At 39.9% G+C, this 72089-nt stretch overlaps 2 protein-coding genes and 1 long non-coding RNA gene across 4 annotated transcripts; 1 reads left to right on the plus strand and 2 right to left on the minus strand.

Annotated features, from left to right (window-relative positions):
• Nucleotides 1-4734: 4734 nt before the first annotated feature.
• Nucleotides 4735-25661, minus strand: TYW5 (tRNA-yW synthesizing protein 5). Its single transcript, XM_021702718.1, has 8 exons — nucleotides 25280-25661; nucleotides 19086-19240; nucleotides 14593-14662; nucleotides 11698-11742; nucleotides 10520-10657; nucleotides 8696-8783; nucleotides 8188-8304; nucleotides 4735-5115 (listed from the first exon to the last, which is right to left on the minus strand). Exons 1-8 carry the CDS (start codon nucleotides 25355-25357, stop codon nucleotides 4859-4861), a joined length of 948 nt encoding a protein of 315 aa, XP_021558393.1. The 5' UTR covers nucleotides 25358-25661; the 3' UTR covers nucleotides 4735-4858.
• MAIP1 (matrix AAA peptidase interacting protein 1) lies at nucleotides 25653-34912 on the plus strand. 2 transcript variants are annotated; one of them, XM_021702716.1, is made up of 5 exons: nucleotides 25653-26131; nucleotides 30884-30955; nucleotides 31353-31479; nucleotides 32572-32719; nucleotides 34523-34912. In XM_021702716.1, the coding sequence occupies exons 1-5, from the start codon at nucleotides 25691-25693 to the stop codon at nucleotides 34599-34601; spliced, it is 867 nt and encodes a 288-aa protein (XP_021558391.1). In that variant the 5' UTR covers nucleotides 25653-25690; the 3' UTR covers nucleotides 34602-34912. The 2 variants fall into 2 exon arrangements, with proteins under 2 accessions (XP_021558391.1, XP_021558392.1); XM_021702717.1 differs by lacking the exon at nucleotides 34523-34912 and having other exon boundaries at nucleotides 32231-32626.
• Nucleotides 34257-51756, minus strand: LOC110592173. Its single transcript, XR_002481084.1, has 3 exons — nucleotides 51652-51756; nucleotides 40698-40818; nucleotides 34257-34293 (listed from the first exon to the last, which is right to left on the minus strand). It is a non-coding gene; the product is annotated as an uncharacterized LOC110592173 (long non-coding RNA).
• Nucleotides 51757-72089: the final 20333 nt, after the last annotated feature.

Consider the following 72089-nt stretch of genomic DNA (forward strand, 5'->3'; position numbering starts at 1 on the left):
AAGACTATTGTAAATGTTAGTATATCCTTTTGGACTGTGCCTTTGTGTTTGTCATGAGAGTCAACTGAGAAGTCATACAGATAATGTGAAAGTTGTTAGCACCACAGCATGAATGTACAATTGTATTAAATTTAATCCAGAGAAGTCTGTTTGGATGTGCTTTATGTTACCAGATTTGTTAAAACTTCAGATTGTTACTTGGGAGGAAGCTATTTCTTTTCACTTTGCTAGTTTAGGTTTCTATATGTTTTCATTAACTCTCCATGTTTCTTCATATGAGCAACTTTCCTTGTAAAAATACATTTCTTTTTCATTTACATTTCACCTTTAAATTGCCCCACAAAAATTTGCTTTATTTCCATTTCTTCTGTTAAATTTCTTGGAGAAAAAAATCACTCAAAAATAAGTTTTTCCTTTTATGTGCTAATCATTTCAGGTATCTGTATTCCTTTTGCTGTCATTAAGAGACTTAGAATATGGTGTGATCTGTTTTTCATTTTATTCATATAATATCTAAGCACCCATCAAGGGCAGGAAAGATCTAGGCAGAGACAAAACAGTCCCAAGCATTTGAGTATAGAAATGTATAACAGACCAAGGCTTAAAAGTGAAAATATGAAACAAAAGGTAGTATTCTTAAAAGAACTATTCTGTTAGACTTCATTAAGGGCCTTTAAGAGAAACATGTTTTAGAGGATAAGATATATATGTAGATAGACCCCATCTGTAAATCAGGTTGGTCTTTACAAAGGCAGAGAGGCTGAGCAGCTCTTAGTGGTAGAGACAGGCACTCACTCAGGATGGTCATTTTAGTATCCCATTTAATGGAACTTAAAAAAAAATAGAATACAACTTAGGTGTATTTAAAACACCGCAATAGTCGTGGTCTATATGCTTGAAACAAGACTTGAAGGTAATAGCAGGGATATGTGGGAGACTGCCAATCTACATTAGCTCCTCCTCACTATATGTGTTTCTTAGCACTGGAGGAAGGCGTTACAGCAGAACAGCTCCAACTCCATCCAGACCTGCACTCCAGCTTCCTGCGGGGGGGGGGGGGGGGGTTGTTTTGTTTCTTGTCAACTTCTTAGATGTCTGTTGGCAACTTTAGATAGGTGAGAGAAAAGCCTCCCTACTAAGGTTCTTCCAAATGTTCACATTGCTGCTGTTCAAAATAATAAGTCTTGCTGACTTTATTTCCCTTTTAAAAAATATTTTATGATTATATAAATATAATAATATATGTATTTTATGAGTGACAAGTTTTAATTACTGAATAAATAGAATTCCAATGTAATTATGTGCCAAGACAAACACTGTTAATGTTCACGAAAAACTAGTATTTGTAGTCTCCACATGTATTTTAAAAAGTTATTTTGAAAGAGTGATACATAGAGGGGCAAAAAAAAAAGGTCAAATAATACACAACTGCAGATTCCAGTATGCCCACCTAACGTTAGTCTAGCTTCTCAGAGGCAATCACTATCACTGGTTTCTTGTGTATCCCAGCAGAGATAATTCTATGCATATACAAATGTTTACTTACAGAATACCTTTGTTTTACACAAATGGCAGCATACTATACCCATAGTTTCCAACCCTTTGCTCATTTAATTACCTTGGAAAAATTTCTTGCCAGTACTACAATACCTCTGTCTCATTCTTGTGCTGCATAGTATTCCATTTTTATATTACCCTCTGCTGTCTACTTGTTCATTAATCTTATTTTGTATCCCTTTGTCTTACTCTGTATCTTTTGTCCGTGTGGTACAGTGAGTTGTTTTGCTGACAAAGGAAAAAAATTCCTGTCAATCAGGTCAAGCCCCCAAACTGTAGCCAAAGAACAACAAAGAGATGAGCTGCACCTAAGGGAGAAAGCATGGAGAATGACTGATCTGGTCACAACTGTTAATTCCAGTTCTATCACCCAGCTATGTAAGCCTTAGGACAATCACTTAAGCAATCTGGATTGATAAAATGATTTCTAAGATCCCTTTCGGCAATAAAGTTCGAAGATTTGCAACTTCCTGAGAAGTTGCAGCTAACACATACTGTTTAATATTTTATACATTCAGAACATCTCATTTGGTCTCAGTTAGGTCAGCAAAAAAGATAAAAATATTTTGCATTTAAGATTTTATTTATTTATTTGAGAGAGAATGAGAGAGAGCACATGAGAGGGGGGAGGGTCAGAGGGAGAAGCAGACTCCCCGCCGAGCAGGGAGCCCGATGTGGGACTCGATCCCGGGACTCCAGGATCATGACCTGAGCTGAAGGCAGTCGCTTAACCAACTGAGCCACCCAGGCGCCCAAAAATATTTTGCATTTAAAGTAAACACTCTAAAGATCATGACCAAGGAAATAATTTGAAAACTTCCCAAAGGGTTCACTTCTAGTTTTCTAGATACTATAATACTGCAACAAGAGCCATCTCAAATCTGAAAGCTAGCATCAGCCATCAACTGTCCTTGCCCTGAATTATCTCTTTGTATTTTTGCAGCAACCCTAAAAAAATACAAGCTTAAAGATGAGGAAAATAAGCTTCATAAAGATTAACTCACCTAAGATCATCCAGTTTGCTTCCCAAATAAACTGAATTAAAATGAATATTCATGGGAAGATTATAATCTCAGTTTTACTTCCAAGTTTTCTACATGACTCTGGATATATACTTTGCACTGATTCTCTCACTGGGTTTTAAAAAAAGAAACAAAACCAAGGAAGGTTTATTTAAAAGCTGACTATAAGTACTGTTGAAACTAACAGTTTTTGTCTTATTTTTCTTCCCAAAGGAAAAGGAATCATTGAAGAATTTCTTTGCTTAATCTAAGAAGTAACCAAAGATGAAAAAACAAATCTAATAATTAAATCTGGCTAATGTAACAATTCCTTTTCTAACAGACCATCTTTTCACTTTTGTTGACCTGAGTAACCAATATCTCTTCCTAAAGACACTTAGGAAGTTCAGAATAATTTTTTATATATTTTCCTTTCTTATTTATTATAATCTGCTTTTTATACCTGAAACTAATCCAACTCCAAACACAGGATATGAATGGATAAATTATTTTAACAGAGAAAATTATTTTCTCCATAATTAAAATGCACCAACTTGATGCACTCACATTACTTTAGATGAGCACATTTGTGTTCAGCAAATATATCTGGTCTTTCTTCAGTGACATTGCAATAGAATTACTAGGTGCAAAACAAAGAATGGCACAGATCCACACACAATGGCTCATTGTCTTCAATGATGACAACATTATTGGGATCTCTCCTGTATTTGTTCTTAAAAAAATAATTTTTCTCTCTAAAAAAGGGACAGGTGGAAAAGCATTTAGTGGGGAAAACTAATTGGGTTGAAGTTTAGTTGTAGGTGTAAATTAAAGCTAAAACAGATTTGAATATTTTCTGACATTGAAAAACTGAAAAAAGAGGCAGGCCTGACTTATATTGCGTGCCAAGAAAAACCAGGATCAGATTAAACATGTTTTGGATGAATCACAAAACTAATAATCCAAATTACTATCATCTGGTCCAACTGTTCTCAATCCTGATTATACATCAGAACAACCTATGAGGTTTACCAAATATATTGTACCAAACCCCAAACATACTAAATCAAAATCTACAAAGTTGGGGCCTAGACATGTTTTAAAAAGCTCAAAACGGGGGGGCGGGGGGCGCCTGGGTGGCGCAGTTGGTTAAGTGACTGCCTTCGGCTCAGGTTATGATCCTGGAGTCCCTGGATCGAGCCTGCTTCTCCCTCTGACCCTCCCCACTCTCATGTGCTCTCTCTCTCTCTCTCTCCCATTCTCTCTGTCTCAAATAAATAGATAAAATCTTAAAAAAAAAAAAAGCTCAAAAGGGGGTGCCTGGGTGGCTCAGTCGGTTAGGTGTCTGACTTCGGCTCAGGTCATGATCCCAGGGTCCTGGGATGGAGCCCCATGTCAGGCTCTCTGCTCAGCGGGGAGCCTGCTTCTCCCTCTGCCTGCCGCTCCCCCTGCTTGTGCTCGCTCTCTCTCCATCAAATAAATGAATAAAATCTTTAAAAATAAAAAGCTCAAAAGATAAATGTAGTAGATATTGTTGGTTGCTCACCATTTTTCCTAATCTGAATCCTGATTTTAAAAAATTATCCATGCTGTCCCCATATATACCCCATGTACCTCAGAGGAAGAGGATTCTAAACTCCAGGAGACCCAACTGGCCTAAGGGTTATTCCATACCCTCTCCCAGTGACTGCCTCAGGGATGGACAGGTCTAAACTACTTTAAATCAATGAGACCGAAGGATTTGGTGGCAAATCCTGGGAAAGCTTTTGCATATTAAGAGAAGGCCCTTGGAATCCAGCCTGACTCCTCCACTGCATGTAAATGAAGATGCACATGGCTCAAACTGCTATTGGCAATCATCCCATGACCACGAGGGTAGCCAGCCTTAGGATGATGCCAATGCAGCAGTTGAAAATGGGAGGAAAAAAACCCTAGAGGCTCTTGGTGACACCTACTGAATCACTGGATCAGAAATACTAAAGCCCGTTCTATCAGCAGACTTCATGATAATGATTCAATACATTTTATTAAGTCCTTTTAAGTTGGATTTTTAGTTATTTGCATCTGAAAGCTAGAGTGGTCCCACCCAGTACAGCAGTCTTTCAACCATAACAATCTGTATTAAATAGAAACCATATAAACACCAATTCATATTTATTTAATCTATAAATCTGAGGTTTTCTTTCCTATTTTAACAAAGAATGAATCTTTTAAAAAATAATTTATATGTGGTTATATTTTTCCAGTATTTGAGCTGAATTGTATTTAAAAGTTTATATTCATTGCATTCACTTCATTATTTACTCAAAGTTTTTGCTATAGGCTTTATCTTGAATGTGTAAGACCATTCGCCGTGCATAGAAGTCCCTGTATTCCTCTGGTAATTCAGCCAGTGTTTTTAAAGCTCTGTCCAAAATTTGTGCAGCTCTTGATGCTGCTGTAGGATCTTTGTTTCCATAGGTATCTGTTTTATCATAGCATTCAGATGGAAGGTGCTTCCAAAAGATATTCACTCCCACTCCAAACTCTTCAGAAATTACGTTATGGAACCATAAAGCTGGAGAAAGTTTAAGGAAAAAAAAAAGTTAAAAATAAAACCTAGAGTAAAAAAAAAAAAAAACCAAAATGTCAGTGAAATATCACAAATTGCATATAGCCAGTGTAAGAAATTCTTGTAACTAGATCCCTTCGTTAGCACACTCCCAGCTTTTAACAGAATCATTTTAACTTTTATGAATTGCCAACCAATTTAAAGTGTCAGTAACACAACCCTACTTTTAAAACCTTTGGAAATAGCAATTTTCCCTTTTAACTTGAAAGACATAATAAAGTTATATTTGTTTTGTAGTTCTGTAATTTGGGGCTATGTTTTCTGTTACTTGTTTACACTTCCTGAGTCATACAACCACATTAAAAGTGTTTATTTTTTATACACAGAACATTTCAATCATTTGAGGAGTATCTCTGACCTTTTCTGCCTCAGCACAGTACTTTTGTTCTCAAAGACTTCCTATTCAAGCTGCATTTGGTTTTCTAACTTGCTTAAATTTGCATTCATTGTAGCCTGCTTAGTTTTATACTTCTTTTTGTAATGCATTTATAAATGTCTTATATTTCTTTCAGCTCCTGTACAATAAGTATATAAAACTAAAGCAAATATTTTGGTGGTAGAGAAGATGAATAAACTTTATCATATGATATAGCTAATTAATTTTTCACTTCCTCTAGAACGTTTCTTTGTTTTCAGTTGAGTCTGAATGTTTTCAAACTATAGGTGCTATAGGAATATGAAAGCAACATCACAATATAACCAAGATGAAATAGTCATGTAAATGGTGCACCTGGGTCGTTCAGTCAGTTAAGCGTCTGGTCTGCCTTCAGCTCAAGTCATGATCTCAGGGTCCTGGGATGGAGCCCTGAGTGGGACTCCCTGCTCAGTGGGGAGTCTGCTTCTCCCTCCCCCTCTGCTCCTCCCCCACCCCTGCCACTACTCTCTCTCAAATAAATAAAATCTTAAAAAAAAAATACTAGTCACGTCAAAAAATGTTTAATCTTGTGAATGGGAGAAAGTAAGATTTACAAGATGCTAAATTTTAGAAACAAACTCATTCTAAGAGTGCTCTAGGAAAAACAAAAGCTTAAAATACTTTGATTTGCAAAACTAGTTTCAAACATGGATTTAATCTTAACTACTCTTTCTTTCAGAATCTTTTTCCTTATTCAATATAACAGGAAAAAAGCTAACCATTCTGTTAAATTTAAATGCAAAGATGGGGGTTTTGCTTTTATTTCAAAATATATGCAAATGTTAAGTATTTCTGGCTCGCTTTTTTTTCCCTTAAGTTGTATACAGAATAAGAGAAAACTGCATAGCTCTTAACCAGTCTCTAAAGATACAAAACCAAAAAATTTAAATAATAGCAATGGATTTAAACACTAGTGTGCTGGTTGTTTACAAAGAACATAAGAAGTTAATGTATCAAATTTTTATAGATAATCAATTATGTTAAGGACGTTGTATCAGGCCCCTTGGGGAATACAAAGATTGCCAAAACATGGTTCCTTATCCTCAAGCAATTTATAATGTAGCCCCAAATAAGATCATCATATTTTTATTAATACTTTTTTACTTAATTCTGTCACTGAAAAAGAGGTATTTTTTTTAAAGATTTTATTTATTCATTCGAGAGAGCACAAGCAGGGGGGAGAGGCCGAGGGAGAGGAAGAAGCAGACTCCCCACTGAGCTGGGAGCCCGACAGATCCCAGGACTCTGAGATCATGACCTAAGCTGGAGGCAGATGCTTAACCATCTGAGCCACCCAGGTGCCCCCAAAAAGAGGTATTAATGATTAAAAATATATTAACTTAAATATGAAAAATACAACTATACAAACAGAATTTGTTAATGCACTCCTTTAATCTTAATTATGATTTTTTTTTTTTTAAGATTTTATTTATTTATTTATTTGAGAGAGGGAGCGAGAAACAGCATGAGAGGGGATAGGGTCAGAGGGAGAAGCAGGCTCCCTGCTGAGCAGGGAGCCCGATGCGGGACTCGATCCAGGGACTCCAGGATCATGACCTGAGCCGAAGGCAGTCGCTTAACCAACTGAGCCACCCAGGCGCCCCTTAATTATGACTTTTATAATCTTAAGGTATTCACTTCTGAATAATTACAGATGTTAATTATATCACTAATTACTAACAACTAATGCCCTTTTTATTGTACAAAGAAATTAAGTGACACTAATTCAGACCATAGAAAATAATGCACACAGGGGCGCCTGGGTGGCTCAGTCGTTAAGCGTCTGCCTTCGGCTCAGGTCATGATCTCAGGATCCTGGGATCGAGCCCCGCATCGGGCTCCCTGCTCAGTGGGAGCCTGCTTCTCCCTCTCCTACTCCCCCTGCTTGTGTTCCCTCTATCGCTGTGTCTCTCTCTGTCAAATAAATAAAAATCTTAAAAAAAAAAAAAAAATGCACACAAAAGACATCACAGGTGTTGAGATTATAACAATTTGATATTTAATAAAATCTCTGATCTGTTTTGGCTTTGAAATATATTTACCATTTCTTGGTAAATACTTAAGTGACATAGTTCTAAAATATGCAGTTTTTTTTGTTTTTTTTTTTAAAGATTTACTTATTTTAGAGAGACGGGGGTGGCGGAGGGACAGAGAGAGGGAGAGAGTCTTAAGCAGACTCTGCGCTGAGTGCAGAGCCTGACATGGGGCGCCATCTTACAACCCTGAGATCAGGACCTGAGCCACACAGAGTCGGATGCTTAGCCCACGGTGCCACCCAGGTGTCCCAATATGCAAATATTTTAGAAAGGACTAAAAAGAACCAGGTATAATCTTTTCCCAGATACAAAGTATCTTGTTTGATGTCATTTAATAAAATAAGAGTGTAATGTTATATAGATTGCCTCTGAAAAGCAAGATCGTTAATTTTATAAGAATTTGCTTAAGCATACTTTAAACACACATACACAGTTGTATAAAAATCAACTTGTATAGGACAGAATACATATAACAAACATACATTTGTACTAAAAAAATCATATAATGGATGAGTGACAGAGTACAGATTTTATAAACAGGAAATGAATGAGGTCTAGAAATCTTACCAGGAATGAATAATACATCTCCAGCTTTAAGGGAACATTCATACCTTCTAGCCTTGGAAAACAGTGGATATTTAGCTAAGTCTGGGTTATCTATATCCAGTACTTCTGATTTAGTACCTGAAAAGTTCCAAAAAAGGATAATATAGATTAAGCAAAGTTAGCATTTCTTAAAAGGTAATCACAAATATAAACTTGAAAATTTTTCTTTTCTGTACAATTATTTATTATATCCACACTGTAAGAACAATTACTATTCTCCTGAAACCTAAGACAATTTTCAATGATCCACCCTTTATGACTATTGACATCCATGTAATATAATTAAGAAAATCTGAAAATTTCATTGTTCATATAGCCTATCATTACATATATACATGTGGAGAACACAAATACATCATAATTAGAAAGAGGCCCTAAGATGTTTTTCTATGAAAATAAAGAGGTTTCCTAAGAAGAGTAACTGAATAGACTAGACTTTTGAAATATAAACTTAAAAAAAAAAAAGTACCTGATAAATATAAATACTGGGCATCTCGAGGACTGAATAGTACAACACGCTTTTTTCCTGTCACTTGTATTAAGAAGTTATCCATTACCTGAAGGCCAATAAGAACTTATGGATAAGCAATATCTAAAATTTAAATAAACAGAACCAATGGTATATTCCAAACAGTTAAATGTAAATCCTACCTTTAGTAAGACTCGACTCACATTTCTAAAACATTTATAGTAATATGCTAACAATGCAAACATTTGTATTGTAAATGAAACTGTGCCTTTATTAAAGATATTCCTGCAGCACTGCCTTTATTAAAGATATTCCTGAAGGACTGGCAAGCCATTAGGAAATCTGAGAACTATTTGCCCTTGCCCCACCAGTATGACAGGGAGGGTAGTTATACTTATTTGAGGCTCTCCTTGGTTAGTACTTCCTTATCTGTCAAGGAATGCTATATGGCCAACATTAGGCAACAGATTGAAAGCACTTAGAAAAATTAAGTGCTGGGAAAATACAAGGTACTGCTGTAATCAACCATCACTAAACTCTTTTAATATATACGGCCAACCATAGTTTAGTTACAGGCATATTGATTTCCAAATTCTTTCTTTCCAAATTTTCTTAATGTACTTATTAATGGAGTAATCTTGACTACTTCTGCATACACAAGGGTACACTTTGTGGAAAATGTTAAAAGGCAGAGCTACGTAATTCTCAGCCAAGGAATTAAAATATATACTAAGCAAGGTATATTCATAATTATTTACATATCGCTTCTACCTAAGCATTTTTCCTTTCATTACTAACCCTTTTCTTATGTAAACCTTAACTATATATAACAGGCATTCCTTTGACTTATTTTTAATGTAAGAAAAGCTGTTTGGAATTCTCTTCTAAATCTAGATAGTGATACTAGTTAAAATTTAAAATAGTCACATAATACAATTAAAAATATATTTAAGTCACCACATCATTTTTTCACCATATCATTTATGCAAAACTTTTAAAAAATATACTAAGAATTTATGTCTATCTCATTTAATTAGAGTTATGATGTTAAAATCCTCCCAAGCGGCCCTCAGCTGAATTATAACACACTTATAAAACTTAATATAGCTTGATTTAGAGCTTTTTAAAAAATTACCTTTAGAAACCTATTAGGTATTGCTTTAGCGTCCTAAATTTCTCCACCCAACACCAAACCATATACAATACTCTTAATGTGTTTAAAAGATTTATATGCATATACTTAAGCAAGTAAAATTGTAATACCATAGAGTAAATGATCAGGGACAATATTCTATACATCTTGGTGCTCAAAGATACAGTGGACATTTCACATTCTCAAGGGATGTATAATCTAAGACCTTCAGAAATCCCCAAATTCTTCTAACTGGAAATGGCTCTCCACAAACTTCTGCCTTTCTCTTGAATAACAGTTCCATCTAGTCATGTGTATCATTTCCACATCCTCATTGTCACAACCTTAATTGCTTTTTCCACTTGTACAACTTTCCCCCTCATCTGGTGGCCGTTTTTCACATATTAAAAACCACTTCATAAAACTTAACACACACACACACAATATAACGAATCAAGAACACCACCACAGAGAAATGCAAATGTGAGAAACTAACTAGGCTATAGCATTAGTTAAATAATTTATTCCCGTATCACCAACTTGCAGAGCACTCTGTTTTCAAATCTCATGTTTCAGCAAATTATGTCTCCAAGATCTTTAGGGTAGTCTACAGAAAGTTGAAACTGTAAATGTTATGTCTATAAATGCTAAATATCTACTGTAGCTTCAGATTTCTCATTTATGTAGCATACATCATAGTGGGTCCAAAGTTGTAATCCTGGTGAGCTAATTCGAAAAACACTGGAAAAGAACTGCTCCTCTTTGAAAAATTTTGGAAACTTAATATCTCCTTCCAGTAAAGGAAACTGCTTTCTGATATCTGCAACATCCTGCATTGAGAGAAACATGGTAAGAATTTTAATAATGCAATATTTGTATAATGCTTGTTTTACCTCAGGCTGCCATCAGAGCCCATGATATTAAGGAGGAATGGGGTAAAACTGTTCATTGCTTTAAAATACTACTAAGAGATGACAGTCAACACATGAGCTTTCAAATGAAGGAATAACAGACTATGTAACAGACTGCAGATTCAACAATATCAGTACGGTTAAGCTTAATATGCTTCATTAATAGGTTCTTCCTATTTATACAATTGCCATCTACTCCAATAGTAAGTATTTAAAATTTAGGAGTCAACAATTTGAACATTATCAACTATGTAAAACCTATGGGTTTTACTGAGGGAAGAGACTAAAAGAAGTCAAAGAACTAAATGGGGACAGAAAAGGAAAAAACAGAATCTTTATCATTTTAGGGACCATTCCTTAACAATGCAGCCATACTAATTTGACTCTGAATACATGTCAAAGCTTGTATTACTGAATTATTCAGTATTTTAATAATTATTTTAGATTATATTTTATGAGCTGAATGGCCATCTGTAAAATATAGTAGAAAGGATTTTTTAATTGTGTAAAGATTAGAGTGACTTTAAACACTAAAATACTATGGTCCTACTTAAAAACTAATCAACTTTTAATAATTTTACTTCATTTTTTCTTTTAAAGATTCATTTATTTATTGGAGAGAGAGAGAGCATGTGCATGCAAGCAGGGGAGGGGCAGAGGGAGAGAGAGAAAATCCTCAAGCAGACTCCCTGCTTGAGTGCAGAGCCTGACTCGGGGCTTGATCCCAGGACCCTGAGATCATAACCTGAGCCGAAATCAAGAGTGGCCACTTAGCCGACTGAGCTACCCAGGCACCCCTAATAATTTTTCTTATTCAAGGGCAGAAATCATTGAGAAAAGAATGGGAAAAAGATGAAACAGGTCATATGTCAGGCAATAAGTATAAAAACTACAGTGCCAATTTAAAATATATACATCCATTAGGTTTTAAGCCTTTGTTTTACATTCAGAATTCTTACCTTTCTAGGGTCTTCCCCAAGTGACCGTAAGTAGTACTTCTCATCCTTAAACACCCCAAAGAAAAGTAACATAAATATTCATGTAAAAATAATAGAAAATAAAGATGGAAGGAAATGAGTTGTAAAATCTAACCCAGTTGTTTTTGAAACAGTTCCGTTTTCTTACCCTTTCTGCTAATGCTCTCTGGTGGCCATATGAAGAAATGTCTTTATTAGGCTGCTTGTAATAATGACTGGATCCATAAAATATTATATAAATATGAAAGGCAACACATACCTACTCTATCTAAAACACAATGCTTAATTCAGACTTTAAGTCATTTAGACTCTTAACAATAAGACTTAAAAGAATTCTCATTTGTATAATACACATGATCTCAAGGTATTGTTGAGGCCAATAACAAACTTAATATAATGCAAATGTAGAATAGGAGATAAATATGATAATTAAAATTTCAGTAATACATTTTAAAAAAATCTGGAACACTGCATTTTATCAAGTTAAGCCTACCACTGGTCATATAAATTTTCAAGCCAAATCCTTTAAAATCAGCTCATGTAGGAGTTAGAAATATGTCATTTCAAAAAAAAAAAAAATGTCATTTTAGAGTAGTAAATTCATGTTGATACTTAAAAAAACTGCCAATTATCCTTCACCGAGTAGCTATAAGAGAGAACTGTTTGAATTATAAAACACTACTGTTGCCTGCATTTCCTCTAAGAATTAGAGAACTGAGATAGTGGGTCAAGCACAAGGGCAAGCCAACTCAGGAATTCTGCCTCTTTTATACCTACACTGACCATTGTAACACAAAATTCAAAAATCCATGTTATTTACCTTAACAACGTATTATAAATCTATGACCAAAAATTTAACTCTACTCTCAGATCCAGTGTTTTTATATTTTTAAGTAATACCAGATAATTTCTATAAATTTATTATTGGCTAAATAGGTTTCAAAGTATGCTCTTCAAAATTCTAAGAGTTTTCTACCAGTTCTAATGTTTCAGGATTGGAAAAAAAATTCATGGGCAGACACAGAGGTGCACTGCTCAGAACCCCTTTAAGAAAGAATTCATTGCTAGTTGCATAGAGTGTGATTAACTTATGGCTGCCAGCCATTAATTCTTTCAGGTCTACCTCAGCCTTTCAAGGTCATGCTCTTCTTGGGGTAGCCCCAACCAATGACTGAGCAAGACAGTAAAAGGCTTAGGCATTGCCAACACACACAGCACTCCTCTAACAGGCAGTCTTTGCTCAGGAGTTCCACAGTGAGCTGGCAGAGAGTCCGTCAGATCTAGGTCACTGTCTGATGGCTTCCCCCTACCCAATCCTTCTCTTTCCTTTCAGGGGTATTACTCCCCAGTAAACCTATTTGCACTCCTAATTCCATCTTAACACCTGCTTCCTGAAAGACTGAAATACTTTCCATAATTTTAAGATGTAAATATACATGTATAGTCAGTTGCCCTTTGAAACTTTCCTGTCCAAGGGTAATGAGCAGCACAGATGTAAATAGCCATGAAATGTCAAGTGAAGTAAGAGAAACAGAGACAAGATAAAGGATTTACGTCTAAAGATTATGGAAAGTATATAAATAAGATGAATATACACTGTTAGTTCAGGTATAGTTAATGGAATCAGTTTTAGTAGACAATCTTATCATACCACAGAATCACAGACCTGCAGAGTTTGGAGGGATCCTGGTGGTAATCTGATGTGACCACTACCTGTTGAAACAACTGTGAGCAGGCAGCACTTGTCACTACCAAACTGGCCACCAGCCTGGCTGGCTCAAATGCAGACAACAGCTTTATTCAAAGCTTAAAAAGCAGTTTATTTTTAAAATGTGCTTTTGAGATAACCGTGAATTTTTAAAAAATGTATTTATATATAAGCCTCAATGCTTTATCTCAAGATATTTAAATTGAATTAAAACTGAATTATAAAAGGGCGCCTGGGTGGCTCAGTTGGTTAAGCGACTGCCTTCAGCTCAGGTCATGATCCTGGAGTCCCGGGATCAAGTCCCACATCGGGCTCCCTGCTCAGCAGGGGGTCTGCTTCTCCCTCTGACCCTCTTCCCTCTCTTGCTATCTGTCTCTCATTCTCTCTCTCTCTCAAATAAATAAATAAAATCTTAAAAAAAACAAAAAACAAAAACTGAATTATAATGTAAATAAGTAGAATTCTTCTGCATTTAATCCTGAACAAATGTTATAGCAAATACAACAGAAATCACATTAATAACAATAATAAAATATAGAAATAGTCTAACAGTCAATAAGATATGAAAATAAAGTTCTCCTTCAGCATTTGAACCGAATATCAGACCAAAGCATTTTCTTTTCTTTTCTTTTTTTTTTTTTTTTTTGAGAGAGAGCGAGCACAAGCAGGGGGAGCAGCAGAGGGAGAGGGAGAAGCAGGCTCCCCACCGAGCAGGGAGCCAGATGCTCAATCCCAGGACCCTGGGATCATGACCTGAGCTGAAGGCAGCCGTTTAACTGACTGAGCCACCCAGGTGCCCCAGACCAAAGCATTTTCAAAGAAAGTTATCATTTATCGCTAACATTTAGTAAGTAGTTTCCACATGTCAGGCATTGTGCTAAGTACTCTACAGATTTTATTTAGTTAACTGTCACAAAAACCTTATCAAACAGGTACTGTTATTGTTCCTATTTTATAGATGAGTAGACTGAGGTACAGAAAAATAATTTGGCCAAAGTTTGAGATCTAATAAATAGCAAAACTAGATCTACTGGCACACACAACCAAACCTTAAAAACAGCTATCAGAGAAGACTACAGCTCTTGTATATCTAATATTCTTGTATAAGAAAATCCACCTAGTATATACATATTAATGCTTTCTAAAGAAAATATGTTCAAAGCAGTTACCTCTGAAATAAAGAATTCTTCATGCTTTTCTTCAGCTGCCCTCTGAACCAACTTATCAAAAGGTAAAGTTCTGAAATAAAGACAAAGAAGCCTTGGACTCAATAAGTCAACTAGTAATACCCTTATCACTATATATAGGCTTTTTGGAGTTGTATATGCTCTTCTGTTTTACAATAGCCATAATTTTATTATAATCTATTATGTGGAATTTTAAATTTTCAAAATTCATTTAGCAGTATGCTTATTTGACCTAGATTGTCTAAAATTATAATTTCAAAAATTAAAGACTTCTAAATCTATGGGACAGATGAATCCTTATGTCAATACCCTCCTATTCCAAGTTACTGTTAGAAAAATGTTTCTATGGTATCTGGTTACCTCTGGATATACACAAACTTTCAAATGTGCTACTTCAAGTGTCATGGCAAAACAAGTCTTGTGACTGAGAAATGGGACAAACTACTAAGTGCTACTTTGGAAGAGATAGTAGGTAAATGATCCAGTAAGATCAACTCCTTCACTCTCTCACTGATCTTCCTGCCTTCTGGAACTACCACAGAAAACAGAAGCCCACAACACTGCTCTCAATCTCCTTCACCACTCTGTCATTTTAAGGCTTCTGAGGAATACCTCAAGGAGAATTCAGGGAAGTGACCAAGTTTTATTCTTCTTCAACATTTCTGTTCAAATGGCTATCTCCTTCCCTTGTGGTAAACGGGGCTGAACATCACAAAAGCAGTTCGTTTCCTTTTATCTCACTATTGAGCCTGGAGGGCTACCATTTCTCTGGGTCCCATCCTGTCCCTTCACCAGTCTAGAAGCAAAAGTACTGATCCCTACATGAAGATGATAACAGTAACATCAAGACAATGAAGTCCTCAAAAGCATCTGGGTCAAAAGCCTCTCCACCCAACCCCCATTGCACTCCAGCCTCCAAACCTCTGATTAAGAGTAGTAGTCTTTTCTCTCCTTTTTTTCTTTTAGTCTTTTCACTCTTACCACCAAATATCTTTCCACTTTAAATCTGTACTGAGGAAATGGGGAGAAAGGGTTAGCAAAAACCCTTTCTCCTTCTCTATAAGATGACCTTGGGCTTACCTTTTCCTAGCAGTGCTTTTGTAGAAACCTACTGGGTAAAGATAAATGTGGAAGGTCACCTGTGATATCAGTTAACATTGTTTATTGTAAAAAATGACCCCTAATTGATGAACTATGTCTGGACTGAGAGGCTGATGAGTGGATTATAAATATTTGTTAAGAAGCAAAAGATATGGCTTCCCTGTGTGTGGTGTAACTCTTGTAATTGAGTTTGTCCCTTGGAGGAACCTAGATGCTAAATTCATGGGCCATTTCATGTCACTGGTTTCTGTGGACTATGTGGTTTCATTTAGCTAAGGTGTTTCTATACCCATCTTTATAGTCTTTCTTGTTCCCTTGCAATTAAGCTGTCACTTGGTGAACCAAAAAATGGCTCCTGGATTGGTACAAGGACTCCCACTGATACTATACTGCTAGAATATAGTTTCCTGCCTTGTATCCTTTTGTAAAGCTAAGTGAATCTGATGCCAGATTATGGACTAATAGGTCCTGTGGGCGCGAATGTCAATCTGAACTTGAGGACATTGCTGATGATTATGTATAAGAGTGAGCACTGCAAGAGAGAAGAAAGGAGTCTGCCATCTGCTCAGACCAATTTGCTACTACAGTTTCTAGCTAATTATATCAACAAATTTACTTGGCATCCTCCTATGCAATGTTTTCCATCTCTGACCTCACCATAGACCCTTCATTCCTACCAAAGCAACTTTGAAGAGTTTGGGGAAAATATGGAAGCCTCTCAGGTACAGAGCTACCCCTGTAATTGGTGCAGTTGCCTAGGCTTATCTTTTTACTAGGGAAAACTCAGAAGTGTTTCAAGACCTTTATAAGAACAGGGCAAATAGAGTAACTCAATCCAGAGAAGCAGAACTTGGGTGCCCTCAGCAATCTTTTTCCTTAGGTAGTGGTGCCTGTCAGAGCTTCTGAGAGAGGGGGGAACAAGGTGTGAATTAGGAAGTTCCTTAGACTCAAGGTTTCCATCTATCCCATGCATGTTTCAAAAAGAAGGACATCTGCTATTTAAGTTCCATCAGTCTGGACTGGTAACAGACCAGTAAGGGAGGTAGTATCAAAGAAGGGTTAGGATCATGGGTTCTGTGGAGTCAGGCAAATTTGGATATAAATTTGGTTCCATTATTTCAAGCTATATGATCTTGGGTAAGTTACTTAATGTATTTAAGCCTCCATTTTCTCAATTGTATAATTATTGAAAACAAAACAAAAAAAACTACCTCACAGCCTTTCTAAATTAAATCTAGGATGCATGGCACAGTACTTGATATATAGTAAGTGCTCAGTAAAGGACAAATGGTGGGGTTAACAACAATGATAATGTACCCTTCAGCAGCATGAAAGTGGTTACCAACATTAAGAAAAAGAAAAAATAATCTTCAGTGTCCTGTTTCCCATTTGCAAAAGCTGCTTTGCAAAATCAAGATCAGGATTAATAAAAGTATAATAAATAGTAAGAGCAGGATGATGAAAGGAATTAGATGATGTGATAGACAGAAGCAGTTAAATAGAGCTATATTAAAAGTCAGACTGATTTACTTCTTTAAATCTATGACCAGAAGAATACCAACACTATTCTTCCACCACACAATACTCCTCTCACTCATAGTACCCTGAGTCTGGAAGAACACTGATAGCCACCAAGAAGAAAGAAGTAAAAGCTAAGACCTGGAAATGTATTGCTCTTCAAATATTTAATAAGCAGAAATGCAACCTTAAACTAAAGTGATGACAATGATATATGTGTGTAGGATTTATTCCTTTCTAGACTCTTTCTGACCTAGATGCCTCCCTTCTTTCCTACTCCCTGGTAACTGCCAAAAATGACTACATCTATTTTTTTCTTGCACTAAGAAAATAATCTTGCAACTCTTTAGTAGCTCTCGTGAAAGGCCTGGAGAAAGCTGGGATAGGAACTATTACATAATGTATGTGATTCAAAAACAAGTTTTGAGAAGTTTATGGAACACGACAAAACAGCAAAGCAATTCAAGATGAAGTTTCAATACCCATTTGTTATGGCTTTGGACTCTCTGGAAAATAAACATCATTAACTGCCGGCTTAAAAACGTTCATCATTCCAGCACTTTCATCCACCTTTTTGATTTAATAAAAAATGAAAAGTTCTTACACTTAGAAAAACTTGTGGCAATTAAACTCAATTCACGGCCTATTAAAAACCAAAACTATAATGGTGAATATTCAAAGGATCAAAAACTGAGAAATGCTTTGGCAAGCTGCTATATGAGCTTGGAAAACTCTAATGAGAAAGGAATGGCTCTGGACATTAGAAGCTCTGTTTAACTCATCTCTAAACTCTGGAAGGAACAGTGAGAACCATCTTTCTTTAAAAAGCAGTCTTTTGTGAACTACATGGTTTTTTAATAGACTGAGTTTACTGGAAACTGCACGTGCAGAATATAAATATTTGTTTTTTAACATTTTTTTTTTTAAGATTTTATTTATTTATTCATGAGAGACAGAGAGAAACAGAGGGAGAAGCAGGCTCCCAAGGAGCGGGAAGCCCGATGCAGGACTCTATCCCAGGATCCTGGGATCATGACCTGAGCCGAAGGCAGACGCTTAACCATCTGAGCCACCCAGGCGCCCTTGTTTTTTAACATTTTTAATGAAACATGGGAATAAATAACATATTACATCTATAAGATTACAACATTTAAAACTTTCAAGTTTGGACACTCAACAGCTTTTAACTATCTTACTTACTTTTAAGATATCCCAAAGCATAAAGTGACAACCACAAGGGAAATTAAAAGTATTTAAGGTTATTTTGTCAAAAGAGAAAATTTAGTATGATTTTTTTAAAACTATCCAAGTTGATGAAAAACTATACCAAACATAGCAACTACCTGTCCTTTATTTCTGGAGAGAGCAGAAAAAGAAAACATGGCCTTACACTTCTGTCACAATAATTACAAATTAGAAAATCTTCTAAAAATAAGAGCATTAAAAATCAAAATAGGTTATGAAGGAAAACTTCAGAATTCATTACTCTAGATAACAATTACTAATGAGGTAGGATCAATTAATTAATGAAGCACTGAATGAGTATAGCACACCCAACGTTAGAGGTACTCTAACTCCAGTTACAGAAATCCAGTTCCTTCCATAGCTCCAGAAGGTATCAGGCATATACCTTATTTGAAAAAAATGGTCTTTGCAAATGTTTTTATATAACTGTGTAAACTCAGAATTCTTGTCTTTTAAAAGCTATTCTTTAAAAATTAGCAAGCTATTCCATGACTGTATCAAAGTAGCCAAAAGATCAAATGCCATATGGTCTTTGTATAATAATACAAAAATATTTTCAAGGCTTAAAGTAAGTTATTTGTAGTCCCAGAGTAAACCTCAGAAGAAAATACCTATATACAAAGTTCTTACTAATGAAGTTCATCTGGGCAACTGCAGCAACATGAATCTTTACTTCTTTTCTCCCTCCAACTTGGCTCAGGTAATCCACTGTCCATTTGCTTGTGCATGCCCCCAAATCAATTCCTTCCAACACTAGGGGTTTTCTCTGTAAGTGGGGAAAAATATACAACAAAAAATTAGGGAAAATGAACAATATATCTGGAGTTATATTTGGCAATAGAAGGACAAAAACAATTAAGGAATGATTCTTGATCCTAAGATGCTCAAACTCAAACCTTTGACAATTCATGCTATAAAGCAGGAAGAGCATCAATGTAATAGAACAAAATTTTAACATTAGGAAAATAAACCAAATGAAACAGGAGTACCATTACTAGCTGAGAACAAGAAATCTGAACATTATTTAAAGCATTTTCAGGGTGCCTGGGTGGCTCAGTTGGTTGAGCATCTGACTCGTGATTTCAGCTCAGGTCATGATCTCATGGATCATGGGATTGAGCCCCACATCTGGGCTCCAGCACTCAGCGGCAAGTCTGCTCAAGATTCTCTCTCTCCCGGGGCGCCTGGGTGGCTCAGTCGTTGAGTGTCTGCCTTCAGCTCGGGTCATGATCCCGGAGTCCTGGGATCGAGCCCCGCATCGGGCTCCCTGCTCGGCGGGAGGCCTGCTTCTCCCTCTCTCACTCCCCCTGCTTGTGTTCCTTCTCTCACTGTGTCTCTCTATCAAATAAATAAAATCTTTAAAAAAAAAAAAAGATTCTCTCTCTCCCTTTGCCCTCCCCACCCTCACACTTGCGCTCTCTCACAAATAAATAAATCTTTAAAAAAAGGCATTTTCACAAGTGTCATTTATGACAAAAATATAAATGATTAAAATTTGTATTTTATAGTCAAATATTGTTTGTAACTTTTTATTTTGATACTATTTCAAACTTGTGGAAAAGCTGCAAGAACAAAGAACTCCCATATACCCTTTACTCTGATTCACCAACTGTTAATTTAACATTTGCCTCATTTACTTTATCATTTGTTCTCACTCTATGTTGTGTATAGAGAGGAACATATTAAAAATAATTAAATTTTTTCTTAACTACTTCAAGGTATTGCTGACATCATACTCCTTTATCTCCAAAAACTGGAGTATATTTCCTGAGAACAAAGACATTTTCTTACATAGTCACAGAATAATTATCAAAATTACATTTAACACTGATATAATACTACGACTTCACAGTCCATATCCAAATTTTGCTAACTGTCCTAATAATATCCCTTATAGTTGCTTTTTGTTTTGTTTTGTTTTGTTTTCCCATTTCTGAGATGCCACATTGCATTTAGTTGCCATGTCTCTTAATATGGAACAGTTCGTCAGCCTTTTTCTTCCATGATCTCGATGTTTTTGAAAAGTACAGGCCAGTTATTTTGTAGGAAGCCTTTCAATTTCAGTTTATCTGATGTTTCTTCATGATTAGATTCAGGTTATGCATTTTTAGAAGGAATGTACCAAAGAAGCAATGTTGTGTCCTTCTCAGTGCAACGCATCAGGTAGCACATGATATTTTGCCCTATTATTTGTGATGTTAATTTTGATCAACTGGTAATTCCTCCCTGAATTAAGTATTGCTATGATGAACACAAAAATTATGGTTTTTAAAAACTCCATCATCTTCTACATTAGTTGGCTTTCTGATGTCAAAATGAGCTAATTTATTTATTTATCTCCATTAACTTTATTCACTTGGTTATAATCTACTGATATAATTTTGATGTTCAAATTATCTTAGATTTGGCCAGTAGGATCCAAATCAAGCTGGCTCTTGTGACTTTTTACCTGAACACTTCCTTACTTCATAGCAAAGAAAACACAATCCAGAATCCTTTTATACTCTTTCCATCCCAGCCCTACAGTCATTTCTTCAAGCAGCTCTGGTTTCTTTTAAAGGGTATGTTACTTAAAACCATGATCTGGGTGTTAGGTGTGTTCATTGCTATTGGGGTATCATTACTTCTAGGCCTTCTTAGTGGACAGGGCTAGGAAATATGTGGAAGTCTGTGTATACTTATTCCCCCTTTTCCCAGATACGCATGTGTGCGCATGCACACACACCCCCACCCCACATATGTATATACCATATCTATTTATCTCTCTCTCCAAGCATATGTATATACTATACACATACACACACACACATGCACTTAATGGATGTATCTATGAACGAACCATAATACCTCTAATACTGATACCTCAATTCTGATCTTATACCACAAGACTCATTTTAATTTTTGTTTATATATTCGTAACTCCTTTCTCCTAACAATGAGAAACCTCGTTCCTATTATCCTCAATGTTTAATCAATTGAATAAATTCAAAGTAAGTACTTTCACAATTGCTAAGTCACATCACTATAAAAAGCAAGTCTATTAACTAGAGTTCAGTATTTGTTTGTAGTTTTTTTTGTCTTTAGACTGAGGATATACAATATGTACTGTGTTCAAAAGTGACTTGGGTTACTTATCTTCCTCCCTCTTACTTACTATTTTTTTATATTTTATATTTGAGTTTTGGGTTTTTTAATCATCCTCATCCTTGTTAATTTTATTATTACTATTACTTTAGAATGTAAAATATTAATGTGATCCCCAAAGTCAAAACTATACAAAAAGGTCACCCCAGCCACATTCTTTCACCTCATACTCACTCATCCCCTATAGATAACCAGTCTCATTTCTGGCTTATCATTCCTTTTTTCCACACCCCCCTCCCCAAAGAGACCAAAAACATATATACTTCTTTATTTCCCCTTCTTTTTTTCACAAAAAGTTGGCATGTTATGTATTTTCTTTTGTAATTTGATTTTTTTTTTAATTTCAAAACATATCCTGGAAATCACTGCTATCAGTTCAGGTTATCTTCCTCATTCTTTTTTGTTGTTGTTGTTTTTTAAAGATTTTATTTATTTATTTGACAGAGAGTGAGAGAGGGAACACAAGCAGGGGGAGTGGGAGAGGGAGAAGCAGGCTTCCCGCCGAGCAGGGAGCCCGATGTGGGGCCGGATGTGGGGCTCGATCCCAGGACCCTGAGATCATGACCTAAGCCGAAGGCAGACCCTTAACGACTAAGCCACCCAGGCGCCCTTCTCATTCGTTTTTACAGCTTTGTACACCACAGTGTAAATGAGCAATTTAATCAATCACTCTCCTATGCATAGTTTTTTTTTTTTTTAATGTGTTGAACTTCATGGACTCTACACACTTTTTTTTTTTTAAGATTTCATTTATTTATTTGAGAGAGAGAATGAGATAGAGAGAGAGAGCATGAGACAGGGGAGGGTCAGAGGGAGAAGCAGACTCCCTGCCGAGCAGGGAGCCTGATGCGGGACTCGATCCCAGGACTCCAGGATCATGACCTGAGCCGAAGGCAGTCGCTTAACCAACTGAGCCACCCAGGCACCCATAGTTTTTTTTTTTTTTTTAGGTTATTTGCACTAATCCTCAAAGGAAACTCCTAAAAGTGGGACTGCTGGATCATAAAGTAAACATATATACAGTTTCATTAGATACACCAAATTCCCCCCCCACAAGAGTTGTACCATTTGGCATAAAGTGTGAGAGTGCCAGTTCCTTCACAGCCTCACCAACAGTAGTATTTTTAAAAATCAGCCTTCTGATTTTTTGCCAATGATAGATAAGAAATGGAATATCAGTTTGGCTTGAGGTTCTCTTATGAGTAAAGTTGAACACCATTTCATGTTTAGAGGTCATTTTATCTTTTTTTTTTTTTTTTTTGGTCAACTGCTCACATTTTATCAGACTTTTGGCCTTTCACACCCCACCCCTTTAATTTTTAAAAGTTCTTAAATACATGGGCTTCTATGGCCCTTTTATGAAACATGTTGCCAATATTTTTTTTCCAGCTTGTATTCTATGTATTCAAATTTTAATCTTTTACTACACCTGAATTTTCAGTCATAGTTAGAAAGCCCTTCCACAGACCTACATTATAGAGGAATTTACCTATGTTTTCTTCTAGTACTGTGTAGTTTCACTTTATATTTGCGTCTCTGATCCATTTAGAGATTACTCTTGTGTATGGTGTCAGATATAAATCTAATTTTATCATTTTTTAAATGACTATCCAATTGCCCCAGCACCATTTATTTAAAAGAAAATGTGGTGTGTGTATATATATATACATATACATACATATATACAATGGAATATTATGCAGCCATCAAAAAGAATGAAATCTTGCCATTTGCAATGACATGGATGGAACTGGAGGGTATTATGCTGAGCGAAATAAGTCAATCAGAGAAAGACATGTATCATATGACGTCACTGATATGAGGAATTCTTAATCTCAGGAAACAAACTGAGGGTTGCTGGAGTGGTGGGCGGTGGGAGGGATGGGGTGGCTGGGTGATAGACACTGGGGAGGGTATGTGCTATGGTGAGCACTGTGAACTGTGCAAGACTGTTGAATCACAGATCTGTACCTCTGAAGCAAATAATACATTATATGTTAAAAAAAAAAAAAAAGAAGAAGAAGAAGATAGCAGGAGGGGAAGAATGAATGGGGGGAATCAGAGGGGGAGACGAATCATGAGAGATGATGGACTCTGAGAAACAAACTGAGGGTTCTAGAGGGGAGAGGGGTGAGTGGATGGGTTAGCCTGGTGATGGGTATTAAAGAGGGCACATATTGAATGGAGCACTTGGTGTTACACGCAAACAATGCATCATGGAACACTACATCAAAAACTAATGATGTAATGTATGGTGATTAACAACATAATAATAATAAAAAAAAAGTTCCTTTGCGCCAGTGATTCTTAACATACCGTGTTTATCACATACTAAATCTCCATATAAATGGAAATTTACTTCTGAATATATGTAGATCTCCAGACTTTTGGTTCTATTTCTCTGGTCTATCTATTCATGCACCTATATCACACTGTTAACTATTAAAACATGTTAAAAATATGAAGCCTATGCCCCCTTGTAGATTTTCTTTAGTGTTTCCAAAGAAAGATCTTGTTTTCCAATTTCATTAATTTCTAATTTTATTACATTGTGACCAGAGTGTTGTTTGCAATTTTCCAGTTTATGAAACTTAGTGATGCTTTCTCTGTGACATATTATCTGTCTTGCCTGGGAAGATTACATGACAAAATACCCTCTGCCATGCATCTTACAAAGCATTTCCACATACAACAGTGGATCTCCACAGTGGTGCTCTGCAAACATCTTATATTAACACATACTGAGGTGGGGGTGGGGAGTGCAACAACAAACCAACCAGCACTAGACCCACAAATAAATGAAGGCTTAGATCCTCTCTGTAGGTTGCTAATTCCCAAAAAAAACCCACTTCATTCCTGCTTCTTTAATACTGAGAACTGTAGCTCTATGACCACCTTGTAAATATCAAGTGAAATTGCGGGGAGAGAGGAGTTCAACCATAAGCATACTAACTATAACCTTGTCCGTTATTTTTTTCTTTAAATATCTGCTGGGCTCTTAGTCTCAGTTTCTCTGAAGTATGGGTTCCCTTACAAAGCACTGCAAGTAAAAATACTTCTCTTTAATATTTTCCTCTTGAGTTTTTCTCTTAAAGAACTAAGGTTCGAATTACACATATAAGAGCTTCCAACGTCTGAATTAGAACCCAGGTTAGTTAGAATCCAAGACCGGTGGAAGTTTCCTGAGGGATTCCCATCGCTTCCCCTTTGGCTCAGTGCAGTGAAAAAATGCTCTTCTGAATCAAGTAACTCGAGTAGACTAACAGGCACCTTTTGCGCCACCAGCGGGGCGGTGAAACCTCCTTTAAACTTTAGGAAACCCGATGCAAGATGGGGTGGCAGTGGGAAATCTCCCTTCGTTGCCACAGTAACGGAAGGAGACAGCGTAAGAGAGTCCCAGAAAGGCCACTCTTCGCAGCGAGCAGTGCTTACTAGGCAAGCCGTTTCTCGCACTCAGCTCTCCGCTATCATCCTGCTCCCCAGAAACGTGGAGCTGTTCTCTCTGGCAAACTTAACAGATGATCCATTCGACATCCCCCATGCGCCCTCTCCCCTAGCCACAGAGCCAGCCAACCATCTTCAGCCGCCCGCTGCCTCCTCCCCATAACCTGGGTCTCGAGAAACCAGTTCGGAGCCGCCCAAGTGGTAGGGAGGCCCTCACCTGCGGGTAGAGGTGCTGCATGAACTGTTCCTGCGAAACGCCCTCAAGCCGAGGTACCGGTAGACTCTGCCAGGCCATGGTCGCTCACGCCCGCCCTCTTCCAAGTCCTGGAAACCGTGGCCTGACACGTCCCTCAGCATGCCATCCGCCCGGAAACACCAGCCGGAGAGAAAAGGTCCGCGGGACCGACGGACTCGCAAGCGCGGCAGGTCGGAGAGCTGGACCCGGGGCTAAAAGGCCTCTACTTGAGTTGCGTGCTGGAGAGCCGGAATGGGGCTGACTCACCAGAGGTGGCAGCAGCAGGTCACCTTTACTCACTAGTCTCTCTCTCTCCGGATGCCGCTCTGCCGGTTTCCCACCGACTTTCATTGGATACAGCACAGACAGGGACTGGGGTGAAAAGTCGTAAAAATGGCGCTGGCCGTTCGTCTTTTGCCCCGCTTGCTGCTCTCTCCGCCGCTGTCCGCTGGGGCCGCTCGACCCCGGACTCCCGGTGGAGCCGGGGGGAGGCCACCGTTGGTTGGACTTTGCTGCTTCTGCCGCCGCCGCCTCGGCTCCGGAGCGGCCCCATTTCCTCGAGTCACCTGGGCCTCGGCGCTGCTCGCTCGGGGCCCGCAGCGTCCCCTGCTCAGCCCTCCGGGACTCCCCGCCGCCCTCTCTGCTTTCCCTGTCTACCCTCGGCGCCGCTACAGCGCCGAGGAGCAGCCCCAGCAGCGCCAGAAAACCAAGATGATCATTCTGGGATTCTCCAACCCCATCAACTGGGTTCGGACTCGAATTTACGCCTTCCTAATCTGGGCCTATTTCGACCAAGAGTTCAGCATCGCAGAATTCTCTGAGGGAGCGAAGCAGGTTTGTTTATTTTACTTGGGGTTGACCACTTAGCCTCTCATGCATTCAGCTGTTACGCGCAAAGTGTTTAGCGGTGAGTTTTCCTCCCTCCGTCCCAAGTTATCCAAAGTGGGTAGTGACCCAGACACAGAGCCCTCTGGCTACTTCTTGACTTAAATTAAGTTTTTGCTTGTGTTTGCATGGTCGCCGAGGAGGAGGGGTCCGATTGAGACACCAGGGTGAAGTCCCCTGATTTCTTTTTCCGCTCTACAGGTTTTGAATCCGATAGAAATGGATTCGATTCAAAGCCCATTTCTGCCATTTAAAAGCTGCATGGCTTTATCTTTTCTGAACGGGGTTTTCTGCAAAATTAAGAAGACACTGCCTGGCACGCAGTAGGCACTACACAAATGTTTGTTGAATAAATGAATGAGTAGATAAGATTGAAGAGTAAATAAGATAGTATTTTCATAGTGCAATAATGTAATTTTGGTAGAAAAACAAAACTTCCTGCTAGCTATTTGGTAGAGCTTCCTTGCCCATCTCCCTACTCCCCAATCCTTCCCCATCATACTCTTTAAAGAATAACCTAGAGATAAGCAGTTTTCCCCTTTCAAAGAATTTGCTGAGACAGCTTGGTCGCTGATAAGTGCACAGCACCCTGCACCTAGAGAAGTAGCCTTTGGTGATTCATAGCCCTGACCTCCTGCCTATTCTGTCTCTTTCCGAGTGACTGGTAATACCCTGCCTTACCCTTGCCACACAATGGTCACTTTGGGTCCTGAGATTATTTACGGATTTTGTGTGTACATGCATTTTTCTAGGATGAAAGCCCATCTATAAATTTCTTTTGAATTCCTTCAAGAGTTTATCATTCCCAAACGTTTCAGAACTGTTGATAAATAGAAGTCATAGTTTATTTCCCAGTTCATACTGCCATATACCTTAAACTTATGCTATTAGTGTAATCATTTCACAATACTGATTGTATACTGATACTGATATGTTTATTCCTAATTTATTTCAGATTATTTCTGTAAACACAGCCATTTATATTTATTTGTGTGACCCGTCAGTCATAAATTGTTTCCAGCTTTATATAATCAATGTCAATATTGATTGACATTGGACACTGGTAGGAACCAGTGTCCAGTGTCCTGCTTCCCTGAGTCAACTCTTGACTGCCTTATATGTTTATAAAAAAATTAAAAAGAAAAGGGCAAGCTTGACTTATAGCATTATAAGAGGTAAACCTCTGCTCGTGTCAGTTCTCAAAATCTTTTGTTCATGCAGAGGTAAATTGGCATGATTTTACTATCCACAATGCTCACTCATGATATGCGAGTTTGTCTACCTTATAACATTATATGACTGTACCAGCTCATTTTATATGTCAATAAGGAATGAAATCCTCTCCCCTCCATGGGCAGGAATCAGGCCTTAGGCCCCGTTTCCTCTGAACACAGAGGAGCATGGAACACTTTTTAGCCACTCTCTGATCCTTTCTCTAGCTGTTAGCTGTTTTAGCCCTCCCCCTTGCTGTTAAGTAATATCTCCACCCCTTAATCAGCCAGTGTGTATACAGTTTTGCCTAATCTAAGTCAGTTTTTGTGCATTTAACCACTGTGATTTTCAAAAGGAATGTTGGGTCATCCATGGCAAATATTTATCTATTCCCTAAAACCGTTGGTTACTTAACGTACCTTTTATATCAAGCAAATCAGTTCTTCAAGACCTAAGATTTAAAAGAACATGGCCAAAAACCTTCTCCCTACTGGGTCTCTTAATGCAACTGTATCTTTTTTTGCATGGGTATAATTCTAGCGTTTAGGAATAATCTGGTGTGGAAACATTAGCTAGTTTATCTACTCTCATGGGCTTCACTTGCCCTTTCTCCTTAAGCTAACCTCCAAGCAATAAAATGTTATCTTGGGTTATGAATATCAAGTTATCATTAGATCATGTTCATTCAGATTTTTTTCTAATCAGAGAACATGAAAACAAAAAGGCATCTTAAGGATCATCATTCTAGTCTAACTCCTTTACAGATGATAAAACAGTTGGCTCAAGGATGCATTGTGAGCACTGTCCTGTGACCCAGTCTACAAGCAGTCTTGGTCCTCTAGTCACTAGAAATTGAGATGGTTAAGTACAATCTAGTCAAGCTTTTATTCATCACATGAGCTGGGGAAATAGGTGGTCCAATGCTAAGCTTTATTAGCGCCACAGACCCTGCTTTCCATTAATGTGTACATAAAACATATGATATCTTCCCTATTACTGCCATTAAACCACATTCTTCATATACTGTGTGTTTTCTTACATACCTTGTTTGCAAGTTTTAGCCTTTTCTATGAACAAGAGGGCTATTTTCTAGAAGCCTCTCTAGGTTAGACACTCCTATGTCATCAAGGCCTCATCAAGGCATCCTACAACAGTTCTGACACTAACTCTCTGGAGTTAATGCAGACCCCACAGGTTAGGGCTCAGTCCCAGATGACTGCCTCCACTTTCTAATCACAAGTCGGGGCCTCCATTTGACTGGCCAGTTATACATTAGGGGTTTCCACATCTCCTTTCTCAAGTTCGATAATTTGCTAGAACAGCTCATAGAACTTAGGAATGCACTTTACTTGGTATTTCCAGTTTATTAAAAAGGATACAATTCAGGAACAGCCAAATGGAAAAGATGTATAGGGCAAAGGATGTGGGAAGGGTGTGGAGCCTCCATGCTTTCTGGGCACTCCACTTTCCCAGCACCTCCACATGTTCACCAGCCTGGAAGCTCTCCTAGTCCCTTTGTTTAGGGTTTTTATGTAGGCATGATGGATCAAATCATTGGCCATTGATGATTAATTCAATCCCCATCCCCCCCTACCCTCCCTGAAGTCTAGAGGGTGGAGCTGAAAATTCCAACCCTCTAATCACATGGTTGGTTCTTCTGACAGCAGTCACCTCATTAGCCTAAACTCAGGTATGGTTGAAAGGGGCCAGGAATCAGAACGAAGAACAAATGTATATTTTCTTCTATCACAGTATCGCACTATTGATATGTGCATAGATCTATCTTCCCTGTTAACTGCCATCAAACCACATTAATCATACAGTGTTTATTTTCCTGTATCCTGCTTGCATGTTTTAGAGGGCTATTTCCTAGAAGCCTCTTTGGGTTAGACAATCCTGTATTATCAAAACCTTGTCAGAGCAGCCTCCTAATGGTTCGTTATTATCTTATCAGATAATTTGCTCAGGTGGGATCTTTGTTTGGCCCCCAAACATCACACCTTGTTCATACAAACTAGGTAATGGTTGGGTTTCACCATGATCACTGTGGTCTTTGTTTCTTCTTACCTAAACACCACCCATCTTCCTCACATGAAGGCTTATTAATATATATAATGTCTCTGGACCCTCGGGCCCCTAAAGTGTTTGCAAGGGGTCCTTGAATCCATTTGGATATATGCATTTTCTCAAAATTCAACTCTATTATTGTCTAGTTCGCCAGAGCTGGCATAACAAAATACCACAGTCTGGGTTACTGAAGCCACAGAGCTTTATTTTCTCACAGTTTTGGAGGATGGAAGTCCAAGATCCAGGTATTGGCAGGTTTGGTTTCTTCTGAGGCCTCTCTTCTTTGCTTGCAAATGGCTGTCTTGTGTCCTCATGTGGGTTCTTTTCCTTTGTGTGTATGTACCCCTGGTGCTTTGTGTGTCAGAATTTCCTCTTACAAAGACACTAGTCAGATTGGATTAAGGCCCACCCTCATCTTACTTAATCACCTTTTTAAAGACCCTGTCTCCAAATATAGTCACCTTCTGAGATACTGGGAGTTAGGGCTTCAGCATATGAATTTGGGGGAAACACTGTTAATCCCATAACATCCCATTCCAAACAGTAATTGTCTGACATGCCTGTGCATCCTCCTTGTCCTGCCAGTTCTTCAGATTTCATCTTAGATGTTACTTCCTTTAAGAGGCCCTCCCTGGTGCTCCCAGTTGGGCTTCAGTGGTTCTTCTGCTCAGGTCATCCTGTTCCTACCCCTGTTATAATTCTTGAACTTGTCAGTTTACTTGCCTCCCTTCTCAAGTAGGCTGAAAGCTCCTTGAAGACAGGTGGAGTCTTCTAACAGTTTCATTTCTCACTGCTAAGAATATGGAGTACAGAGTGCAGTTGGTTGCCCCCTACTTTACAGTGGGATCTCATACTTCAAAGTTGGCATCCACTTAGACTGTCAACTCGTTATCTTTTCTCCCACTTCTCCAAACATGCCTTACCAATCTTAATGAGGTTCAGATTGCAACCCAAATCTCCAGACTCCCAGTACGATCTAGATTGCACTGCTTCTCAAATTCTTCGTGTTCATGGTTAAGAGGGGGGTGTCATATAATGGTCATTACGGTAATAACAATGATTACTTCATTATTTTAAAAGGAAATCTAAGGAGGATTTTTATTGAGGAGCTGATGTGTGTGTACACTCCATCCGTTCCCTGGTCCTGAGAGTGGGTACATAATTGACAGTTTATTAAACTGACAATATACACTATTGTCAATGTGGGAAGGCCAGATGAGAAGAGAAAAGCCAACCAACTCTGAAGGAGTCATGCCTAACAGTGATATCATAGTATTTGACATTGTTTATCACCTTTATCATAAAATAGTCTTTGTGATACTAAGCTATTTAAATATGAGCATTGTACATTGTATGGTATTTTGCATGGTGTTTGAAATAATGATTACCAGCCTCTCTCCACTTTTTTTTTTTTTTTTTAAGGCTTTTGCTCATGTGTCCAAGTTACTGTCACAATGTAAATTTGATCTATTGGAAGAACTTGTGGCCAAAGAGGTAAAGTATACTTTTAATTTTCCTTTAAAAATAGATGTATTATTCTCCTGCAGTAGAATAATATGTTACCCTTATTCATGCGTAAAAGTAGTGTGTGTGCCATCAGCTAAAGTAGAATCCCTGTATCTTTACTTTTGGGTACTTCGGGTCATATAAAAGCATAGAATGACTTGCTACTTAAGGAATAAGTAAGTAAATACGATGTCTCTTTCAGTTGTCTTTATACTGAATGTGCTGTTAGGAATTACCTATTGAATAATTTGATGCCTTTCAGCCTTGCTTTTGAATATGAGTAAATATGGTAGTAAATTTAACAACTGGCAAAGAATTCATCTGCTTTTTGAAAGGCTTTTGAAAATTCAACAGGTGAACTATGGTTTGCTTTTTCCATACTTAGGTGCTCCATGTATTGAAGGAAAAGGTTACTTCACTACCTGACAACCATAAAAATGCCCTTGCTGCTGACATAGATGAAATTGTATACACATCAACAGGAGACATCTCCATTTACTATGATGAGAAAGGTAATGCTAGAGCATAGTCAACTTTAAATGATATGTAATTGCCCAGATAAGCTAAAGTAGTGGATCATCATGAAATAGTGGAGTTTTTTTGGTACAAGCAGACTTCAGGGAAAATAATACATTCTTTCTTTTAAGACCTAACTCTGGGAGAGTTGAGATAAGATAATAACTTAAACCCTTCTATCTAGGACCTTCCTCTACTATTATTTCATTCACAAGAGACAGCATCGTCACTTAGGTTGATGAAAATTGTCTAAGGCTGCTATCATGTCTCAAACAGAAAATATTTGTGTTTCAGATTTCATAACTTGAAGGAAACAATTCAGCATTTTAAACGTCCAGCTGTATGTTAAATAGAAGGAGTAAGGAGTAAAAGAAAAAGTAAATATCAGTTAAAGACTTTTTTGAAAGTAAGACTAACTGTGGAACTCCCAAATTGGATTTGTTTGGAGACAATGAAAAAGGTTGAAAGGAACTTTAGTGGTTATCTGGTTCTTCTCCTTGTCCAATGCGTACATTTTCCCTGTAGCATATCCTAAAAATGTATTGACTCATTTATTTCTTCTACAAATATTCGCAAATGTATTATGTGCCAGGCACAGAGGAGATCTGACCTTTGCTTACATACTTTCCAAGGCAGTTCTGATATAGGGCTCTCTAATGGTTAAACATTTTTCATACACATGTTAATTTGAAACATTTCTATAGGTACTTTTAGTGATAAATATTTTCTTCTCCCCTAATATTTCAGATTGCATCTCAGCATCATGGTCACTACCTGATTTTAACATAGGACGTTGTGATAATCACAAGGCACACAGCAAAGTGAATTAGGGTAAATAGTCCATGCTCAATAAATCATAACTGTTTTTTCTGAGATGCAGAGAAGAAGGCAAATACCTCATAAACCCTAAGAAGTTTTTAAAAATAAAAAGGTATCAATATAAGTATCTTACTAGACTAGACTAAGTATAAAATATGATCTGTCACAACTGTGTAGCTACTGCCAATTTCTAATTTCATTTTGGATATATGGATGATAGATTATTGTGATTTGTATTTGTATGTGTGTGTGTGTTTTTTTTCTCTAAGGAAGGAAGTTTGTTAACATCCTGATGTGCTTTTGGTATCTAACCAGTGCCAACATCCCCAGTGAAACTTTAAGTGGAGCCAGTGTATTCCAGGTCAAGTTGGGGGATCAGAACGTGGAAACTAAACAGCTTCTTAGTGCAAGCTATGAGTAAGTCTAATCTCATTTCATTGTTTCCTTTCTCTAGAAAATGGAAGGTAGTATGAAGGAAGTATGAAGGTATGAAAACTAAAGGGAGCTTTAGGAAGAAAAGGATTGAAATCTGACAAGTTATTTAAGAAGAGAGAAAGTCATAAAGACATACTGGACATGAAACAGGAGTGTTCAGGAATTAGAAAGAGGTAATATTGCCGAATTTAATTAAAGGATGTTTGAGCTGTCTATTGCTGCGTTATAAACCACTCCCAAACTCAGTCACTTCAAGCAGTCCTTTTTTTGTCTGCTGTTTTACTGCTCAGGAGTTTTGGAAAGGCTCAGCTGTGGGGTTTTCTTGGTTTCATTTGGCATCAGTGGCAGGGCCTAGAGGATTCATTTCCACAATGGCTTCGTCACTCACACATGCACTCCCTTGGTGCTCCTTGACTTCTCCACAGAATGTCTTATTCTCCAAGGCCTCTCTTCACAGCTTGGGTTTGTGGTGGTCTCAGGCTATTCACATGTTTTATGTGGTCGTTGGTTAGACCATTAAAGGGCTTTGCCCGGGAATGGAACATCATTTCCACCCTAGTCTGCCTGTCAAAGCAGTCCTAGGACCTACACAGTTGAATGGCATGGAGAGACTCCACCTTTTTATGGGGCAATAGCAGGGTCACATTGCAGAAGAACATGTGGGATGGGGCATATGGTTATAACCGTCCTTGGAAAGTAAAATCTGCCACAGTTGGCACAAGGACCATCCACTCTCTAGACATTTATTGATCATTTCCTATTTATCAGGTACTGTGGTAGGGGTTCAGATACAAAATTGAAGGGTTCCTGCCTATAAGGAGCTACTATCTAGTAGGTTAGCAACTTATTTAAAAGAGACACTATCATATATTTTTGTGCTAATAAAATTTGGAACAGTGAACCAATCAAGCAAGTCAGTGGAGACATAATTTAATAGTTATTTAAAAGAAAACACTATTATGTTACCAAAACTATATAAACTTGATTTAAAATAACAAATCCCAAAAATGACCTAAGAAAGAAAATATATTCTGTTTCACTAAGGTAAAAGGTATCCTTATTTTTTCACTTTTCTTGAAAAGACTATGCTTTTTTTTTAAAATTTTGCTTTATTTGTATTTATTTATACAAAATCTGAATCATCTCCTTTTAAAGACACCATTTATAATTAAAGAACAATATAATCAGTACTCCCCTCTGCTTCTTCTGATATTCCCTATTAAGACCATGGACAGTTCATAAACACTGTTATTTTCAAGATTGATCTTGAATGTTTATAAACCAAATTCCACGGAAGTCCCTTTCCATCACCATAGTCCAATTTATTTTTCCTCATATTAGACATTTTTGATAGCTAGTATTTGACAGCAGAATAATATCCAAGTTTCTCTTAAGGACTAGCAGATGTTGGAATATGTATCAGTTGATTAAAATACTCATTTTAGGGGCACCTGGGTGGCTCAGTCGATTGTGGCCGATTCTTGATCTCAGCTTAGTTCTTGATCTCAGAGTCATGAATTCAAGCCCCACGTTGGGCTCCACACTGGGCGTGGAGCCTACCTCAAAAAAAAAAAAACCTCATTTTAGTGGAAGTATGTTCTAATTTTGTGAGGATATTTTTTGTGATTGAATTGGTAAATTAAACTTTTTTTGTTTTGGTGTTTGTTTATGATTAACCATTAGCTGTTGCTAAAAACTGTCTCTAATGTACACTTGCAAATTATATAGTTACCCAAGAAGTATTTGAATGTTAAGATTCATATTATTTATAATTTTTTCCCCTAGATTTCAGAGGGAGTTTACACAAGGAGTAAAGCCTGACTGGACCATTGCACGGATTGAACACTCAAAGTTATTAGAATGATCTTTCTTGGAAAAATCAGCTTATCGGACTTCTGGCAATTACTACGAAAAATTAAGGAAAGAAATTTTTGGATGAGTTGATCTTCACTTAGTCAAGTGTGTGGCTTACTTTTATATTAATTTGAAATATTTGTTGTAGTATATTGGCATGATACAATAAAGCATTTTCCACAGATTGTTATCACCTTCTATAAAAGAGATCAAAATAAGAAAAACTACAACAGCCCATTGTTGGGGTCATATTCAGTATCATTTCTAATGTTACTTGTACACAAACTAATTTTATAGACAGTAAAAGTATTGAAAAAACTATTTACACATTTCTAAATTAATAGCCCTTAAATATTTTGTCATTAATATTAAACCAATAATTTAAACCAATAATTCAAGTATGTCTAAGATTTATTTTTAAAAATCACTGCTGCTATTTGATTACTTCTGGTCACTAGCTAGATGAGAAGGACTAGATGGAATTGTACCAGATTGGTCACTGCAGAACCAAAAAGATCAGTGAACTTGAAGCTTACTACAGCACCAAAAGAAAAAAAATACAGCAGTGCCTCAGCCACCTATGGAATAATATCAAGTCCTCTATCAAGTCCTCTAACGTACTTGTATTTGGATTCCTAGAAGTTTGGGTAAGGGAGACAAAGACAATATAAGAAATCATGTCTGAAATTTTCCTAATTGATGAAAACTATAAACTCACAGATCCAAGAAATTCAGTAACAGGGTAACACATAAAGAAAACCTCACTAATGTATACCCATAATCAAATTGTTGAAAACTAGGGCGCCTGGGTGGCTCAGTTGGTTAAGCGACTGCCTTCGGCTCAGGTCATGATCCTGGAGTCCCGGGATCGAGTCCCGCATCGGGCTCCCTGCTCAGTGGGGAGCCTGCTTCTGCCTCTGACCCTCCCCCCTCTCATGTGCTCTCTCTCTCTCGTTCTCTCTGTCTCAAATAAATAAATAAAAAACTTAAAAAAAAAATTGTTGAAAACTAGAGAAAATTGTAAAGCAGCTAGAGAAAAAAAAAAAAAAAACATTCCATACAGAGAATGACTGTATATTTCTTTCCTCAAAGTGCAAGTTAGAGACCTCGGTATAACATCTTTAAAGTGTTTAATAAAAAGCCTATTAACCTAGAATTCTATATTCAGCAAAAATATCCTTCAGAAAGGTGAAAAAAAAGGCTTTTTTCAGACAGGGAAAAGATAGTTTGTTCCCAGTAGACCTGTTTTATACGAAATGTTAAGGACCAGGACGCCTGCGTGGCTCAGCCCGTTAAGTGTCTGCCTTCAGCTCAGGTCATGATCCCAGGGACCTGGAATCGAGCCCCACATCGGGCTTCTTGCTCAGCAGGGAGCCTGCTTCTCCCTCTGCCTGCTGCTCCCCTGCTTGTGCTCTCTCTCTCTGACAAATAAATAAAATCTTAAAAAAAAAAAAAAAGTTAAGGACCAACGGACAGAGTAGAGTTCAGAAATAGATCTGTGCCTATTAGGCAATAGTTTTTCGACAATGCCAAAGTAATTGAGTGAGGAAAAGGTAGTCTTTAACAAATGGAGTAACTATACATTCAAATGGGAAATAACCTCAGCTTTTGCCTCACACCATAATTTTAGTGCAAAATTTGGATTGCAGAAAGGGTCATAGACTTAAAAACCAAAGTTCTAGAAATTGTAGAAAGAAACTTTGAAATTGCTATCTTGGAATAGACAAAGATTTCTTAGGACACACAAAGCATCAATCATGAAAGAAAATTAGTAAATTGGAATATATTTAAATTAAAACTTAAGCTCTTTGAAAGACAGCAGTAAGAAAATGAAAGCCAGGTCATAGATTGGGAGAAAATACTCGGACTACGTATATTTGACAAAGGACCTATATTTGGAAAATATAAATAATGCTTATAAAGCTCAATAATTAAACAGCCCACTAAATACTGGGCAAAAGGTTTGAATAGATTCTCCATAAAAGATAACTCAAATTGCCAATAAACACATAGAAGGATGCTCTATATCCTTGGTCAATAGGAATATGAGACTATGTGGAGATACCACTAAAACCCACCAAAATGGCTTCAATAACAAAAACTGCCAGTACCAAATATTGGTGAAGATCTGAAGCAACTGGAATTCTCAAATATTGTTAGTAATAATGCAAAATGATACAACCATTTGGAAGATATTTTGGCAGTTTCTTATAAAGTTAAGCATATGCTTATGGGATCCAGCAATTCTATTCCTAAGTATTTATCCAAGAGAAGTGAAAACCTACATCTATACAAAGTGTTGTATGTGAATGTTCATAGCTTTTTTTCTTAATGCCTCCAAACTAAAAAGCCCCCCAAATGTTGAGTAGATGAACGGATAGACAAATGAGTGAAGGAAGCCAGACACAAAAGAGTACTTACTGTATAATTACATTTCTGAAATTCTAGAAAAGTTAAAACATGTTCATTGTAGCATTATTTATAATAGCCAAGATAGCAAGTTGAGGGCAAGTTATTTTATCTAAAAGAACATAAATTTGGTTTGACTTCTAGCTAGTTTACTTTTTAAAGCTCTTTGAAAATGTTCAGCTACGTTTTGGAACTCTCCAAATTGGCAATTGTCCATTTCATTGTACTTTCTCTGATTAAGTCCCCTATTTCAGGTGTGAGCCCATTGACACTGAGAGAACAAAGCCCCTTTCAGGTGTTGGTGTATTGTGTCTACTCTGTTTAAAAGTTTCCTGAAGTTTATTTTTAAAGTCTTTTATTAATTTATCATCACTTCCTTTACAATTTTGAATCTGCCTTCAATTATATGTAAAGGAAAGACTATATGTCCCTATGGTGCATTTCATATATATATGTTCCCCTTTAATGCCATTTTCTTACGCTTACGTACAATTGGATTGTTTAAATCTCCTCCTGCTGTTCCCCATACTGCTACTTTTAGTCATTTTTTTGCTATTTGAGAGGCTAGCAATTAAGCTAACTATAAATTAGATAGCCCAGGAAGACATACATATATATATATATATATATATATATGAATACGATATAACATATAAAATATATCCTATTATGTATGTGCTATCTATATTATATATAATAAAATATATGCTATTATATATGTGCTAGAGAGCGAGAAGGAGAGATAAGGAAGAGATATTAAGGAATTGGTTCATGTGATTGTGGAGGCTGGCAAGTTAAAAATTTGTAGGATAGGTGGGCAGGCAGGAGACCCAGAGAAGGGTCAGGGCTGCAGGTTAAGTCAGAAGGTAGTCTCCTGACAGAATTCATTGGGTGTTAGTCCTCTTCTTTTAAGGCCTTCGACTGACTAAATGAGGCCCACCCACAGTATGGAGGATAATCTGCTTTACCCAACTCTGCTGATTTAAATGTTAATCTCATCTAAAAATACCTTCATAGAAACATCTAGAATAATGTTTGGCCAAATATCTGAGTATCATGACCTAGCCAAAGTGACTCATAAAATTGTCACAGCTACAATATAGACTATCTACTCTCCCCTTAGAATCAAAAAACATGAACATTTTGCCATATTGTTTCATCTCTCCACCTCCCCATCTACGCACAGTTTTTATCTAAAATATTTGAAAGTAAGTTTCAGACATTGTATATTTCACTCCTAAATATTTCAACATGCATTTCCAAGAAACGACATTATCCTATATAAATATAAGAATATTAGCAATAATTCCATAATATCATCTAATATTTAGCCCAAGTTTAAAATTCCACCAATTGTCTTTGAACCAAGATCCATTCAAGGTTCACACATTGCATTTAGTTATTATGTTTCCTAAATCCTTTTTAAAAAATTTAGACTATCCTCCATTCATTTTTATGACATTGTAATTTTGAGGAGTCTAGGATAGTATAACATATTGCATAGTAAACATATAGCATGTCCCATATGTGGAATGTGTTTGAGTGTTCTATTACGGTGTCGTTTCTGTAAGCTGGCTGGAAATTAGGGCTAAAGGCTTGATTAGATTCAAGTTAAACATTTCTGGCAAGAATATCTTACAAGTGATTTGTGTACTTGATATTATAGAACACGTATATACATTATATAGAACACACACACATACATACACCATACATAGTGGTAGTCTGTGTAATAGTCTCCAGAGACATTTATATCCTAATGCCTGGAACCTATGAATATGTTATCTTACATGGCAAAATGGGAGTTTGCAGATACAATTAAGGATCTTGTGATGGGGAGAATATCCTGGATTATCTGGGTGAGCCTGATGTTATTGCAAGGGTCCTTATAAGGGAAGCAGATAGGTCAGAGTCAGAGAGAAGGAGATGCAGTAATGGAAGTGGAGGTGGGAGTGATGTGGGGCCATGAAGCCCAGGAATGTAGACAGCATCTAGAAAGTAGAAAAGACAAGAAACAGATTTCCCCCTAGAGTCTGCAGAAGGAGAGCAGCCAGACTTCTGACCTCCAGAACTGTAAAATAATACATTTGTGTTGTTTTAAGCCACTAAGATTGTAGTAATTTGTTACACTGGCAACAGGAATTAATATACAGGATGATCCTTGCATGAATTCTACTGTAGTTTCAAAATAATGATTCTCTAATTCTATAACACCTTCTATTAGCATTCTATAAAACAGAGCCCCTTCCCTTTAAAAAAATAAATCACCACAAACTCAGGAATTTTAGTCATCCAATGTAATATCAATTACAGTTACTATTCTCTTGATGCTTAAATAGCCCCCAGTTTGGCCAGTGGGAGCCCCTATAATTTGTTTGCTATGACAGGTAAAGACTATTATGACCATAGTAGTTAATCTTCGAATGCTTCTGCATTTTTTTGGCATAACGATATGTCCCAGGATCTTCATGTTCATTTCCTGCCTCAGACCTGACACATCAGTGTTTTGTCCAAAGAATCATGATTTCTTTTCAGGGTGATTGCTATAGACTGAATGTGTCCCTCCCAAATTCAAATGTTTAAATCTAACCCAATATCATGTTATTAGGAGATGAGGACTTCAGGAAGGATTCAGTCATGAGGGTGGAGTCCTCATGAATGGGATTAATGGCCTCAAAAAAGAGATCCCAGAAAGTTCCTTTTGCCATGCAAGGACACATGTACAATCCAGGAAGAGGGTTCTCACCAGACACTGAATCTGCTGTCACCTTGATCTTGCACCTCCCACTCTCCAGAACTGTGAGAAATAAATGTTTGGTGTTTAAGTCATCCAGTCTATGGTATTTTTGTTACAGCAATCTGATCGGACTAAGACAGGATAATGTTTAGAAACCAAGCTGTGGGCATCTTGAAGCATCTTAGCATTTAATATCTGCAAGAGAACGCTCATATTTATATATACTTGAGATTTGAGATCATTTTTCTAAAGTAACTTTGAGAGAGTTAAATGTAGACTGTTTGCCTTTATTTCTGTCAACCTTATTTAAAACAATTCCTCCTCCATCACTCTCTATGCCCTAACCCAGATTTATTTTAGTTTATAGGACTTATCATATCTGCCATTGTAGTATATGTTACTTTGTTGATTTATTCCATTGTCTATCTTTCCAACTAAGGCAGGGACTTTGTCTATCTTGTTCACTGCTGTATTTCCAGGACCCAGAACAATATCTGGTATATGGCAGAACTTAGTAAATATTATTTGAATGAATAAATAAATGAGCAAGCCTCACTACTGTTGAGTTTCCTGGCTCACATGACAGGAACATTTTTCCCTCTTGCTTTTGATCTCGTGTCCCAGCAAGCTGGATGTGGGTTTTTTTTTTATCATGTACAACCCTTCTCAATGGGTAAATGATACTTGATAAGTAACCGTGCTCTTACAGTCCTATAATAAATGTCATTTAGTGTAAATACCACATGGTGGCGCTAGTTGTATATGGACTCTGAATGCCAGGATGGGCAGTAACACTTGATAGGGTCTGAAGTCACTGAGGAATGGGAGAATTGCTTTGCTTACTGACAGATTTTTATAGATAGATATGTTGTAGGAAACTGCTTAACAAAAAAGTTTCATGAACAGAATTTATTGATGTTAAAAGGGTTAAGTGCCTGAGTCAAATCAGAGGGAACTTACCCACATCTCTTCTCTGATTGTTGGAACCATAGATTGTATCATTCAGTTCTGCTGTGATCACTTCCATCTTCAGGTTTTTTTCTGGATGGTGTAGTACATCAGTCAGGATAATCAGATTATGCTGCAGTAACAAACAATCTCCAAATATCAGTGGATTGAAGCAAAAAAATTATATTTTTTTGTTCACACTACTTATCCAATAAGAGATACCTGGGGGCTCTGCTCAGCAGTGATATCGCATCACCTGCCCCCCTGGACACAGCTGATGCGCAGCCACTACCTGTTATGATGGTAAATGAAAAATACAACTCTGCAGGGTCTCACATGAGCAATTAAATACGAAACCTGGAAGTGTTACAGTTCATTGGCCAGAACATGACCCTACTCAACTACAGAGATCCATCAAGTACAGTTTATCATGTGGCTGAAAGGCAGAGATTGAGAAGCATTTGGTGAGCAGTAACAATTGTTACCACATGCTGCAGGTAACTACCTCTCGTTTTAATTCTAAGAATGGCTATTGTAGAGCCAGTCAACTCATACTATTGCATCAGAAAGATCAGGAAGCTCAGTAGAAAAAGGGACTTCTCAGATCTTCTGGTGACTTATTATTAGCTGAGGATTATTGACTACTCTGCTATAGGAGGAGCCTTAAGATGAGGGGCTCTATTTCTGCATGCCAGTGATTGCAGATGTCTTAGACCAGTGTTAAATGAAAAAGCTCATCAAACACCTAAATTCCATTCTCTTCTGTGATGAGATCTGCCAAGGTGCTTTAAAACACCCCTTAGATAATGGGGGCACATTATGAAATCAAAATTGGTTAGCTAAGACCTTATATAGTGTCAGTCTTATTATAAGTTGTTTATTGTTCCAAAATAATAATTTTAAGGAACTTAGATAAAATAAGACTTTATGAGAGTACTTAATCTTGGTCATTCAATCTCAATTTAAGTAGATCATGCAAATATTGGTGTATCATTTAGGATTGGTTTTGACTGCATGAAACAAAAACTTTTAAGATCATGACTTAAATAATACAGAAATAGTTGATTTCTCTTACACGTAAAAGACGTCCAGAGATAGGATACTTTGGGCTGGTATGCCAACCCTCTAGAGTCCTTGGGGGTCCAGGCTCCTTCCAGTCAGCATTGCCTTCCTTAGAGTATGACCCTTGTACTCATAGTACAAAATGGCTGGTAGAGCTCCAGCCATTATATCTATATTCTAGTGGCAGAATAGGGGGAAGGAAAGAACAAGCGAAAGGTATACATCAGCTGTCTTTTAAGATGCTTTCTCAGAGATCACACAAAAACACTTCCATTTAATTTTATTGGCTGGGAATTAGACATATGGTCATACACAATTTTGTTAGGGCTGGAAAATACAGTCTTTTTGCTGGATACATTTTATTGCCCAAATAAAACTAGGGGTCCTAAGATTAAACGAAGAGGAGGAGGCAACTAGCAATTTGCCCTAATTGGGTTACTTGAGTCATGAGGAGGTGTGGACTCTGGTAGATGGCTGACAGGTTTGCTTTGCCAGCTTTACTGACCAAGACCTGCACATACTTTCTAGCTGGGGTCTGGTAATAGTCCTAAACATTGCCCAGCTAATTTATAAAACCTGGATGTAATAGAGCACCCAGAGAAGACTCTGAGCCCACAGCTGCTTAAGAATGCTCCAAATAGTATGTCCAGACCTCTGAGGGCTCATCTCCTGTTGTTTATACCACACACGCATTCCTGCCTGGAGGACTCTGGACATAGTTTATCCCATCTTCAAAAATAGAAACCTCTTGACTGTCCCCCTGCCCCATTCTATAAACCAATCAAACTATGGGACATTCTATCAAAATTTACTTCATTTACTTAATGAATTACAACTCTGGTTCAATTTTGTATGAGAAGTAAAGTATCCTGTGATACTTTTTGCTTTTATGTGAAGAAATCCATGAGGAACCGTGGAAAAAGTAGATAATCAGATTCGTTGATGAGCCTTCCTTAGTCTCTGATTGTGAGCGCAGAGGAACTATGGACAAAGCTGTGCGGGTTTAGCAGAGCACCTCACCTGCCCTCCTCCCTGCCCCTTATCCTGGCTTTATTGATTCTCAGAATGTGCATTGTAATAAGGTATCCTACCTAGGACAAAAGCACCAATAGAGTAAAATATGGTTTATCTCAAACAGGAATAGCCAATTCCAATAATTGACCTTGTTAACTATAATTTATTGCTAGGAAAGAGACTCCCTATTATTGCTCCCTAAAGGGGGGAAAAAAACCAATTTTAAAACCAACTTAAAATTTATACCACATAACAAATCACATATTTTCATTACCATCAAGTACTTTGAGGCAATAATTTTTCCAAGGGAGTAAACCAAAAGTAGCATTGTCCAAAAGAAGCCATTCTGTGTGGCCTTATTGGAATTTTACTTGACTCCCTACCTCCCCCCTCACCACTGGTCTCTAGCCTCCCCATTCTTTCTGTTGCTCAGGCACAGCCAGGCTGTCCCTACCTTGGTGCCTTTGGAAGAACTATCCCTTTGCCAACTATATGTTCTCTGTTCAGATCTTCAATGGCTGGTCACTTCTTGTCATCCAGGTTCCAGTTTAAATACCACCTCCTCCATGAAGGCTTCCTGCGCATCCAATCTAAAGCAGCCCGACCCGATCAAGCTCTGCTGTTTTATTTTTCTCACAGCATTTACTGTCATCCAATAGTTTCTTTTTTATTTGTTTATTGTCTGGCCTCCCTCTGCTAGGATGGGGGCTTCCCGTTTCAAGGTAGTGCCTCATCATATCTGGGAAAATATCCTTTACCTCACTGTGTTCAGTTTAGGGCAGAGTTTCTCAGCCTTGGCACCACTGACGCTTGGGGCTACATACTTTTTTGTTGTGGGAGGAGCCGTCTTGTTCACTTATAGCGCAACATTATCCCTGGCCCCCTAGTTGTGACAACCAAACACGTCTTGACATTGCCAAGTGTCCCCTGGGGAACGAAATCACCTGCAATCGAAAAACACTCGTTTAAGTTATTGGTTGCTCTGTTGGGGTTCAGGAGGCAATACTGTCCATATTGTCAACCACTTGTTGATTGTCTACAGATATTGGGCACTGTTCTATGGGTTTTACATGTAATCGATGCAACATCCCTTACAATAGGTACTATTATTATCCTCATTTTACAGCTTGGGAAACTGAGGCACACAGTGATGGGTTAACTTTTCTAAATTCACACCGTTAGTATGTGGGGAAGCCCGGGATTCAAACCAGACAACAGGCTCCAGAACTCTGTGCCAAGAGGAGCAGACACTGTTGTGGGCATCTCACTGCCCGGCCTTTGGTAACAGGGACTGGGCATCAGATGGGCTCCCATCCCTCCAGCCCACACGGCCGTTTATCCAGTGACCATGTGCAAGTGGCAACTTTCCTCTCCAAGCCTCATTTACATCTGTATATAAAAACAAACTAATTAATTAAAAAATGCCATGCAGAGTTGCTTTAGGCATTGATCACAATAGGCTATCTGTAAACACCCTGGCTTGTGGCACAGAGTAAGTCCTGAGTTCATTTCTGCTCTCCTTTCCTTCCCCTTGGCTCCGCGCTCCAAGTACTGAAGGTGGGTCCTAAAAATCTTGGTTAGACAAGTCCATGGGGAAATATAACCTTTAAGCAATCTGCAGGGTTTTTGTTGTTGTTGACCAGGAGCAGGTGAAAGCAGGCCCCTTGGAAACAGCCTGCCGGCCTGGCATCTGGTCCATCTGCTAATGACCAATAGCCACAAACTATCAGCCCTTCTCCATTAAGCCAAATGGAGCTTTTAAATCTGTACTGAGTGAATTAATTGCCTGACCTATTGTTTTCTAACACCGCCAATTACAGTTTGCAGATGACTGGCTTGAGCCCTTTGGCCAGCAGGGGGCCTCCTTTGCCAACATAACCGAATTGGTGCTCAGGCTAGCTGGCAGAGCCCCACTGGAACCGGGTACCTTTGAAAAGTTTGCTTAGAACAGGGGTTCTAAATTTGGGGGCCACCCATCTCTATGGATAGAATTCTGTGAACTTGGATGGGGAAAAAACCTATGTGTTTATTTTCACTATCCTCTTATTGAAATTTAGGATTTTCTTCAATTATGAATGCAGGCAACAAATCAGGTTATTTGTAGATTCCCACCATAGGTGCTGCAGAGATCTTGAAATATTGGTTGTATCCCTCATTACTTCAAAATTATAGTAGCAAGAGGACCTGCTGCTGGATCTTGTTGTTAAATACATTAATAAAAAAGCACATATGGGGGCGCCTGGGGGGCTCAGTCATTAAGCGTCTGCCTTCGGCTTTGGGGTCATGATCCCAGGGTCCTGGGATGGAGCCCCACATCCGACTCCCTGCTCAGCGGGAAGTCTGCTTCTCCCTCTCCCACTCCCCCTGCTTGTGTTCCCTCTCTTGCTGTGTCTCTCTCTGTCAAATAAATAAATAAAATCTTTAAAAAAAAAAAAAGCACATATGGACCATATCACAAATTTGTTGTTTTTGTTGTTGGTATTTTAACACTGATATCATTAGTTTGCTATTTTATTTTATTGTATTTTACTTTACTTTTTTTTTTTTTTTTTTTTACATATTCTGAGAAGAGGTCCATGGATTTTACCAGACTATCAAAAGTATTCATGGTACAGGGGTGCCTGGGTGACTCAGTCAGTTACACATCTGACTCTTGATTTCAGTTCACGTCATGATCTCAGGGTTGTGAGATAGAGCCCTGTGTTGGGTTCCATGCTGAGCATAGAGCCTGCTTCGGATTCTCTTCCTCTCCCTCTGCCCCTCCCCCTGCTCATGCTCTCTCTCTCTCTCTCTCTCTCTCTCAAAAAAAAAAAAGCATCCATGGTATAGAGAGAAAGTTAGGAACATTTGGCTGAGAGGCCGCTAAGCTAGTCTCTGGAAGAAAGGAGTTAGTCTTCAAGGGAATCTTTATACTTAATAATTTTTAGTTGTGACTCACCTCTTGCCCTTCCATCTCCTCTGATGACATAAAGATGTGACAAATATATCAAACCTATTAGTTACAATGCTCAGCAGTGTACAATTTATATCAGAATGAAATTTTAGTGTATTCAGAATTGTGTTGACCAAATTTTAGAGCATTCAGGATGCCTGTCATTCTGGCCTTGGGGAGGAAGGGGCCTAGCTTTTCTAGCTGTCTCTGACTTCACATTTTCGCTATAGTTGGTTGATTACCAGGGCTCAGGAATCATCTGAAATCATGAGTTTCTCTCCATGCTCAGCTCTGAGGGATAGAGTCACTTTTCAGTGAGAGGCCCATGGAAGAGTTGCTTCCAGAATCTATTCCTCTTCACTCCTGTAGGAAACATTCTGAAATATGTACACCAGGAAGTGGGGATGTGGAGAGTTCCTTTCCCCAGATTCTTCTGTTTCTTTTCCCTCAGGGAAGTAAAGCCAGGCCAGGCCAGGGTGAGGTGTCTAGTTTTCCGGACCAAAGCTGATAGCTTATCCAGGGTCTTGGCCTTGGGGGCGGGGAGGGGGAGGACACAGAAAACCAAGCAAGCCCACACAATAATTGCCACTTTAGCACTTTCTCCTCTCTCTTTCTGAACCTTCTACTTGCCCTCTGCTGGGTCTTTATGCCATCCCTTCCCTTACTACTCCTCAGGCCTGCCCTCTCATTCCCAGATCAAACCTTTTTTTTAATTCCCTAGGAAAACACTGGATCCTGCAGCAGCAGTAGTAACAAAACCAATAACCATTCCTTTATTTAAGACCGGTAACAAGCAAGTGTGTGTGAGGCACTTCTCATTTAACCCCCTAAGCAGCCATCATAGGTTGATGGTGACTGCCCTCCCCCCCAAACTCATGTCCACTTGCAATCTCAGAATTTGACTTTATTTGGAAATAAGGTCGTTGCAGATGTAATTAGTTAAGAATCAAGATGAGATCATCTGAATGAGGGTTGGCCTAAATCTAACGACTGACACCCTTATAAGACAAAGGACACAGAGCGAAGAAGGCCATGTAAAGATGAGGCAGAGATAGGAGCTTCAAGAGGCAGGGAACGACTATTCCCTAGAGCCTTCAGAAGGAACAGACTCCTGCTAATACCTTGATTTTGGACTTGAGCCTCCAGAACTATGAAAGTAAATGTTTCTGTGATTTTAAGCCACCCAGTTTGTGGTACTTTGTTACAACAGTCATTGGAAACCGATATACCAGCCAATGAGAGGGGTTTTATCGCTCACCTTTGTCAAATGAAGACACCCAGGCTCAAGAGACTGTACACCTGCATAGATTTGTAGAGCTAGTAGAAGACCTGGGGTTTGAGCCCTGATCCAAGAAACCCCCCATGCCTTCCAACCTCCCTTCAGTAGAAATGTTGGATTCAATTAGTTGTTGACTTTGATAGTTGATTAAAGTAATTCATTTCCACGTTTGAGGGAGATGTTGAGCACAAGCTGTGGCTACATTGTAGAGGGTATAGAATCCCGAAGGACCCCCAGTCTACCTGGGGTGGGAAGAGGAGAAGCAAGAACAGCTCTCCACCCTCCTTCTGCTCTGCTGTTGCTGGAGTACTGACATGGACCCATGCACCCCAGGACCATTCCTTGGGAAGACTTGCTCTGCCCCCTGGCCTCGCTTTCTTATCCAAACTCTTTCTGGGGCTCTCTAGATGTTCAGATGAAGAATCAAGATGTCTCTCTGAGGTAGGCCTCTTGTTATTACAGGGAGCACTCTCTTTCCCAGCAGATAGGGTCCAAAAGGCTAGTAGGGACTTTATCATAAGCCCAGTGTGGCACTAAAAATGTTCTGGCTAAAATCATCTGAGGGTGAACAGAAAAGCCTGGCTTTAGCCCAGGTGCACAATTTTTTCCCCCCATAGGAACATTTCTAAGAAAATGGGTGTTTGTCCTTATAAAATCACTTAATTCCTGAGGCTCTTAGGGGTTTTGTCATATTCGACATATCAGGCCCAGTAGTGTGGTGTGAAGTTCCTGGGGACGCTGGACACCTGTGGGCCCCATCAGCATGGTAGGTGGCTAGCCTGTAACTTGCTTTGGTGACACTTCTAGGGATTCAGTGGTGTCAGGTCATTTGGCTGAGAGGCTGGCAGTTTATTAACGTCCCTATCTCTGACTTGTCAAGAGTTACAAGGTTACACGCTGACAGGGGATATTTTTATTTAAAAAGTGGATTTCTAAGACAAGATCAGTTTTAGTCTTGGCAGCCCTGGTACTGTCACTCTAGGTAAAACTCATCACAAGTTCAAATCCCAGCTCAGTTCTTACCAGGCGGGTGTCCTCAGGCAAGTTCTCAAGCATTCCTGGTCTTTGGACCTTTCAGTTTTGAAAATACTAACCCATCTCAAAGGCCTGTGGTAGACTGAACATTTAAAAGTCAAACAGGAGCTAAAAATGGGAAAAAGCAAAGTAATAAAAAATGTGTGTTATCCTCTCCCCGATTTAATATTAAGGGTTATAATCAGATGTGGAATGACCACAGAGCTACATGCCCAAAGCAAGAAACAGATTATCCTAAATGACTTTTTTTTTTCTAAAAAGCTGTTGATCCCCTTCATTTTAGTTCTCATCTAATTCCTAGCAGGACAATAGATGGTGGGGAATAATAACTTATACCGAGTTAGCAGGTTTTGTACTTACGCGCAAGGTTGTGCTATTATTAGTCTTGTGAGATCAGGGGTCTATAAATACACGAGAGAGCCTTTCTTTGTAGTTATGTTTTACTCAGGGCCCTTGAGTTCTTTTGCATCAGGATCCTAGGGTCTTGCAGAAACAGCCTGCTGTGTCAGCTGGTCCAACCTCCTCAATCTGACAGACCGAGAAACAGAGGCCAGAGACTCATAGCCTCTTCAGGCTTTATTTGCCTTATCTGTCGAATGACAGTCCTTACCTTAGAGGTGTTTCTATACTTTAGGGCCTAGAAAGGTACCTGGCATGTGATGGCCTCATATGAACGTGTGAGAGGCAGCAAACCTCGGTAGTGAAGAGAAAATCTCTGTATCAGACGGTTGCCTTCATACTCTGGTCTTCCTTCCCCTCACTCTTTTGTGACCTTGGATGAATTAACTAAAGTCCCCGATCCTCACAGAACTGTTGCAAGCATTAAATTAGTTACTAGACATAAAACACATAGCACCTCACACCTGATAAGCACTAGACAGGGATTAATTCTTACTATTGTTATTTTAAAAGAGATTACATCATTTATATAAGATTGCCCATTTAGCGGCAGAGCCAGGGAAAGAATAAAAACTGTTAGCTCCTAACTGTGTGTACTCCCTACCAAACCAACGTTCCTCTCCAAGGAAACTAGTTAGACATCAGCCCAGGGTCCATTTCTAACTTCTTCGAGGCCATTTCTGACTCCTAGGACTATGAGAGAGCTGGATTGTTTATTTCACCCATGAGGATCATAGAGTTTGCAATACAACTTAATCGATAAGCTGTGAGTAAGGTGCATCAACATGCTGTACACAATTCCCGGAGACTGAGGGAGCGGCTCTGCCATTTGTCTCCATTAGGGGGAGCCAGAGAGAGAGAGAGAGAGAGAGAGAGAGAGAGAGAGAGAGAAAGGTGGAAGGAAGAGGAAGAGCTAGCCGCTTCCTGTCCTTCCTGTTCCTGTGGGGGTGGCCCAGCAATGGCCCTGCTGCCTGACTCTTCCTGAGAGGCATTGATTTCAACTTCGCATTTTTTCCAACCTTCCCTGACACCCCTTGTCAGAGATCTGAATTCATCCTCTAAGATCCCCAGGCACCAGGGCCAGCCACGCTCCCTTCCAAACTTTGAAAATGTAATAATGCCGACCTCCCTTTATTCCCCAGCCCGAGCTGGTGGGCGCTTTGTGCAGTTAGTACTCCTTTTATGCTTTTAACTCTTTTAACACCTGGTTAAACATTCCTTATGTTAAATTCTCACTATAAAGTAATTGGGGTGGTTTATGTCTTCTGAGACTCTGGCAGATACACACGTGAGCATGCATTTACAAAAATGAAAAATAATCCCCTGATGGGGCAAATCAAAAGTCTTTTTTGAGTGTCTATCAGTTACTCCATTCCCTGAAGGAAATCCGTTATTAGCGGGTGTCTGTCCCTCCAGAATTAAAAATAAATAAATAGAAATTTACACACATATCTGTACACAGTCATATATTGTAGAGTAGGATTACCCAGTGAAAATACAATGAAATATGGGGCGCCTGGGTGGCTCAGTTGTTAAGCGTCTGCCTTCGGCTCGGGTCATGGTCCCAGTGTCCTGGGATCGAGCCCCACATCGGGCTCCTTGCTCGGCGGGGAGCCTGCTTCTCCCTCTCCCACTCCCCCTGCTTGTGTTCCCTCTCTCACTGTCTCTCTCCCTCTCTCTGTCAAATAAATAAATAAAATCTTTAAAAAAAAAACATAATGAAATAATGTAGCATAAACACAAACATATATTAGCATTTAAAGTCCTTTTTCTCTTTTCTAAGAAAATTGATTTCTTCCATTTTCAAATCTTAATTAGAGTTAGATCCCAGCTCTCTCATTTTAAGTGTTCCTGCTTTATTTCCCCATTCAAAATGCCATGGTCTTTCATTTTTTTTCTTTGTTCTTGATATAACTTATGCTAGGTATAAGGTAAACACACAATAAATGGGGTCACAAAGAGAAGAGAATGCCAGAAGAGTTCAGAATAGAAAGAAATCCCTTTCAACTGAAGAAGCCAGCAAAGACTTCTTGGAAGAGATAGAATTTGGGTGAATCTTGAAGGATGTGTTGGACTTGAAGTAGGAAAAAAGCCGGAGAGAACGTTAAGCAGCCTGATGCATGGGATTCTCTATCACAGTGAGACCACCTGCTTTCTGCATCACGGAACAGGATTACACAAAATCCACAATGAGGATTGATCCAAGAAGAAACATATCCCCGTACATAAAACCATGAGATGGACCCAAGGAGCAAAATACCAATTTCCCCAGTCTAGAGTGGGATGAATCTATACTACCCATGTCGAAGACGCTGTAAGATGCATTTTCTTCTTTGTTTATCCTTCCCACACAGTTCGGACAGTTGCTCCATTGTCCCCCTCCCCCATTCAGCCGCGCAAGGCCCCTCCCACCTCAAAAAGCCCAAGCCCTCCACCAATGAACAAACAGGAATTTTTTTTTTTTTTTTTTTACATTTTCCACCTAAATTTGCAGACCCTGGTTTTAGCTTCAAAAATCAAGCAGCCCTGTTGCATTATCATTTGTAATCCCTTTAGATTTTCCCTTAACATCTCAATGAAATTCTCTCATAAATCCCCTTCTTTGCTGACCAAGTGTTATGCAGTTGCTGATTTTGCAAGATAAGTGCTAATGTAAAGTATGTCTCCTTTGAGTCTCTTTATCACTCGGTTGCTCTCTGCTCCACCTTCTCCATATTTCTGTCCTTATCAGAGCCGCACACAGTATTTCAGATGAGCCTCAGTGTTCTTCCCGCCAGGCCAGAATATTGACTAACCTGATAGCCTATCTCAAAATTGGTTTGGGGGGCATTCTTTTTCTCATTGTGGTGAAAATAGCTTGCCTTGTAAATGCCAGAATATATTTGTGCAGATTAGGGTTTTTACAAAGAATGGTGTCAACTGCTCTCCGGAAAGGTGTTTAAATTATTTGGAGAGGCTGTTTCAGCCATTAACATGTTCCTTTGCGGATTCACCTCGCAGGTTTGCAAGACAGTTTCTCCGCTGAAAATTTGTGCTGATTTCTTTGTAATTAAACAGAACTTTCTTAGCAATCCCTGCATGCGAGCTGTGGCTCAGAGCTTCAAAACGCTTTTCCCCTGCTGTTGAAAATCAGGAAGCCCATGGTCTCCCAGATCCTTTCTAAAAGCCTCTCTTAACCAAGAAGAAGCCTTCACAGCTCTGTCTTATTCAGCTGTTGCCACTGATAATTTCAAAGACATACTCACAGACTCTGCTCTGCATCAGGCAGCTGTTATGTGGTTACTGAGTGTTTGTGGGAGAGTTTGCGGCCCCATGTCTCCTTTCAAGTTTCCACTTGCATGTAGGATTGTCTGTTTGAGGAAGGTTTTGTGCTCCCCCCCCCCCCCCCCCCCGCCCTCCAGTGCAACGTGTTTCCTGTTTTCCTTGGGAGGGCTCTGCGCTGTAATCATTTTCCATTCCAAGTGCCTTCGAGGCGGATTTACTTAACTATTTTGATGCCTTCTCTGTGTCTGAATCTGCATTTCTGCAATACAGTTTTGGTGTTTGTTTCCTTTGGGCAGGAGCACATTCCCTGTCGCTTCTCTCTACCCTATCTGTGCACAAACTGCCTCCTTCCAAGACCCGAGACCCGAAACCTCAGTTTTGCTTTTCTACTGCTTGGATTGATGTCAAGATGATTTATAAAGCAGTCTTGCCCCAGTGCCATGGGCCAACGATAGCATCAGTTTAGCAGCTTCTGAACTGCATACCTGGACTTGCCTATTGATTAAGGCCACTACCAGATGCAGCTCAGGGCCCACGTTCCAGCCCGCAAGCCCCGGTTTATAAGCCAGTCATTTATGATGAGCATCATTTCAGTCCTTATTGCCCGATGTGCCCATGGCACTGTTTTGATTCACATTCATAGACTGCAGGCACCCCTAATTAAATCCTGTTGCTGTTGCATGAATTATTTTATCTAGTCCTATTTAATTCACCTCTCTCTTCTTTTGGAACTCTCTGGTGAGCTTCAGGCTTCATCCTGTAGATCTTTTGTCTATATCTGAAGCTAAAGCTAGATTGATTACACATTCTGGCCTTTGAATACTTTGTGCTAGTCCTCATGCCAGGAATAAAAAGCAACCTATTACCAATCTCGTTTTCTTCTTTCTTTCTTTGGCATGATCCAAGGTTTTTCAGATCACTGCAATCCACCTGAAGAGGGTAAGTGTTCCCTGAGAACAGTGCTTCTCAACTGGGATGATTTTGTTCCCTGGGGACATTCGATGATTTCTGGAGACATTTTTGGTTGTTTACAACTGCTGGTGGGGGTGATACTGGCCTTTTGTGCGCAGAGGCTAGAGATGCTGCTAAACGTCCTGCGATGTACATGATAGCTCCTCGCGACAATGAATTTTTCAGCCCCGAATTTCAGTAATACAGGGGCTGAGAAACCCAGCACTAGACCCTGTGGTTCTAGATGCACTTAAATGTGGCAATGATATATCTCTGTATGTCCTTTCCCAGATCCCTGATACCTGTTCTCTGGGTTCAGGCACCATCAGGCTATCCCTTAATAATATATCTCTACTTCCAACCCCAGCTTTAGGATTAGGCATGGGAGTGGTTGAAACAATGCATGCAGAGCCCAAATTTGCTGTTCATCCTTGTTACCTTCTTTATTTAGTTACACACGATTCTTTTGACCAGAAAAGAAATAATACAGCCTGCCAGTGGACATTCATTCATTCATTCATGGGTATTTTTTGAGTGCCTGTTATGATGAACACTGTGCTAAGTGCTGGGAGACAAAATCGAAATGCTCTTTTGCATTCTTGGAATATATAGTCTAGGAAGAAAGCATGACAAAATTCAGGAAAGCATCATGAAGAAAGCCCAGTGTGGTGATACAGACTAATGGGAGTGAGGGAGAAGGGGGCATGGGAAGTGGTTCTTAGAGAGGGAGGTCATAGAAGACCTCTCTGAGGGGGTGACATTGTGGCCAAGGAGGATCCAGTCATGCAGGAGCAGAGATGGAGGGTAGAACATATGGTAAGGACCCTAGGCCAGAACGAGCTCAGCCCTCGAAAGGGTATAAAGAAAAAAAAATGAGGCTCTGGGCTGAGCAATGAGCAACTCCAGTGACCTCACTGACCTAATCTAGTAAGGTAGCCCTCAAGAAGGCAAGAGGCAAAGAATTGCATGATAGACGTGTTGGTAGGAAAAGCCTTGCAGAGAACAAGAGAACAGCTCTCCTCATCAGAGGGACTGCGCCTGGCCCCCACTGGACAGGCCCCAGCTTCCTTAAAAGACTTAGTTTGCAAAGGAAGCATGTTGGGAGAGGCAATGAGCTGGGGACAAGGATTGGCCCTGTTTGCCATCTGGGGGTAAGAGGAGAGCCACAGGAACAGCAACAACCCCTCATTTCTCCACCTTACCATGGATAGTAGGACGGTCCTATCTCTATTCTTTCTACAGTACCTGGCATGTATCTCACTCAGTAACCCACAGGAATATTGATGCTGACCATTCCATTTATAACCTCATTCCCCATTAATTTAAGCAAGCCAGCAATGGCTCAGATCTCTCTATAAGGTGTAAATTCTTTTGTATTTAGAGACCAGGTTTTCTTGGTTTGAATGATCTAGCATATACCAACTTGTACTCAGAGCAATAGAGAACCCACTTCAATCACAGAGTGAAGTCTGAGAGTGCACTTTGCTCTGAGCTCTGGGGAGTGAGCTATTATGTTCCTTGGGTAATCTAAACATGACCTTTCCAAATGTTCCCATCTAAAGCAAATGATTTCAATCTCTTTCACCAGAGGAATATAGTCCTTTTATTATTTTCCTTATTGTTTCTGAGATGTGTGAGGTTTCCTACGTGCTCAGAGTTGTTCTTTGGAAATCAAGTCCGACCATTCCCATTGGTGTTCCATACTTTTACATCTAAATGGGAATTCTTATTCTTCCTTGGCTCTAATGTTAACTGGGATTTGTGTGAATGCCTTTAAGTCCTTTCCACAGCTCACACTCTACCAGACTTGGTTACTTGGGCTACCTGAGCCAATGTATAACAGGTACAGTGTGAAGGAGTGGAGGTTGGATGGCTGCAGACGCAGTCAAGAGGAATCTTGGCTCAGAGTCCAAAGTCATGACTTACTGAGTATCAAGTCCATGGGCCTCTGGCCTTTCCACAGGAGTTCTTTGGAAAACAACCAAAATAATTGCCCAATCATCTCTATCTCTGTCTCTGTCTCTGTCTCTGTCTCTATCTCTATCTCACTGTCCCTCTAGCATTTCTCTCGCTCTCTCTCTCTATCACTATTAATGTAGGCACATATAGCAATAAATATACTTCTCTTAATTGGGGCACAGAACGAGTAGGTAAAATAGAGTAAAAAAGGTGTTTGTTTGTTTGTTTGTTTTGAATCACAACAACCTGAAACCATTCTGTTTCTAAGTCTAAGGGACTTGCCTACTTCTGTGTTCATTTGAAAGGCGAGGGTCACTTTTCCCCTTCCATTTTGCTCCCTCCCACCACCCTTTGGTTTAGAAAACAGGAAGAGAGCATTAAGCTGCTTTCCAAAAGAAATGAGGGGGAGAACAATGGGGAAGAAGAAGAGGGGCCTTGAAATGTCACCAGTGAAAAATCTCCAATGGCAAGGTGGTGGTGGTGGCGGCTCTAGGACTTTCAAGGACAGGAATGTTTAATGCTGAAATTTACAGCTGTTTGTTTCCTCGTGTTGTAGTGTAAACCATGTTGCTCCCTTCGCTTCTCCTCCATCCCAGCTGCTGCAACACTCCTGCTTTATCCTCAAAGCCTGGTCAGGTGGAGTTTGAGGCCAGTGAGAAAGAGAAAGCTATTTCTCATCTGGGGCACGTTGGAGCAGAAATCTAAGAACAGCTTCATGAGAAGGGATGTGAATGAGACTGAGAATTTACAGGAGCAGCACATTAAAACTCTCAAGAGCACTTCTTGAGAACGTAAGATACCAGGAATTCATAAACATCCTGAGGAGGACATTGAACTTTTGCAGGAAAGAAAGTTCCTCTCAACTATATGTAGATCTGAAAGAATGGATACCTCAAGCTGATATCTGAGTTACTTAGCGGTCAAATAATTGTGAAGTAGGACCAGATATCTTAAGAATGCATATGTAACTTGACAGGTGAAGCACATCTGAGTCGTTCATTCATTATTCAATAAACACAATATAGAGCAAATGCTGGTACCTATACCAGACCTGGTAGCATGTAATGCTGAACAGGACAGACACAGCCTCTGACTTTATGGAGTTAACAAGTGTGTGGGAGGAGTAGAGGAAGAGGTGGGGAGAGACGATAAACATTTAAACAAATGGTCCAAATAATGATAGATTCTATTCAATGTTAATGGCAGTACTGTAATAGAAAATACCAAGGTGGGCTATTTAATGTAGGGTAGTCAATGAGGTTTTTTGAGAAAGTGATATTTAAGCTGAGAACAAAAGGCTGGGAAAGAATCCTCCATTCAACGAGCAAAGAGAAGAACACTCCTAGGCAAAAGGAACAGTGAGTGAAAAGGCCCAGAGGTGGAAGGAGATTGGAAATTTCAAGGACTTCATGGAACACCAATGACTAAAAGTTAAGGAGAAGGTTTGAAATGGTTATGGAACGAGGTCAAAAAGTTAGAAATAGCCATTCATGGCTTTGTAGGCCAAAGAATGGAGTTCATATTTCCTTGAAGCTCCATGGGAAGCCTCTGAAGGATTTTAAGCAAAGGAGTGATATCATCTTATCATCTCTGTAAAGAGAACAGATTGGCAAGGAGCAAAAGTGGAAGAAGCAAGACAAAAAGAAAGGCTATTTCAGACATCCAGGTAAGAGATCATCAGAATGGTGGCCGTGAGATGAAGAGGCATGAGCATGTGGGAGTATGGTTTGGATTGAAAGTGTAATTAATCAGATTTGCTGATGAATTGGATGTGGAACATGAAAATTAAGGGAATCATTTACTCAACAAATAAATACTGAGTGCTTACTATGTGCCAGTCACTGTTCTAGTTGTTTGGGATACATCAACAATGAAAACAGACAAAGATCCCTCCCCTTGTGGAACTTACATTCAACAAGGATCACTGGCCTGACCAACTACCTGGGTAGAAGTGTTATGCCTTTTTCTTGCTTGAGGAAGGCTGAAGAAGAAAGAGGGGCTTAAGGGAATCAAAAGTTCCATTTCAGCCATTTGCAAATACCTATGAGATCCCCAATGGAGAATTCTAGTAGTGAGCTGAATCTGAATTTCGAGGTGAAGTTGGAGGAATATTTGTGAATTGAGGAGTAATCAGCACATAAATGGTATTTAAAGAGATCTAAACCCATGAGAATGGATGAGACATATCTGGCCCTTGATAGGGTATAAAGAAAAAATGAGGCTCTGGGTTGAGCAATGAGCAACTCCAGTATTTAGGGGTTGGATAGAAGAGGGTAGACTAGCAAAGGAGCCAGAGAGAGGGTAATTAGTGAGTAGGGATGAAAATCAAGAGAGCTTTGGCATTATAGATGCCAAGGAGGAAAGGTTAAAAGAAGGACAGTGGGTAACTTCACTGAAAGCTGATGTGAAGCCCAAGCAAGACAAAGATAGAAAATATCCCTCAAGATCTGTCAACATGGAGATCTTTGGGAGTCTTGATAATAACAGTGGCAGCAGAGAGAAAGGAATGGAAGCCACAACGGATTGTGTCATGCGGGGAATGGGGGTGAAAAAGAGGAGACAGACAGTATTGACAATTCTTCTAAAAGGTTCTGAGGAATAGGATAGTGGTTGGAGGGTGATGCAGGGTAAGGAGAGGGTACCCGTTTTGTTTTGGTTGTTTATTAACTGGAAGATGACAAAGTATGTTTGTATGGTGTTTGGAATGATCCAGTCCAGAGGGAAGCATCATAATGAAGAGGAGAGAGGAGGTAATGGAATGAACCACCTCAAGGACTGGGATCTTAGCCCAAGCAGAGGGCTGGCTGTAGGGGTCCTTGCTCTGTGGCTGGAGGAAGAAGAGAAGGCAGATTCCCCCAGTGTATCTTATTGAGGAAGAAAGTCAGGATCAGGAGCAAGCCCTTCTGTGTCTGCCACTCCAGGCCTCTAGTGTTAACTGGACTCGGTGTGGCCAGGCTCCTCTGGCCACAGCTAATGTCACCAGCCAGAAGCAGACAACACAGCAATAAGGGAGTTTGAACTACAAACACATGCAACAGCCCAGAAGGAAGTTTCTGGGGTTCTAGTTTCTCCAGTTAGCCCTGCATCCTGCTCTAATCCAAGAGATTTTTGTCCCTGTGGGGGGGTGTTTAGAGGGCCTTCAGAATCAGGGGACATTCAGTTACTAGGACCTCATGTTTTCACAGCTGTGGATTTACTGTCACTCTGGACTGACCAGGCCCAGGTCATCTGGGCTGAGGTATCGCTTAGCCAACAAGCAGCTTTTTTTGTGGTAGGGGAAAATAAAGACTTCCTCCATACTTCTCTCTGGGGCAGGGAGAATTTGATGAGAACCAGACAGCTATTGAGAAAGGACATTCTGGGACTGGTGAGAAAGAATTGGATAAGTAAGGGTAGGGCTCAACCAGGGAGTTAAGCATAGCAGCAGAGAAGGAATTTGTTGTTGGGAACAGTGGGGGTGGGCAAGGATTATTAGATACAGCAGGTTTTTCTGGGCAGGTCCTACACATGCTTCAGTGTTTCCAGTGGGGGGAGAAGGGACGATGGAAGGAAATTACAGCTTGGACACCTGACTGGGCCAGAACTGCTCTAGGGTTTTACACGTACCTTGACTCAAGCCTCACAGCAACCCTGTGAGGTATTTCCCCCACCCCATCATTTCACAGGTAGGCAAATTAAGGCTCAGAAAGTTACTATGTTTATGACTCCATAACTAGTAAATAGCAGATCTGGAATTTTAACCTGATTCTCCTTGGCTCCAAACCCTACGCATTTGCCATAATGGTGCTCCGTCATTGTGGGCCTGTAGTGAGTGGTAACTGGTGGAAAGGACAGATCCATGAGATCGTCTTTCTGGTGAAGGGCTTATCAGGTGGGACAAGTTGGTGCTGGGATTCAGCCTGAGTGGCCACGTTGCTGGTGCCCCAAGGGATTTGTACTGCCATCTTTTCTTCCCTAAGCAGCTGCGTGGTGACATTCGGAAGAGTTTCATCAATAAGCTCCCAAGAAGTCTTTGACTTTGAGGGGCTAATCGGGAAGGAAAAGGACAGACTCTCACAAGGAAGACTGCTCCCTATTTTCCTCCCTTTTCCTCATTTCAACTTCCTCTCCTTCCTGAATTTGCCACATTGGGCTGGTAGGATTTAGAACCCCCCTGCCCCCAAGAACTGGATTAAAGCCCTCCCAGGACCCATTTAGCCAAAGCAAACCTCCTATGACTTAGCCATGCCAAGCACATCCTCAGTGTTTACATGTTGAATAGTTTATGATTTGCTCTACATCTGATCAGGCAGAGTCAACTACCAAAACTGCTGATCCGTGGAAACTTCACAGCCTTTCCGGGCATAATAATGGCTACAGCTCATTCAAAGAGAGAAATAGCCTTTGATGAGCAGAGCAAGGACAAATTAAGACGTGACTCTCACCCAGTATCTAGATAGTAGCCTACTGCTGCAGGTTTCACTTGAAAAGAAATGGGGCTGGGGAGCGGGGGAGGTTTCTGTCACCCCCTCCTAAACAGCAGCAGAAGAACCAGGGTGGAAAGTGGCCAGACCACCAAGGACTTCTCAGTGTGTCAGAAGCAAAGAGAGACTGTTGCTAAGGCAAATCTTTCTGTTACCTCTTCTCTTCCAACCTGTGGCAGAGTCCCTCATTGTCTAATTGTCCTTACGTTTCCGTTCTATTCTTTAGCAAACGAATCCCTCAGGTTTAGCGGGGTGAGGAGAGAATCCCAGTTGACGGGAATAAATGCTGTATTTCCCAGCCTCTTGCAGTCGGATGTGGCCCATATATCTAAGCTCTGGACAGTGAGATGAGAGTAGAACTGCCCCTTATGACTTCCAAGAAATGTCCTAAAAGGGAAAGGTATGTACTTTCTTCTTCTTCTTTCCAGCTTGCTAGAATGTGGTTGTGATGATTGGAGCTTGAGCAACTACCTTGAACCATGAGGTGGAAACTATTATTCAGAATGCTGGATAGAAGGAGCCTGGGTTCCTAGTGATTGTGGCACCAAGTTTGCAGCCTGGACTGCCACTATATAAGCCATTGATATTTTTTGGCACTTGTAGTCAAACCTAATCTATCTTAGTGTACTTTCTAAATGCCCCTGATGGCCCCTGGAAAGACATGTATCTTGCTAAAACAGCCTTACCAGGAGAGGGAGAGGCAACAACCTTTGCACTGTGAGGAGCAGTGATTCCAGGGGCACTGCAAAACTCCACTGTCTTTAACAATTTTCTACCATCTGTCAGCTGGTATGGGAAATCCCACTTAATTTTATTTATTTAGCTCAGTGATGTTCCAGTTTCTGCTGTTTATGGTTCTTCGATCAAACTTTACATCCATGTTTCTAAAAGCCTGCAGGATATCTCCACGTGGGGCTCTGGCCAGCTCCTCAAACTGGACACATTAAAGCCAAACTTCTTCATTCTCTCTCTCCTAACAGCCTCTAGGCCTGGAAGAGAAGTCCTGCACTGGGCCTCAGGCATTATGGGGCTCATTTCCTCCCTTCCTCTGCTCTGCCAGTCCCCGCAAGGCAAGAAATCCGTGGGGCAGGGGAACTCTCCATGTAAAGCCCACATCCCCCTTTTTTTAGACCACATCTGCCTTGGGATCCAGGACCCCCAAATTCCCTGTGCCGATAGCCTCAGGCCTGCTTCCAGGGCCTGTGTCAGCCTCTTCCCTGGGTTGGTCACCCCAAGAATGGGGTGGGCAAAGGGAAGATGTTTCCAAGGAGTGTGGATGAAATTCGAGCCTGAGGACTGGGATGTCCACACGGGTCCTTACAAGATCCCTCCCCAGGTGGAGCAAAACCAGATCAGAAAGGAAAAGGGGTCGTGTGGCAGGTTGGGGACTAGTTCTTATGTGCCTCCATATTCTGGCGTAAAACTCTGAGGAGTTCAATACACTGAATTTTCAATCTGGACTTCAAGGACACTATGAAGGTATATATGTCCAGGTAAGATAATAGAACGTGTTTTCTTTAGCAGTTAGTTGGCTTAATGTAGAACTTGAAAATATTTAGACGTCCTATATAAGGACCTCCATTCGTACTTCTCCTTGGGGCCCAGGTATTCCAGGTGACACTGCCTGGGACACAGAGGCCTGTTGCCCCAGGGAGGGCATTGGGAATCCCACCTCTCCCAGATGGGAGATTACTAGTCAGATGCTCTAACTGGGGAGCAAGAGGGTGCGTTGGAGCTCAGGTCAAAATGGAGTCAGGACACAGCTTCTTCTAGAAGCAGGGAGCATAAAGAGCAAACCAGGGAAGGCAACCAAAGATGGAAAGAAAGTGGAGCAGGAGATGCTGAATCCAGAAATTCTGGCCTGGAGGGATGGGATGGAAAGGAGCTCCTAGCCACAAAGGTGGAAACCAGGGACTGTCAAGGCTGGAAATAGGGAGGGCAGAGGCCAGGTGTAGAGGACCCTGCCTGAATCAAAGCCTTGCTTCTGCCTCTCTGTTTTTGCATCTTGTCTATCCAGATAACTAGTCTGATGGCTGTCCAGTGCCCAGGAAGTGAAAGGGAAGAATAGCTCTAGACAAGCTCGGTGGGGCCCATGCCAGTGGGGAGGAGTGTGGGGATTCAGGCAGCAGGTTTTGGCCCAGTCCGATGCGTAGTGGCACTATGCATCTAGGTCATTTTATTGACTGAGGCTTCCAGCCCCTAGAAGAGGATCCGGGAAGAACTTGGTAGGGTGTCAGGGCTGCGGTCAAGGACACTGAGGGTCAGGGAAGGCTTCCAGTTCCAGCAAGCCTACAGGGGTAGAGCATCAGGTGTATGGACTTTGCCAGTGTAGCAGGGAAAGGGACAAGCTATGAACAAATATCAGAGAGAGAGAGCCGTTGGCCAGCTCCAGGCAGAACTATGGCCATAGCAACTGCTTATAGTCTGTGTCTATTTTTGCCAGTAGAATGGCTGGATGATTGGATGGTACTCAGGCCATGTTTGTTTTAGAAGAGCTTTAATGTCACCACCAATCTCTTCTCAAGTCATGGCTTGCTTCTGAAGTTGGAGAAAGGGAAGTGGTCAACTGAGAGCCGAAGGGATTCCAGGAAGTGAGGCTGAGGAGTCTACAGGACCACGGGAATGTGGCCATGAAGGGGGCCCATGACTCCCCTTCTGGATCGCACTCTAGGTATCTAGGACTCTAGAAGTCTCTGTCCAAAAGGCCCCTACCCCACTTTCAGGGCCCATGCAAACCTCTGCCTGGGTCTGCCTTCCTGAGTGTGGACCATACTCCCCTGCCACATTCCTCAGCCTGACCAATGGCCAAAAACACAAACTTGGTGGGGAATATGGGTGGAGCTTAGGCATGAGGGCAGAGATATCCACATAAGTGTGGTCTTAAGACGCCTCGAAGTGCAGGATGGAAGAGAAAGGGTGGGTCTGAAGCCACCATGTCCTGGGAAGGAACTCTGAGGTCTGAGGAATTCTAAATTTGAAACCAGCCTTCAAGTTCAGCGTGAAGGTGTATTTGTCAAGATACGAGAATATACTATATTTTATTTAACTGTCATATTAGTTTACGGGATAACTTCAAAAATATTTATACATGGGGCAGGTGGGTTTCCATTCATCCTCTTGCCCCAGGAGCTGCAAATGTCGGGGGGGGGGGGTGTATCAGAGGAGTGGGGAAACTTTTTTGGTGGAAGTACATCCTATAGGCAGAGAAATCGTCTAATGATCTAAAGTCATGAATAAATGCGACACATGTGCCGCATGCTCAAAAGACCTCCCCCAGCACGGCGACGGGGAAATTCTGAGCAGAAGGTGAAGACCGCTGCCCAGGGAGGGCGCAAGCCCCGTCTTCCTAGCTGCCAGGGCACGAGGCTTGGAGGGCTTTGCGTGGGCTTCTTCTCTCTGGGAAGCACAGCACCTACTGTTTCACTAACCTACTACTGGGTATAGGTGAAATTTTATCATTAGAGGCAGCTCTTTATAAACAAAGCCTCTGTGTCCCCGTCAACACTTGATAAGGCTGACATGCATCGCTTTGAGGTTTTCATCTTGAGTTTTCAAAATCCCTTCAAAAGCATTACCTTGTTTATTCCTCACACCCAGCCTGTGAGTGGCGAAGCAGGTTTCATCATTCCCATTAGCAGATGGGAACACTGAGATTTAGGGGAGGTTCAATAACTCCAGGATCTCACAGAAAACAGAGGGAATGACCTAGCAAGGAAACCAGGCCTGGTTACTCCTACCTGAGTACCCCTGTCCCCTCACATAGCCCCAACTGAACTCAGAAATAGCAGGGCCAGAAGAAAACGCCAGCATTTCTTTTCTGAAATAGCCTGTGGGCTGCATCTGCTCAAAGGTTGGCATGTGTATTTACAGGACTTCTTTATTCCCTTTGGTTAATGATATTTAATCACACGTACCGTGCAGTAAGCCGGCATAACGGGGAGAAATGTATAGGGCTCAACTAACAAGTAATTTGATAAAACCCCAAAGCTTTTAGGGAGCAAAACTGATGCATTATATAAAGTTTCATAAGCCAAAGGTAAAATTAAAGTCAGAGAAACTGCCTAAAAATGTCAGGTAGGTGTACTGGACCATGAAGTTTCTTTTTCTCAGGCGGTTTCAGGATCTGATAACTTAGCAAGATTGAAACCTTTATGTGTGAAAGTTGGATATATAAAACAAGCCAGCAATCAGAGTGGCCAGTGTTCCTTTGGAGAAGCTGGGGACTTTGATGTCTCCAGTGAGCCAGATAATGAAGCCTTCTGCTGTGCTATCCAGGGAAATGTACAGCGGCTGTTCATGCAATGAGGTTCCCATCACTGAGAGCTCTAGAGACACTACGTCCCCCAAACCTAGTGGATTAAACTGACAATCACTGATTAGCTCCTGATTCTCTCCACTGGCCATTTGGGCTAGACTCACCTAGGCAGTCCTGCTGGGTTTACCTGGGCTCACTCACTCCCGCGGTTGTAGTCGGCTTCCGGACCGATGGGATGGCTGTGGCCTATTCAAGTTCAAGCTTGCTTACATGGTTTCCAAACAATTCTGAACCCTCACGTGCAGTCCATTTCAAGCTTCTTTCTGTATGTTTGCTAGTGTCCCATTGACAAAGGCAGTCCCCAGGACCCAGTGTTAATGGAATTCAAAGAGATTGTGACCCTTTTTTGCAAATCTACTATGGTCTTCACAGGTCACTCAAAAGTCTCCTGTCATTGTGGTATCAGACTTGAAGTCCGGGATTATTATCGAAGTCAAGCTCCTCTGTGGACGAGGTGCTTCGGATAGACTCCTCCAGGGCAGCACCTCTTCCTCTGGAGACTTATGAACTAGAACTACAAGGATCTCCGTCCCCTCCCCCTACTCACACCCACCCTACATCAGTGGTGAGACCGTTAAGACTCACCAAACACTCTCAGGTATAAGGTGAAGGATGAGGGGTAAAGAGTGGGTACTAGTCCAGCAATTCTGAAATCCAGCGGGGCGCATGCTGCCAGCTTCCCTGCCTCTGGAGACAGCAAATGTGCTTGACTGCTGCCAGGCTCCACTCCCCGGAAGTACTCCTTCCCATCCCTTGTTCTCCGTTCCTCCCTGGGAGTGCTCACCCATCTGTGGTCGGTACCGATCCTGTGAGGAAGCATAAGGTGCGTTAGAAAACATCCCCGCCCTCAGGGGCGCTGACTGGCTCAGTTGGTTAAGCGTCTGCCTTCAGCTCAGGTCATGATCCCAGGGTCCTGGGATTGAGCCCCGCATCTGGCTCCCTGATCCATGGGGAGCCTGCTTCTTCCTCTCCTTCTGCTTCTTCCCCTGCTCATGCACATTCTCTCTCTCAAATAAATAAATAAAATCCTTTAAAAAAAGATCCCTGCCCTCAAAGGACTTACCACTTAGATTAAGCAAAAGTCACAGAAGGTCAATATTAAATGTTTAACCTGCAGACACAAAGTATTCTGGAAGGTCAGAAGCACAGAACAGAGTAAGATCTGATGCCATGTTAGTGATTTCTCAGGTGGATGAGGCAACTTAAAATGGGTGAACACTTTCCATTCTGGACTATTGATTAAAACCTGGCAGGTTTGGCCTGTATAGTTGGTACATGATTTAGGTTTTCAACAATATAGTTACTAGTTCTCTAGATCAACTGTCTAGTTTTTAATAACATCCTTATTTGCTCTTGGCTTAAATTATTTGAGGGACCCTCAAGTTGTCCCCTCTCTCCCTGCCCCCAGATTTGAGTCTTCTAGGCTTGAGATTTTGACCATTAAAACTGTGAAGATACTGCATAAGGGCCAATTAATTGATCCTTATATTTTAAATGGTATTTCATACTAAGATGCCCTAATACAGTGGTTCTCAAGGGTACCTACCCCTAAGGCCGTTTGGAAATATGGAGGAGAATTTTCAATCGTCACAATGTTTAGGGGTTACAGTGGCCATTCAGGAGGTAAGTGTCAGGGATTGTGTATACTCTGCAATATACAAGACAGTTGTGCATAGTGAATAATTAATGCATGATCTACGTGTCTTTAAATGTCCCAACAGACATCAGGGTGGGTGAAAAACCTGTTTATAATAATCTAAGCCTAAAGTCCAACTCTATATTAAACACAGACTACATTAGGTAGAGTTTAAAAATATACTGAATTTCCCATGAGTGCAACTACCATGCAAATGGATGGAAGATTATACTTTGCTTTGTTGGGAATTTAATAAAAATTTTTAGCTACTCCAGAAAACTGTATCACTGACAGCAATACTGCTTGGGGCACTTGAATTGCCAACATAGCGCCTATAAAGGTTGGCAGTTTTTGCTGTTGCAAGCATAGTAATTCTACCCATAGGTACAAACATCTGACTTTTTCATTCTTTTAATTCAGGCATGTCTGAGCTTTTATATACTGGAATATATTTTATTTTATTATAAATAACTTTCCTTTTATCTCTTAAAATGACAGCTATGGCATTATATTGATTTTTTTAAGTTACAAGTAAAGTTAAGATACATTATCTGTGATTATCATCTCAAGATAGGAAAGGCGATGTTATAAAATACTTGCTCTAAAAGGAGATACTGAGTCTGACAGGGTTTAGAAGCACTACCCTAATACCCGAATCTCTCTCAGAGGGCAGAGTTTAAATATGATAGGGGCTGCGCATTCCATGAAGTCCATGGGTAAATAGAAAGCTATCTTTCACTTTGGAAATGCTTAGAAACTAGATGAGGCTCTGATGGGTTTTCTTAGCACACTACTAAAGCATGTGATTTAAAAAAAAATAGGTTTAGAAGGTATTTTCTTATTAATTTTTACTTCAATATGTTCCAGAATTTAGCCAGGTGTTTATGACCTCCTTAGATTCTTCCAGTAAATAGCCTTGGGTTCCAGATGTATGGAAGCAACTGTCCTGTGCTCAGTTTCTCGTCCCCCTCCCCCAGACCCAGGCTTGGTTGTGAGGTTGGTGCTGCTCCTGCCCCAGGCCGAGAGGAGCAGTGATTCCCAGCAAGGCACTTGCCTCTCCCAGTGTTCAGGAGAGAATGAGCCAATCTGATGCCTGAACAAGCCACCTCTGGCTCTGAAACTGGCTTGTCTCCAATCCGGCCCTACATCTTGTTTCCTGGGTTTGACCCACATTTTGGCCATATCAGCTCTACCGATGCTAACCTTCACCAAGTTACAGCTTCCCCCTGGGGCTTTTGGCATCCCCTACTCCAAAAAGGAGGACGAGAATACATCCTCAGAGGAGACGAATGGTCTGTGATATCCCTAATTTAGATAAGAAGTGGAAATTTGGTTATTTAGTTCCAGAGTCACTGTTTGTCCCAATTTGTGAAAACGAACCTTAAATAATCTGGATTCCCAAACCTTGACTGACGAGATTCGATCATGATGGATGGCAATTTTTTCATCACAATAGAAAGAAGTTGGTCAATCTGCTCACCCAACCCCTTTTCATCAGTGTGGGTCCACCAGGAACATTTCACTCTGCTCTACTTCCAGACTTGCGTTGGCCTAGCAAAGCTGTTAATCTTCTGTAGATAGTAAATCAGCTATTTTACTTTTTTGACACCTTCCTTTTCCATCTCTGCAGCACTGATAGAGGCTATAAACTAACCAGTTGGCATTTTAAAAGAGCCCTTCTTCCTTCCATCCTAAATGATATCTTTCGGGAGGTAGATGTATCTTACTCAGCTTTAGAAGTTTTCTTTTTCAAAACTTGGTCTATCACGCTTGGTAGGTATACTGTAATCCATTGCAGGCTTTGCACTCTCTATACTATGTCAAGGTGAGTCAAATGACGTTTTTAAAAGCCATGGAAGCATTTGGGCTAAAGAATGTGCCGTTTGTTCGGGATGGAGAGGCAATACTTTCAGCCACTGTAGGAGGTATTGTGGCGAAGTATTGAAGAAATGCTTGCCAGGCACGGTTCTATTCCAAACAATAGACAGAGGGGTTCCTGAGCTTCAGATGCGTGCTGGTGTTACTTCTCTTTCCTTTCGGGGAAATGCCCTATGGGAAGAAGGGGGGGCAGTCCTCAGCAGCCATGTTATATCAAGTAGCTTTCCCTTCTGGCTGAAGCTCAATGATACAGCAGTGGACACAATCAGATTCCAGAGGGAATCTCCACTTTGGGATTTTTGAATGGAGATGCACAGAGACGGGACCACTTGGAGATGATTCACGCCAGTGGTGGCCCTGCAGAGAGGTCCATGGACTCCTGCCGCCAAGATATTAGCCAGCGGGCTTGGCTGTTTTCTTCATCCTCGGATTTTGGGAGCTGCTTCAGCATCCTTTCAATAAATTACCCTTTTTACTTAACTTAGCCAGAGACTGTTTCTCTCACTTGCAACCAAAAGAATGTTAACTAACCAACAGACTATGGCAGAGAATACCAATGTAGCACAATGTCTGCCGCACGTAATGATGGAGGAATGAAGACAGACAGCCTGTCCGAAACAGGTAAGTCTTTTCATCATGGGTGTACTAGTGACCTTGGTCTCCAAATTAAAAAGCAGGAAACATGATCTGACTGGTATGAATATGCTTAATGGGAAAATAGCATAACATATTTGAAAGCAGAAGTCTCTAGAAATATGTCAGATGTGTGGTTACTTGGTGTCTAAGTGTACATACAAGACAAAAAAAAAAAAACCATAATGGGGCATAGAGAGGAGGAGAATAATAGAGGAAACCATTCTAAAATTAAAATGAAAAAACCCATTTTGCTTCACCTTGGGATGGTCCTGCTTTCTCCTGCTAACCCCAAATTCAACTTTCTCTCACGAGGAAAGCAGGAACTGCATATTAATGAGAGTTCAACTTTACATTCTTATGATCAGTGAGAATAGCCTAATATTCTGTGGGTCACATGGGGTCACCTTCCTGTGCTGTTTGTTTGTTTTAAATGCAGCAGAAAAGCTGCTTTGTCTACAGCTCTGGAGGTCACTGGTTCCAAGGGAGAAGGGCGAGGGAGATGGAAGGAGCCTGTCACGGGCTGCTTGGAAAGGTGCCTTTTCAGATGCCAAGGGTAGTTTAGCTTCCTAAACCTGATTATAGGGGGTCATCCCTAGAACATGCCCTACTCTTGGTCCTGTGAAAGAGTTAATCTCCCAAGTATTGACTCAAAACAACAGAGTACCATAATGCAGATGCCATGGCAACATTTATGATTTGCCAGGTGATCCATTTTTCTTTGTAAGTTTAATGTTTTCAGTTCGATAGGTGATAACTCTGATTGGATTTATGCATCCAATAATCAACTGGGAAATAGTCCTGATTCAATAAGATACATTATACGGTTGCATCCATTTCAGTAAGTAATGTGTCTGGATTCCTGTACACTACTAGGGAATTCCTCAGATTTTTTTTTAAAGAGGGCTATATCAGATTTTTAGGACAGTATATCTATCTCAGAACAAAGACAAACTATTGCTAGTAATATAAGCTGGCTAAGTTAGTCTAGTTTGCAGTAATGCAGTCATTTTGAGGTCTAATTCATGTATACTGTTGGTAAAATCTGGTGAAATGAAGATGTTCATAGCCTCTGATCAAATGAAGGATGAATCAGTAAGAGCAAATGCACTCTTCAATATTCCACTAGTAGTCTGACTAGTTAGAGTTTATGTAATTTGGAGAAAACAAGCAGACACAGTAACCGCCTCAGTTAATGGGATGTTCACTTTACAATCATTGGCATGGGAAGAAATGCTTTTAACCCCAATGGCGCCTTTCCCACCCAACTGTGGTAGACAACAGAGTGAAACCGTTACTACAACTCACACCCTCCTGATTCCCTGTGAAGAGTTCAGACTACCTCTGCTCTGAATAGAAACCATCCTTTTCAGAGAAATATACAGGCAGGTTCAAACTTTCAAAAGCCCATATATCTTTTCTTTTACTTGGAATGTTAAAACTTGCACAATAGTGAGTCTATGCATGAGGATCCATTTTACTGTTCCTTTTTGGTTTTCTGAAAAAGAACAAGATTCTAATATTTATCAAGTACTTCTTACATGCCAAGCACTTTTTAAGAGCCTTGCACGTGTTAACTCATTCAATTCTTATAGTGGTCCCATTAAGTGAGTGTTGTCGCCATCACCATTTTACAGCTGAGAGGTTAACTAACTCGTCTAGGGTCTCGTATATTTCACGTGTGCTGGAATTTTAAGGTCTATTACCGGGGTCTCCAGGGGAAGCAGATACACTAAGAACTTTAGAGTTGAACCACAAGCCAGAGCATGTTTCCTCTGAATGTGCCCCACCTCCGCTCTCCTGTTTTACCCACCCTGCCTTAGTAACTGTTTTTGCCCTCTCATCTATTTTTTGATCAAATAATGTCTTTACTTTCCTCTCACAGTAAAGCACACCGATTGCAAGTGTAAAGTTTGATGAATTTTGACAAATGCATGCACTTGGAAACCAATATCCCAATCCAGTTATAGAACATTGCCATCTCCCTAGAAAATTCTTACCCTAGAAAATTCCCTTCAAAGTCTGCAACCACTCCTCTCGGACAACCCCTGCTCTGATTTATATCTCCATATATTACATTTGCCTGTTACTGAATAGAGTGTAGGGGTCTAGCTCCTTTCACTGACTAGTCTTTTAGAGATTCATTCATGCTGTTGTGTGTATCAGTAGTTTCTTCCTTTGTCTCGCTAAGTAGCATTCCATTGTGTGAATATGCCGTAACTGGTTTATCCATCTTTTTGTTGATGGACAATTTGATTGTTTCTAATTTTATGCTACAATAAATGATACTGAAATAAATATTCTTATTTCAGTATTTTTCTGGACATGTTTTCATTTCCTTGGGGTAAATATCTAGGAATAGAATTGCTGGACCAAAAGGTAAATATATTGTGAACTTTATAGAAAACTGTCAAATAGTTTTCCAAAGTGATTGTATCATTTAACAGTTCCATCAGCCGTGTATGACAGATCCAGTTGCTCCGTATAATCTCCACACTTGGTATTACCATCACTTAAAAGAAAGTAATTTAAAAATTCTTGACCACTTCTATCTCCTTAGCGTTGCAGTCCCACTTTTGAGTAGAATAAGTTGACTGTGGGCCATGTAAAAATAATGTTCACCCACTGCTTCCCTAAACTGATTTGAGATCCAAACCAAGAGTGAGGCAACTGCATTTCTCATATCTGCTTTGCTTGCTTCTCTCTGAAATTCTGGCAGAAAGATGTAAGTTATTGCCATCTTTAGAAGTCTTGAAAATTAACATAGTGGTTGAACAGTTTCTTATGCGTGGTTGTAAGAAGAAAGCCATTTAAGTTGGGCTAATTAAAGATAAGTTTATTGTAAGGATACAGATGCATTTCAAGGTGCCCAACTTTAGCAAGTAGAGCTAAATTTTACAGAACCAAAAAGTGATCAGTACAATTCTCTTTCTTTTGCTCACTTTCTTTCTCTCCCTGTTTCTCTGGCCCCATGTGCTGTCTCTGCTGCACCTGCTTCATGCTTTTGTCTTTTGAAAAATATACTATTACATCTGTCCCTAAAAATAGCAGCTTCCATCTCTGATTACAAATGGCATTCTAGTTTGCATATCCAAAACCAAGAGAGAGAATGTGATGGCCTCAGATTCCGGGAGATTTCAACCTTGGTCTAATCAGCTCACACTGTCTGATAGGCAAGTACACATTGTTCTAGAGTTCCTTCTGGTCACAACTGGACATCCTCCCCAAGAGGAGCAAGTAGGCAGCACGAAAATGATAGGTGGGTAGAATGGCAGTCATCTCCAATATAAGGTTTTGACAAGCTGGGATTCATTTAATTTCTCAGTTACCAATTATCACTATCTTACCTTTAGCCTTGTAATTTGGGATAGGTTTACCAAATGATGAACTACTCACCTATTCCCATCTGTCAAGAAAATGTTATTGTATATACACTTTTATTATAATTCCTTCTAAATTATATTTTATAGATGTTTTGGAAAAATATATAAAGGGCTCATATCCTTCAATAATAATTCAGTCTATCTTAACACCTACTCTCAATACCTCACAACAGTGCTTTGTGAAGCCAAATGATAATTAACTATGTTTATTTTGTTGCCAGTGTGAAGCTTTGATAAAAATCCTGAAAATGATCATTCTTAATGAAACCAGTAGGGAAATGATGCCTCATATTTACTATATATGTTCTCTTTCTTGTATGGAACATTAAAATCATTTACTTAAAGATTATCATTGAACTTTTTGCTTTAAAAATAAAAATCCTCACATACTTGAAGTTAGAGAGAGGCTAAAGAGAATGACTTCAATTCCTAAAAGCAAGATTTGGGTAATTACCTTTTGGTGCTAAAATATTACCATAAAATTATCATAAAATCTTTCTTAATTTCTCTCTCTCTCTCTCTCTCTGTCTCTCACACACAAATGCACACATATACACACACGTACACAGAATTACAGATGTCATAGACGTTAAACAATTGGCTCTTAAGAAAAGTACATATATTTAAGGATTCTCAGTTATCTGGGTATGAACTACCCATTTGTAATTATTTGTGGCAAATGGCTAATCCTGGGTTAATGTACCACTGTCAACCAGCATACCTGGGCCATTCCTACCATTATAAATTAGTGTGTGGTCAGGGATAGCACATGAATTTGAACATTAACCTAGGGAATATGCAATTAGAAAGACCTAGCTGATCATAATTTAGAGATGCTAAGTACTATACTATAGAATGAATGAGAATAATTAATATTAATATTACATATTTATAGTGCCTCAGTTTTCAGAGTGCTTTCATATACATTATTGAATTTAATTTCCAAACTCTTCTTTGTGATAGTCCAAGAACATAAGGATAATATGAAAATGTACCGCTGATTTACCAGTAAGCATGCACTTTGGCCTTTTTGCCAATACTCCATTTGCAAGAAAAGGAAATAATTGACTGTGCTAAAGAGCAATGTGCTTTTGAATGATCTACTGTTAGCATTATCTCCATCTTGGCTACCCCCCTCCACTAATGTGGCTGATTGGGGGGATTGCATCGCTGACAACAGTTCCTAAAACCAGTCAAATCT

The sequence above is a fragment of the Neomonachus schauinslandi genome, chromosome 3 (genome assembly GCF_002201575.2).
Source record: "Neomonachus schauinslandi chromosome 3, ASM220157v2, whole genome shotgun sequence".
Classification (NCBI taxonomy): Eukaryota; Metazoa; Chordata; class Mammalia; order Carnivora; family Phocidae; genus Neomonachus; species Neomonachus schauinslandi.

Excerpts from the sequence above, each read along its gene's own strand:
- MAIP1 (XM_021702716.1), top strand. The coding sequence starts at position 25,691 with ATGGCGCTGGCCGTTCGTCTTTTGCCCCGCTTGCTGCTCTCTCCGCCG. Across the intron at positions 26,132-30,883 it reads TCTCTGAGGGAGCGAAGCAG|GCTTTTGCTCATGTGTCCAA; the intron begins GTTTGTTTATTT and ends TTTTTTTTTAAG. Across the intron at positions 30,956-31,352 it reads AAGAACTTGTGGCCAAAGAG|GTGCTCCATGTATTGAAGGA; the intron begins GTAAAGTATACT and ends TTCCATACTTAG.
- TYW5 (XM_021702718.1), bottom strand. The coding sequence starts at position 25,357 with ATGGCCTGGCAGAGTCTACCGGTACCTCGGCTTGAGGGCGTTTCGCAG. Across the intron at positions 11,743-14,592 it reads AAGAATTCTTTATTTCAGAG|GATGAGAAGTACTACTTACG; the intron begins GTAACTGCTTTG and ends GGGGTGTTTAAG. Across the intron at positions 10,658-11,697 it reads TTGGGGAAGACCCTAGAAAG|GATGTTGCAGATATCAGAAA; the intron begins GTAAGAATTCTG and ends CTCTCAATGCAG.